The sequence below is a fragment of the Osmerus eperlanus genome, chromosome 2, assembly GCF_963692335.1.
Source record: "Osmerus eperlanus chromosome 2, fOsmEpe2.1, whole genome shotgun sequence".
NCBI classification, from domain to species: domain Eukaryota; kingdom Metazoa; phylum Chordata; class Actinopteri; order Osmeriformes; family Osmeridae; genus Osmerus; species Osmerus eperlanus.
The window spans coordinates 6,634,638-6,689,339 of NC_085019.1; the positions used below are offsets into that span (position 1 = coordinate 6,634,638).

Sequence of the window (54,702 nt, forward strand, 5' to 3'; positions counted from 1 at the left end):
AGAATAAAAATTAGCAGTTGAACAAAGGCTTTTGGATGCGACGTCATGTGACCTAATTCTGAAGATATCTCCTGTGTGAAAACCTGAAGTGAGTTTTCTTTTGTCGACTCTCTTATGTTCCATGTCCCTGAGTTGGAACATGTCCAAGGACTCATTTCACAGGAACATGGAACGCACACCTGGCGACAGATCATCTCATCACCGTGTTTCAGACTCACTTCCAGAGAGAACGCGAGGACCAGAGTGCGGAGGTCAGAATCAGTGAACAGCGGGTAGTGCACACACGAAGCAGAACCGCGTTTCTGGCGCCGTTCAAATCGAGATATCGTGATGTTTATCAAAATCCCTCCTCCGGCACCTCTCGAGCTCAACGCCCTCTCTGTTTGTTGTGCGCCGATGGGCGGGTTGTAAAAACAATCAAGGCTGATCGCTTCCTCATCTCGCAATCGAGTCTACGGAGATGAGGACGTCGAAGATCAGAGCGGCATCGAACATAGACCCAGGCTCCACGTAGGATCCTTCCAGCTGGCGCAGACGGTGGAAAGTGGGCTTCAGGGTTCAGCCTGTTGTCGGACAATGTGACTGCATGGGAGGCTTCAAAGAGAGCATGGTGGAGAGGCAAGTTTTGAAATAATTAGAGGATAATTGCTCAGGCCTTAGATGTGGCTCGATGCAAAGCAGGCTTGGTTTGGGGAGAGAGGGAGAGAGAGAGAGAGAGAGAGAGAGAGAGAGAGAGAGAGAGAGAGAGAGAGAGAGAGAGAGAGAGAGAGAGAGAGAGGTGAGGGGGGAATGAAAGGGGGAGGGCCAAAGAACACATTTTTGTTAAGTTGGCCGTTGTGTGTAGGATGGTTATGTCGTGATTTTGAGTTTGTGGTCATGTTATTTGTTTTGTAATTATTATAATTTATGTGATAATCACATATGATGAGATATTTAGAAAATCTGAACAAACTGAATTTGCGGCAGAAAGCATGGATTTTGAATGTGTGCATGTAGCTTTAAAGAGAGAGAAAGGCTGTTTATCAGTCACAGTACAGTGTGAGACCAGTAGGTCATATGCATGTTTCATCCAGAGTGTCAGACTCCAGCTTCCAAACAGCGGCGCGAGTTCGGGAAGTCACCTCAAAAGAGCAGAGAGAGAAGAGAAGAAAGAGACCAAACTTGTCAACCCGGTGACAATGACTGACAAGGAGCCCAGAAACCATGGTAACTCAAAGAATCCCACTGCACAAGCCCGTGACAAATCAGGACCTTGATGTTCGCTAGCTGCCTCAGATGGAGGCAGCCAATAAGAAAGGAGAGAGGGTCGGGAACTTGACGAGACGAGGAATGCAGATCTCCTAGACCCCGTCTAAGAATATGGTCGAATACCTCTCATGTTCTCAACATGTAACGAGGCATGATCTGCAGCCATGTGGTACATTCACCTGATTCCCTGTCATTGTGGATTCTGCTTTGATCTGATTTGGAGGTGAGAAAATGTAGTGATAGGAACAGATTGATAAACAGATTTCAGCAAGGATACAGCTACCAGGCTATATTTGCAGAAACATGTATAGAGTTCATTGAATTATGCAGGTCTACTATAGTTATTTGTGACCCTGAACACACCTCATAGCATGTGTGATACGTATTTCCTAGTAGGCAGATGGTTCTTGTTACTCGGGACAAACTCCATTTTACATTCTCCCTGCTGAAGAAACTTTAGTTTTTGGAACAGCAGGGCATTCTGGGATGCTGACAGGGTTGATTGATTGTTTAAGGTTTGTCCTCTGCTGTTACATCCCTGAACTGCCATGGATCCCCTGTCAAGCTACTCCAACAATCAACAACAATCACCCAAGACCAACAAACCTCTGTGAAATATTACATCTACCGAAGTCCAGGCCTTTCAGGAATAAGTGGAGGAAATCTTGGAGGAGAGATAAGCAATTCCACTGTATGGATATGAGATAAACAGAGTCTGGTGAAAGCGCTGTCTTGGGAAATTCCCTGCTCTGCTCTGCATTGCTTTAATTTCCGTGAAATCCCAGGAGTAGGAGTTTAACGAACCAATTAATTGCTAAATCAGATAAAATCCCTGAAAACCATGAAATTATCTCTGTGTTAAGTGTTTAGGTAGCTCAAGGCATAAATGAATATGATCGGCCCTGTTTAATTGTTACTTTAAGATATGTCTTAACAGCCACTGTAACAAATCCTTGATTTATGAATTCTGAGCAACTACACTCAGTTCTGTAAATATCCACGCCCATGATGCGATTTTTGAAATATCAAGGATATACAGCTTCATTAAATAAAATCCCATATGTCTTTGACACTGAAAGGGGCAGAAGGAACATTTCTATTTTCAGAGTACAGTATCATAGCTATTCCACAACGCCCCCATATTATTATCTCTGACGTGAACAGATCGGAGTTTTGTCTTTAAGCAAACTTTGCACTGCAATCCCAACTATACAGTACATCGAGCTTTGAACCCAGAAATAATCGTGTCCTCACCAGCTAAATGTCAGGAATGCAGACAGACGACAGACAGGCTCGTCAGTAATCCCACAGGGGACCTCCAGCCTCTAACTCCAGATTATGAAGGTGACTCTGGTCCATAGAGAGCAGGGGGCTATGAAAACTCTATCACAGAGAAAGGAGGATTAGACGGGTGAAGCTGAGGAGTCTGAACCGGGCTGGGAGGAAGAGAGGCATTACCCTAGCACGACCCAAATTGCCTTCCAGGAGTGCAGCCATCTGATGGTTATCCTGCCAGGGAGATAAGGTCAAAAGGCATGCCACCAAAGGGCCCCTGGAGAGGAACAGCCACTGCAAATGAAGACATCCTGAGAGACAGCCGAGGAACCAGGTAGGCCGATGTGGAGTTGGGCTGAGTCCATAAACCTCAGCCGGGGTGCCAGAGTCCACTAGTGAGAGAACTCTTTAGTCTCAGGAAGTCTCCCCTAGGCAATCTCTGCTGACCGTGTGTAATATTCACAGGCTGAACTGTCTGCACAGCGTCACTGATAAGATATCCTTCAATCTAGTGTTTATATTGAATTAAGAAAATCTGCTCAAAATAATGTGTATGTGGAAAGCCTACTCTAATCATAGTTGGCAACACACTGATGGAAGAAATCTGCACTCCTCTCAAACCTGGATTAAGGGCCATGTTGAGATACCATATGTAAAGTCCTCTAATCTCATTTGGCAAAGCCTGTAGCCCACAGCCCTGGCATGGCTTGCATTAAGAAAATCAGTTGCGTCACCCAGGGTGGAAGAGACTTAACAGTTCACCACAGACAAAGAACAAAAGAGGAGATTTGTCTTCTGGACAATATGTCAGCCGTGGCACTTACGAGCGTGTCCTTTAAACTTGTGCTGGATCAGTAAGAACAAAACACCTAGGTTTCAGATGTATTGCATGTCAATTGCCACAATGTCTCTTACATTTTCTGGTGCAGTAGCTTCCAGATACTGATCAGATGCTAGAAAATGGAGAATAACATCAACCTCTGTGGGAAAGCTAAAAGCTACTAATGGAGAGGCTAATTAAAGTCAAACTCATTTGCTAAATTAGAAAATGTGATTACAGAGGGAGGAGTGAGATCTTTGCAGCCTGCTGTTATGGAGTGAGTAATGAGATGAGGCATGCATTTAATGTTCACCAGAAAGACCATGTTCCTTTCATGAGTTCCTCAAAATAATGCATGCCCCATGAACATCAACATGGAACTCATACAGTAGGACCAGCCAAGTGACGTTGGCAGCTGTACCAAGATTATTCAAACACATCCACAGAGGAAGGTCAGCATCTCACAGTCATTTCAAAATACAAAATCAGGCCAAGTTTTTGGATAAAAGCCCTTTCTTGAAACACAATTATTTCACTGTTGAAGCCCAATGGGATTTTGTCAGAGAAAAGATTGAACACCCCGCTACTAGTAGAAAGTTCAGGGAGAGTAGAAAAGGTCTGAGAAGGATTTCAGATTATTATGATGTTCATGATATTGTTATTTTAAGCATTGGCTTCATACTGGAGTATCATCATATAGTTTTTTTTCATTCCTCATTTCATGCCAAGTTAATATCACATTCAGTGACATGATGTACTGGGGGCGATCTTATCTTAGGTCTGTGACAGGGATGCTTCGCAATGTTTTCTCCTAATTTCTCCTCTCCAAGCCAGCACATCTACTGTACAAACACCTTGTTCTATTTAGACTGGGCCAAGTAACCATCAGGTATCCTTCAGCTTCAATTATTTATAAATTTTTGTTTAGCAACAATGTGTCTTTGGTGCCTCGTGTTCACTTGAACAAGTGCATAACCTGTTGGCCTGCTGGGACTAGACAATACAAGTAAAGCAGCCTGCTGGGACAGGAATTACAGCTGGGATTAGCCATGTCAGCACATATGTGACACCCCCCAGTCTACAGCCCGAGTCAGATTAACACTTGCTTTTCCTCCTACAGCAGATTAGGGATTAGGCTATGAACAATGCACTGACAGAAGATGAAGGCTCGGAGTGGAACGTTTCATTCTTTTCTTTTTTTACGCTACACCACAAGTGCGATACCTGCACTGGCTAAACTCCTTGTCGGACTTCATAACTAAGCTGGTAGTAGTGATCGACAATAATATTGTTTTTAACTGTGTTAAATACAAAATTTTAATTGTAGAATTCTCTCCATGTCGACAAAATGTAATGTGTTTTTTAACAGAATAGTTATTGTGTGTTGTATTGTATATGCTGATGATTGTAAATTTCGGGGCAATTCAGTTTTTACTGCAAGGCCGAAGTGTTCGTTGTATGGTTTCTTCTTACCAATAAATCATATTGAGGTGTGTGGTACAGCAGGATTTCTTTTTTGAATGACTACAGATGCAAAACACAGTAATCAGTTCTTACTTGGACAACCTATATTCTAGCACAAAAAAGGGTATTTTTGCACAGTTCAAGGGTGTGGAGTTCTGCTTGTATAAATTCATGTGCTGTAGCTGGGTGCAGTGTTCATGTGAAGCTTTCTATAACCACTCGCCAGTGAAAGAAAGCATCTGATTCAATACACGAGCAACAGTACAGAACACACTTCACCTCTCCATCCCCAAATGTACTTGGAGGGTATGCTCTGCTCTTTCAAGGAGAGTGTGTTCTGTCACTAGGTTCCCCTAGCACTGACATTGGCACCATTTCAACATCCAGGATTTCTCCAGTCCATTATTATGTTTTGCATATTTTGTTTCCTGTGTGTTCGCCTTATTGTGAATACTTCGATGCCCTAGTAGCATATATTGTTACCCCGGCTATTGTAACAGTAAAATGTATCCCCAGGGATCAATAAAATGCCATTCGGCTCGACTCTACTCATTAGTTCTCTCCTTCTTAGGCAGCGCTCACCTTTCTCAACTGGCTGTGACAGTGCCAAGACCAGACTCTACCTGCTGCATATTTTACTGGTGGACCAAGTGGCATGTCCCCGTAGGCCTGTAATCTTGGCAGCTTAATGCACATGGCCTTATTATAGTTTACTTGGCTAACCTGGTTTAGGCTTCCTCATAGATTCCTAAGTCTCTACCTCCATTAGTATTCCTGGGTATTCCACTGCTTCCCATAGAATGAGAGTTCATCAGACTGCAGCACAGCGCTGGAGAGGATGAGCCATCAAGCACAAACAGAGGATACCTGCCTCAATACTCTCTTCATAGACGGATTCTAGTCCAAATGGAATCCTATCTCCCGCTGCAGAATGTGGAAGCTGTCGCAGAACAGGGAACAGTAGACTGTAGTAACATCCCTCAAATCCGAAACCAGAACCCTTTTGTGTTTGAAAGCAAACAGTCTTTCTTCACAATATGATGTTTTGTTTTCTCTCTGAAGCTCCGGCACGTTCCCTGGAGGAGGCTGCCAAGTGGTTGTGTTAAGTCTTCAGTGCTCAGGACTGCCAGGTGTCTGTTCTCTGCTTTCCCAACCTTCAAACAACACCAGTCAGCTTCATGGCAGCCTGAAGGGATGTGTGCTAACAACAATCCCCCAGCTGGGAGAACGGCAATTACCCAACCCCCTGTAATTGCCGAGTTTCCTGAAAACGCTGGCTGGTAGCCTGCTTCCACAGAGACTAGCTTTATCACCTGCTCCCAGGTAAATGAGGGTGTTTTGCAATGAGTTAAATAAAGGCTGCTTGTAAATAGAGAGAGAGATGATTATTATTTCTTGTTTGCTCTGGGAACTGCACTGTACCCTATACCGTCTCATGGATCTGACTGGAGGATGGATAGGACAAGGATGGGTTCAACAACATTAGATGTTCAAGAACATCAGACTTGTTGATCAATTCAGCAGCCCACAAAGCATAGACTTAGTCCTTATCCAGACAAACTGTACCAATATGGTGCCCACACCCACGGGTGGGGGTACTTCATAATAAAAATAACCTGTGGATGTATCTAGATATCAATACTGTATAACCTGTGGAGTTTAATGATATGTAAAGTCAAAGCATGCTCAAACAACAATATATATGATATCGAAAATATATAGGATCGCTTGAAGACCCGACCACGCGTCACGTCCTGAGGACCAGTGTCAGGTGTCACCTGGGTCTTTAAGGACCGTGACTGCTTTCATCTGTTTTCTCATCCGAGTGGTGCGAAACCTAACTGCTATGCTGCTGTTGTAGCTGTGGTCATGGTGACAAGCCCAGCCCATTTGAGACAGCAATGGATGGCTTTGATTCAGCACACATCACTAAAGCGATGGGTACTAATTAGCCTGTTTGCGTAAGCGTGGAACGCATGGTGCTCGTGAAATCCCATGAAGTCCCCTGTAGTCTAGTCACCAGGGACCCAGGGCTCCTTCTAGCTTTATCATCAATGATCAGAAATAGCACACAGTGTGAGACTAAAAGCTCTGAAGGTCCAGATGAGGTCAAACTAAAGAATAGTTTGCATCGTATGACTCCAAATGTACTATAGTGAATACACAGCATTGGTGACAAGCCTGAAGGTATTTGTGGTTGAAAATATATTTATTTTACTTCAAAGAAATAACAATGTCTGTTCCATACTCCAATCCCCAGTCACATGACTTTCATTATCATCTTTGTAAAAGAAAACATACAACAACATAGCATTTGCACTGTATTTACATTTGAAGACTTGCAATACATCATCTGACTTCTGGTGTAAAAAAAAAACATGAACAATGTCTGTGTCTGCACAGTAGAAGGTTGAATAAAACTCAACCATTCATCGACCAACCTAAGAATTGAGAGCCCTGAAAGAACTAAGCTTTGGAGATCTCCTTCCACCACAACGTAAGTAGGACTATCACACTGAGCTCCCAAGAAACAAAACAATATCTGGTCTAACTGCATCCTTGACAATCAAATATTCAAAACTATATAACTCATAGTCTGAGGTTATTTTTTATGTCTTAAAGACAATTTTGTATGGAGATCCATAGTTAGGGTTGTGGCTATCATTTCCCTAGTGAATGTAATTAACTACAAGTGTGGCCTTGCCTGTTTCAACAGCTTACTGACAGCTACAGACCACACACAACACAACTTGTCCATCTGTCCATCCGGATAAAGGAGATGTGAAACTAAAACATAAGCGTATAAGGATTAAAGCTCTGCCTACCATGTTTTTCAAAAAGGTTTGTAGTTTGTCAAAAACACTTGCTGTACTGCATTTTCAAAACCTGGGCACGCCACAGACCACACTGCCGACAACATGATACTGTATGAGTTTCATCATAAACAACTACTGAACAAGAATGTAAAACCTTATCTAATTTACAAATGAATCGATTTTCTTCCATAGGAGATCTCTTCCAGGTTATAACGTGAATGTACAATTGTGCGTCAACTGTAATTCACTCCTTGATTGATTTTTATTCTATTGCGTGCATCCCCAAAAATCCGAACTGTGCCGTTATTCAGAGCTAAGTGACATGATGAGGACGTGAGAGTATTGATCTACCTGGCAAGTGTTTCGGGATCAGCTTAGGCCTGTATCGACCCTCCTAAGTGGGCCTGTGGACCTTCAGAGGTCAAGCAGATGGGATGGGTGAATCACCATCTATTTGTCTCCTCGAAACTTAGTTAACGTTGAACGAAGCTAGAGCAGCATTGTGAAGTCAAGAGATATGTACAGTATTATTCTGGAAAATACAATATTTGACCCTGCTTGTAATACCCGTAACAGAGTACATTGTGCTTCTTAAAAATATTTGAGAACTGTAATATTTGGAGGGGACGATATCAAGATAACTTAAATGAGTAAATAAGCCTGTGAATAGTTAAAGTGAAATGAACAAAACTTATTTGAATAGATCATGAATGTAGGCAGCATAGTGAGTTAATATCATAGAAATAAATTATCATAAAATAGAATTCTGTACTTTTTACACAAACACCGTATACTATACACTGTTCAACGATATCCCAATTGTGTTAAAATGACCAAAAAAAACACCACGACAGAAACAGCACATTTTATCTCTCAGTCCCAGCCAAAGTCATGTCCAGTCATCTGGTAAAACTTCCTATTAAAGGGTTTATAGAAGTCCCTTAGCCTCTGCACTACATCTGGGTCAATGTTGGGGTGGGTCCGGCCTTTGGTTTTGCCCAAGCAGTGAGGCTTGCTATTCCCCTCGGGCCTCTTGAGGCAGGGGAAGCCTTTGGTGGGGTTGAAGTGGAAGTGCTTGTTCGTGACCACCCTCCGTAGCCCCAAGAAGTCCTGCACGTGGGCCATCTCACCCGCCGGGTCACTGATCAGACTCTCTCCGCTCACAAACAGCAGTTGCTCCGTGGGGAAGTACTGCAGCCAGCGCTCCAGGTGCTTGGCATACATGCCGATCTGCACGGCGCTCCACGAGGTGTCTATGAGACCCGCTGTCATGTTCTTGAATGTCAGGCTCTCGAAGGAGGGGATGTCGGGCTTCTTGGAGCGGGTCTGAGTGTAGTCGGAGATGGCCCGCGTGACGGGGTCCCGGACCACCACGATCAACTTGGTGTCCTTTGACATGGCATGGATCCGAGCGGGAACCTCCTTTGTGACGAAGTAACTGGGGGTTTTCTCCATGGCGATTTGGCCCTCCAGAGTTTTAGGCATGAGATCCCTACAGAGAGACAAAGAAAAAGAGAGAGGAGGGGCAGGGAGACAGGGAGAGAGAGATAGTGGTGAGTAACAGGGAATACTCCATGATTCATACAGTCACAAGGGACACCGGCAGGGACCGGCAGCAGTACCGCGGCATACATGCCATTGTTCTGTTGATCCAGCACCATCACATGGATAAGACGGTCAGATTAGCCTGGCCTAGACACAGACAGACTGGAGCTGTGCTCATTGCAACCTGTCAGTCACTGGACCAAGCTACATGTGAGAAGTCCTTGACCAGGACTTACTCATAATGCATTTTTGGTTACATTCGCTTCCTCGAACACCACATAGCACATTGGATGTCTTGTAATGTACTTACACTGGATGGTAGTAAGGTTTACAAACTATATTAGTCATGTGATGATTTCCAGCTTCCCTTTCAGACACAGAAAGCTAAAGTGTAGACATATGACAGAGATATCCCGAAGATTTTTTTAGACGGGAGTCCCATGTGCTAGGGAGCTGTCCAATCCCATGATGGCATCATTTACTGACCGGGTATGACTCTTTCAGATCCTAAATGAGCCTGTTAACAGCATAGCCCTGATGGGCTAATGGCTAAAGTGGGCCGGTAGGGATTAGGACTAGCCCAAACACACTGGAGCATTAAAGCTGACTGCCTGTAAAAAGAGAGATGGAGGAATGCAGGGTGGAAGGATTACAGGCTGAGAGAGGACACCGAATACCCAGTGTAGACAGTTAAGGGCAAAGAGTGTATCCATACGTATACAAATGAAAGGATGAACAATTGTAAATGTGACGGACATAGTTGCCAAACTTCAGTCGTTTCATCAATTTGAGATTAAATGAATGGGAACCTTCATTTAAATGTTATTGCTATGGGATAGGTAAATGCAATGAACACAATTAAAATGACAAATTATTATATTGTATGGCCATCCGTTGATACAAGAAGCAGAAGCTCTAATAAGAAAAGACCAGAGATAACATCAAACTAATTAGTGCTGCAGGAGCAGGTAGGAGGTACCCTGTATATTGCAGGGTAGAGCCTAGGGAGGACTCCTGTGTCTACCGGGAAGACTGCACTGGCTTAATCACCAGTGAACACAGGGGCTGTGTTGCAATAAGGTGTTTCTCATGCAATAAACCCCCGAACCTCCAAATAAATAAACACTCTCTGCATCCAGTTCACTATAACTACACATGCGTTCTCCTCCTTACCCCCTAGAAGCTTCACTGCTCTAGAGGGTGTAGAAACCCCTAAGAACCCATCCAGGCAACACGACCGGAGAGAGACCAACAACTAACATCAGAAGCGCTGTAATTATCTGTTGTATCTCTTGGATACACAAGCTGAGTGCCTCCAGCTTTTCCCGAAGCCCCAGGGGAGACAGAAACTTACTACCAATCAAAGTTTCCACTTAGTCCCCAAGCAAAACAAACCTGTGTGAGAGGTGCATGCATTATTCATTTCAACAGAGATAGCGAGAGAACATCCACTCCAACTGGAGGGGAGAGAGATGCCCTTGGGAGGCAGACGCAGCAAGCTTTCGCAATTTGTTCTGCTTAATAAACAATGTTGCCTTGAACCAACAGGTTTTAAGTGTATCTCCGTCTATCAGACGACGTTAAAACAGGCACATCTTCACACGTTTGAAGCGGCTGGAGTGTTCTTTGAAAATGGAAGAGAACATCTTTACAAACTCTGTCCTTCATGCGGCGTAAGTCACAGAGGAGAAAAGCAGGGCTGTGAAGATAGCAATAAGCAGAAGGACAGAGTGAGGAGAGAAAGAGATAAAGAATGGCAGACGGACGTTAGTTTGAAGAGGAAAGAGGAGATTAGATGGAATCAGGAAAGAGAGGTGGGTAGATAAACCGAAAGATTGCAGAGGTCAAACTCATGACCCACGTATCAATGCTACATCCCTTTTCTACTCTTCAGATATTGTTCTAAAATGCTGTCTTCCTCTACTACTAGATAACCCCCCCCCTCCAAAGACCAACACTCAGACACACACAGACACACAAACAAAACACAAAAACACACAAACACACATATACACACTAATCCGATAAGGTCTACTTTGGAGCTTTCCTGTGTTTTGTCTGGTGGCTAGTCAGGTGTGTCCATTAAGCTGGCTCCGGGGCTGTTTGAAGGCTTGTCTGGTGTTTACATACTCTTCTATCAGGAAACAGGTTCAAAGGTAGGAATTTACAACACTGCATGTGACATGTAGTTCGCTGATTTGTATAGTACTTACATCTAAGTTCACAGAACAAGTGTTGCCATTCAGACTTACTGGCTTACTGGCTTAAGGCTGACACTTGCCTCATGCAATATACCTAATACACCTTCTAACTGGCCCTCATTTGGTCAATCTGAAATGTAGCTACATCCTGAATATTTTGGTGCGTAAACAATTAGCGATGCTATGTGCTACAAATCAAAACACACTGCTTAGGAACACACTCAGTTTCATTAATCAGCTCAGTGCCACTGTGGGAAACCCCCTCCTCCCTTCTCCAGGCACAGCAGAGTGGATGAGAGGTGGTGGTATGCAGACACTTATAGAATAATCGGAGCGAGCTTCGGTTAGACACAGGTTCTAGCTATGAATCAAAGGGAGAAGGATCTCAGGGCGGGGTCTTCCCAGACCACAGTCTACCTTATCACACGTGTGAATGTCATCATCTCACATGGCACGCCGGGCCTTATTAAGGAGCTCTTACGTCCAATACTGTATCTCTACGGCATTCCTGCCAGTTAAGATAGCGCGCGGAGAGCTTTTTTCCCAGGCTGTTTGTTCATGAGCCACCGTGAGGCTGCAGGAGGATTCAAGGCCACCTGGTTCTCAGTTGGAGGGAGGCCCAGGACTGAAGAGAAGAGGAGGTGGAATTTGTCACCATCCTGGCTTTCTCGGTACAACCGTCATACATAAACGCTGCCTGTATCCTGCATATAGAAAGAATGAACAATTCCATCAGTGTACAAGAGCAGGCGTACAGTAGCACACCAAACAACCACACAGTTGCTTCAATCCACGGATATCCAAATGTAACTGCTTGACCAAGGAAATCCTACATTTTCACTCAGATAACCACATCTGTGGCAACATTACTGCGGCATTATACAGCAATGCATTGGTCAATGATCAGGTCATAAAGGTATTGTATGTATGGTTAACTGAATGTTTTGGAATCTTTAAATGTCAATCTCCATGGTCCTGCTTCGTCAGTGGATGACGCACTGGCCCAGGTGATCCTGTGGGGTGTGCAGGGCACTGGAAGCAGAGATGGGCTGGACTGATAGGAATCTGTAGCAACAAACAGACTTAAAAAAAAAGTCCAAGAGACAAAAACAAAAGGATGGCTTGAAAGGAGATGGACTGAAAGATTTCAAAGATACACTGACTAGTTGTCACAGCTCCGGTGAAGAGGAAAGTGAGACAGGAAACTCTTTCTCTCAGAAGACACTCCACAGAGAACAATGAGGAATACAACAATTCCTGAGAGGATCGAGGAGTGAACAACAGAAGAAGAAAAAACTCTTAAGGTTTCCATAGACCTCAAAGGGGGCTGTGATACTGATACAATGTTTCTAAAACTATTTTAGGAATGCTAAAAGCAAGCATATTTTAAAACCCTCCTTCTCTGGCTACCTAATTTTCAGAGTGTTTTTGTTCTCTTTCCCATCAATTTGCTGATGCATTAACTTCTGCTGGGAAAAACCCACATTGAAAGCTATCCTGACTTCCCTATATCCCCAAGTGGCCATGAAAACTACGAAGGATGGTGACTCAGCACAACCCGCTGGTGGACTTACATGAACCTGCTCATGGGAAAAGCAACTTTTCTCTCTGAAATCCCCCGGAGGAGAGTCAACTGTCGGTCTAAAAAGCTGAGGTTTAGTGCCTGAATCTCCTCATGGCCGTGTTCCATTGAAGCCTCTCTGCGATGGCGTCATGCTGTGTTTGTCAAAAAGGCACTTTCACCCTCCTGGCCACATTTGCATACAAAGTGAAGGAAGAGAAAACACGTTTCACACAATTGTCTGCTCTTTTATCAAGGGGGTTAATGCAAACCTCAGGGGTTCTCCCACATATCCTTTCACACAGCTCAATAGAACTGCTGCCCTTTCGAAAGACTCTTAAATGTACTGCCCGCTATCTGCCTCTGGCCCTAGCTAAAAAAAAAACCATGGGGCTCTGTTTTTGCATTGGAACAGTTTTCTGACAGTGTCAATGAGTTAGGTGACAAAACACACTTATTGTTTCAGTAAAACTGGAAGCTGTTAAAAAAAAGAAGTAAGTAAGGATGGGGGAAACATGTACCTGTATTGGAGAGGCACTGGTTTTGGAATCAAAACAAGGGAAATTAAAAAAGGAGGACACTTAGCTTTAACTGAATCAACAAATGCTTTAACATACCTTTAATTGGAAATATACATATACTTTATATACAAGGCCAGGGGGGAAAAATCCCTAAATTTTCCCTCACAATTCTGTAGATCCTGAAGGTAATCTAGTCAGTAGGGAGAGAAGAGAGAAAAGTGTCTGAAAAGTAGCGATGTGACATAAAAGACAGAGGGGGAAACACAGCGAGGTGCAGAAAAAGGAAACAGTTCCCACGACTTCTGGAGTCCCCCTCCTGTGCTCCGTATGAGGAAGCGTGCACAACTGCCTGACTGCTTCTCTCTCTCTGTCTGTGGGGGAAAGCGGGCAGCGTACAAGGCCGGGGTCCCCTGCTGAGGGAGGCCTCTCCTGTGTGAGCCTGCAGCAGGAGGCACATGGCTGCCCTCCCCAGTGTTGGTCCAACAGTGTGGGCACGGCTCAAAGCCACCATGGGGGGGATTGGCCCACCCAGCAACCTGCCCCTCTCTCTGCTCCACGGGCCTTTCGACCAACAATTAGTCTGTGGTACAACCGGGTAAGAGCGCCGGACAATCAAACCGCATCTACTCTGCAAGCCCTCCTTCTGTCCTCCATCGAACATTCTGTACAACTCTAGAGGATATATGCTAAAGTCACTTTAGAACCTGGGTGAACTTCTAGCATCCAGCTATTCTGGTTTGATGGTTGTTTTTTTGGACACACCAGCGCTGTGTGTAGATACTCATGTGACTTGATGGTGACTTGACTGAGAAGCAGGTGGCGGTGTCTCAGAGAGACTAACATGGTGGTGTTAAAGCTAGCTGGTGCATTGAGACAAAGATAAGCAGGGTTTTCCCTCCTGCACAGAGTGATCATTAAGGGTTCCTTGTTGTGCTGTTCTGCAGTCTAAGGTCAACCACCACTGCTCTAGTCTGACTGGGCTTACTCAAGCCAAGATGTTTTAATTAACCAGATCACCACTCCAGAGAAACAGGTTTAATTAACCAAGCCTCTAGGTAAAACCGCACTGCCTCTAATCACTTAACAGTACAGCCATACAATAACAACAATGTTCAACTGCAGGATGTGCCTTTAGTGCGCTGTCAGAAATTGGATTGAGTTCAGCCTGATACGTGTGTAAATGACCAAACATCATCGCTATTTGGTGAAAACTGTGGTCCTGCATTCATCTTTATTCATTCCTCAGTGAGTGGAGATGCACAAAAGACATCTCCACACACACAGTGTCTTAAACCTGTCCGGAAATTCTTGGAGGAGCTTGAGCGAAAAGTCCTTTGAACAAACGCTTCACTTCCTCCTTTGTGATGATATGAGGGCGGCCTTGGAGCGGTTGTTGGGCCCTTTAAAATTGTCTGCTAATCTCTCTCACTCACTCCATTTAATTAAAGTTCAGGTGCGCGTCATTGTTCAAGATGCTTGTCGTGAGAGGTCTCATCATCAATCCATATCCCTGCGACAACTTTTGATGCTTTGTGTCTTCAATAACAAATAATTCATGAAACTTTCTTTTAGCAATGTCCTGTAGGGAAATATAACTATCATAATAAGGGTCACATCAACTATTAATTTTGCAGATGCTTTTATCCAAAGCAAAACACGGGGGATTTGAACCTGTGACTTCTTAGTCTGCAATCTAATAATCTACCCCTGAAATATAAGTACAGTATATTTGTCAAAGACTTACTAACCATGCATCAATGGTTAGTCACTGTAGGTTCAATCATATAGCTAGGCATTTAATTCATCCCCCAAGTGGAAATTTCATAATAGCAACATGCCACTGGTGTCACTGACATAGGTTTTAATGCACAAATTGAGTATATGGATAAATCCTTTTAGACAAGTCACCACCGGGATTGAACCCCTTATCACACATGAACAGCAGGCTCTCTGGCCGTTCAGCTGCAGGAGTTTAAGCAGAAAGTAAGTGATGCATCTTTAGGACTCCACCCAAAATCTGAAGCCACATTTAGGAAGTTTCTATACAGTCCCCAGGTCTATGATGTCTGTCTTTGAAATGGAGCCCCAGCCAAAGCTCAGGTTCTAAAGAGAGTTACTGCCACTGAATCCATATCTACGATTGGTTGAATCTGACCTGGGACTCCTAGGGAATTATGTCATGAGCTAGGCTCATGATTTCTGGCCATAAACGAAGCACTTTGTGTCTGAACCCTAGAAGAAACTCATGTCGAGCTAAATCGCTAGTAGAATGGAATTGTTCCCTGTGTCATGTTTCCTCTAACTGCTGTAGCTCAGACCAGCCCTCTCCATTTCATAATACAGTTGCTGGTGGAACTCCAAAGACCAAGCATTGGCAATCCCTGGTCCTCACATCGAAGCTCATACCAAGCTGAATAGACAGTTTTGTGCAAAACTGTGTACACAGCCGTTACATGTGTATGACATGTTTACATTGTCTTTGTTTGCAATGAATCAAGGCTCAGACTTAAAGCCATATCAATGGCTTGAATGTGTATTGAATACAGGATGTTGTTTCATTATGAGCAGTGTAGCTAGATTAGTAATATAGTCCTTTGGTTAAGTCCAGTAGTCAACTGCTTATTGCTCATAAGTTATTTAGGTCACACATCATAATCAGCATTTCCTGATTGCTTGATTGGTCCTATAAAAGCGTATTTTGTTTTTATAGTAGATGAAGTGATCCATGAGCAGCAAGTGTCTTTCCCATTGCACTGTGTGTGTGTGTATGTGTGTTTATGTTTTAATCCTTTTTAATTAGCTAATCAGCTAGTGTGCACTGTGCGACACACCACAAGGACCAGATGACCATCTAAATTTTTGCATGACCATACTGCATCTGAGACCTTATAGCATAGGCCTACACCCTTATCAAAGCTAGTGGAGGCTACCCCTGCGCTGTGCGTCATCCTTCTTCGGTGAACTGAGGAGACCCTGCGATACACGGTTCTGAGGGGGTGCTGTCTCAGCCATCAACCGAAAATAATATTTAATACTCAATCGTTTCAATCATAAAAATCCAATCAATCTATAATGCATTGTCTTTGTGGAAATTAAAATGAATTATTACATCAAATATATCCTATGAGTACAATACAATTCTGAATTTGTTCCCGTGTCAAAGTTATATTATATTTAGTGTACACTTGCTGTGTCAGTTACCTGTACCACTCCAGTCCCTTATCGTAGTTCCGGTCAAAGAAGTGAGGCTCGGCTCCCACAGCTCTGATGTCTGGATGCACGCGGAGAAACTCCAGCAGCGCCCGCGTGCCTCCCTTCTTCACCCCGATGATAATTGCCTGGGGCAACTTTTTACTTTCCGACTCATTGAAGATACTTGACATGGCATTATCTTCCACCGTCCTCGGCTCACTTCTAATTTCATCCCAGTCTTCTCCTCTGCTGTCTAAATCATTTTCATTATTCAGTAAGTCTCTGGACATGCCTACATCTTTAAGATTAAATTCCGCGGCTACTCCGTTCTCCACTTCGAATTGTTCATGTTTAGTCACAGAACCGACCATTAAATTTGGCATTGTTGAACAGTAGCCAACACAGCAGTATATCATGTAAACCCACAGTGACAGCATGATGGATAAAACAAAGAGTTTATTTTTCACGGGGGGTGATGACACAACATGTAGATTGTGAAATACAGGACTATATTCCATAAGACTGTCGGTAGAGAAGATTCCGTGGAGGCATTATGGGCAAAGTTGTGCGCTCCTCTTCCATCGCTATAATCGTGGTGAAACGGACAGATCCAACAACTTCAGTGGGTTTAAAAAAAATATTTGTTGATCAGTTCCTCTTCTGTAAACAAATAAATGATAGCCTACATTCGGTTTTAGTTGATGAAATGACAAAGGTGAGTCCACTTCTCAGTCCTACGTGCGCGTAGTACTACTCCCATCACAAGCTATCTCCGCAGCAGCGTGTGAGCGCGCAGAAGTCCTGATCAACTGTGTACATCTGTGGACTGGAGGGCGTATGACTGACATTAAAATCGTCCAATCCCAGGAGCCTGAAGACATCTCTGCCTTTTATTTGCCACTTACCAAGCAGTCGATCCATCATTTATACTGAATATGCCGACTCATCCAAATAAGCGCTATTTACTTATACTAAAGTTTAAAACATTATAGCCTGTCAGCTATTTAAAAGACTGCCTGTTTTGATTATAGACGGTTTAATATTAAAATGTATAAATATAGTAAATAACAATAAAATCTATTGCAAAATGGACCGTTTAAAATCGGAAATCAAGGAAGTACAATTTGGTAAGCTCTAGGTCCAACATGAAAGTGGTCAAAAACTTCAGATAATGTGTTAATACTATGATTGCATTTTAAAAATTATTTCATAGACCACTGGCATATGGGAAAACATCGCAGAGTCAGTGCAGCATCTGTTTGCAGGTCCCATACTGCCATAGGAATTAGCATTAGAATATCTAAGACCCAAACGCTGCATAGCTCTTTTCTGCGACGCCTGACGTGACGAGGGAAGTGACAATAGTTTAACAGCGGGCACGACTCTGAAAAGATTTGTCACGATGCCAGCAGATGTCCGCTCATCTCCTGTGGATCCGGTTTGAATGCCCACTACACATCGCTTGTCAGAAGTAGACCTAATAGCTATTTTGTCCACCCAGTCCAGTAGAGAAGGATGTCATAAAACCTGGCCCTAGCTATAGTACAATTAGAGGCTACTGTGGGCCTGTGGTAGCAACAATATAGTTATGACCTGAGAGACCATAGAAAGAGACCATCAAGGGGCTGAGTGTGTGCTTGTATTCATGCGTGTGTGTAGGTGTGTGTGTGTGTTGGTACTGAGGGTGGGGTCAGGGGGTTCTGGACCCCCAGCACCCACTAGGTTCATCAGGATTAGCAGGATTACTCCAGCGTTGCCATGTCAGTCAGAGTTTCACCAGAGCCACCTCTCACTAATCCCCTTATCTGTCTCACACGACTACAAATGCTGTTTGCATATGTATGCGTGTATGCCTATGGACGTGTGTGTGCGTTTGTCTGTGTGTTTTTCATTCTTTCCCTATCGGTTAAATTGTGCGGCAGAGTGTACCGTGGATACCTGCGCACGTCCTAGTGAGACCATCTGTTGAAGACCTCCGGTGTGGCTCCGGGGTGGAGGGGCTGAGCTGTGAAGTATGGGTGGAGGCAGTTCTCTCTTGTCTTTCACCTCGTATTCCATTTCAAATTCCAACGTGCTCTGTCCCATGTCACTTCGGGAGGCACACGTTCCCTTTGGTTAATCCCATCAAACGTGTTCCCTATATTACCCTCCACATGTTTTACGCAAAATCCCGCTGGTCTGTTTGTGTCACGTTCACCCCTGTGTTTTGTGCTTGGGTGTGCAGACGTACAAACACGCCCGCGTCGAGTTACGAGGTAAAAACAAGACATACTTGTGTATGTCCCATCTCCCGTGGTTTTCCTTTCGTCTGCGTGGTTCCCTCCCGGAGAGGATTGACACTTCAAAGCCGAGCAGAGCGGAGAAGGAGGAGACAGAGTGGAAAGGCACAAAAGACACCTGAGGGGGAGAAGAAGCATTCTGAAATACACACACACGCACAAACACACACTCTTTATCTCTCTTGCACACAAACACACATACATACACGGTGGCATATACGCAACCCCCCCCCCCACCCCCCCATTTCCCTCTCTCTCTCTCTCTGACCTACTCACGCAAGTTGTGTCCAGAGTTCCGGAAGGCCATGTGTGCTGATTTGTTCCGTCTGTTCTGCTTCATGATGCATGGAGACAATACCTCATACATAGACACACACATGCATGCTCATACACAAACACAAACACACACACATACACATTAAATCAAGCACACAAACTCGCACAAAGGTAGAAACGCACGTAAACGTATCCGATGCTTGAGTTCTGACATTCAAGGTGTGTATACAGTATTTACAGTAAACCATGTAGAATGTACATTCCCATTCAACAGGAGCACTGCATCTACAAATATACTTTATAGTATCATCATTATATTCATGGTAGGGAAGCATAGAGTGGTAGTACTTTAAAACATAGGATATGGACTAGAATCTGTTAAGATTCTGGTCTGTCTGAAGGCAACTCAACTGCCTTGCACAGGAGCAGATGTCAACCCCTAACAGAAATATCCCATTAGTGTGAATTTGAGACAAATACCACCTCACTACATACTGTGATTCACATGCTGGGTAAGTAAGTATTCATTCTCCAACGTGTGCGTGCGCACAGACACATGCTCCCTGTAGACCAGATGTCAGTGAGGACAGTTACAGATGACAGGATGATTAGACAAGAGCAAGCCTGTATGACTTCATTCTCATCCACTTCCTCGAGAGCGTAAACAAACCCAAGCAGCTTTGGGAACAAAGGGGGACAAGCGCACGCAGGGCCGGACCCTCGCGGTAATGACGGGATCATTAGCCGGGCCAAGAACCAGATCAAGACACCGTTCCAGCTACTTAAAACCTCCATCAAGGCATTTTGCTCCGACTAAGTCCAATTTAAGATGGCTATAAATTCTCCGGAGGATGGCTAAAGTCCATTTATCTTATCTCCTGTTCAAGAATAGATAAAGCTGGGGCAGATTTCCTTCTCGATCCTGTCGAGAAGAACTGATCCACAGGTCTGTTGTGTGCTGGAGCTGAAGCTAGCAGGACTGCAGGTTAGAGGGATAAAGAAGCTTAGATGTTAGTCTTGTCAGGTCATGTCCAAACACAAGTAATACCTGACCCCGTCAGTCTAATTGTCACAGCATGGACCATATAAATACACTCCATGTATACATAACTGAATTCATTCTTAGTGATATAAAAAAAACATATATAAATAAACACACTAATGGCTAGAGGGCTATTTGACTGTATATAGAATGGAATGAATTGTTAGTGACAATAAAAATATATAAATAAACATGCTAATGGAAAGTCTATAGAATGTGCATTCTTTCAAGTGTCTGATAAGATCACCAAGTCAATGTATGCAGTACAGAATTTACACTGGTCTGGACAGGCAGGTTTCCACTGCTCATGCCAAAGATGACAGGCCATACATGATACATCAACTCGAGCTAAGAGCTTTAATTTGGCAAGACAACTGAAAATGTTTGTTTTGTATGTGTGAGATGCATAAACATCACATCCAATTTGAGTATGAACATTTGCAATGTACTGTAGGTCTGGACTTTTTTTACCAAATAAGGGAAACTTTAAAAAGAGGAAAACACAATCTCTTTCTCTTTGATATACCAGAAGGAATGATTCCTCTAAGATCTCATGGAGTTTTCCACAACAAATGCACAAAGAATGTAAAACTGACTGTGAAACAGCAGATGTCAGATGCTTCTTTCTTGATGGTGTGAAATGACCTGAGAAGACAACACCTCCTGATCAAATCCTGAGAAGATACTTGTTCTATCCATCAACAGATGGCTGCTCATTAACCTCAAGTTTGAAAGATGAACTTGAGAAAATTGAAAATCAGATCCGCCAAACGGCTCTGTGCTTCCGATTAACGTTGAGGATACAACACAACAAAATAATCCTGGTAAAGAGCCAACACGACAGACTAATCCTAGTAAAGATACAATAAAACTGATTAATACCGGTAAAGACACAACACAACAGACAGATACTAGTTGGTCACAAAAAACACCCCACAAACCCTGTAAAGGCAGGAGTTCAGAGGACGATTTCATGGTGTTCTGTATGCCTGTGCGGTGGGTTCAGGGGCAGCACAAGATACCCTCCAAGTTCAACTGGAAACCAGATGACCCCCTAGGGGGCATAACCTGAACCAGTATTTGATCTGAGAACGGGTGCTTTCAACAAAGACATCTGAACCACTATTCACCTCTTGTTGTCAAGGGGAATTTGACTGTTTAACCTTTTCTATGGAACACTCCCCATCGAATCAAGCTTAGCTTGAAACTATTACAGTACTTGGGCAACCTTGCCAAAAAAATATGGCAGGAGAGACTACTCTGTTTTTATTAATCTAGTTATGAAATGCAAGGAACTGAGCAGCAAATTAATTGCGTAAGACATACTGTACTGTAGATGTTGTTCTGGCACCACATGGACATCATGATTAGTTGTCTGCAATCAAGTTTTGATGACTGATTGCATCCATTATTGTAATTGCCCATTTATGATTCTGTTGACCAAATCAAGTAACCCAGATAATTGAAATGAATAGCCGATCACATCCTTACAGTTTTTGAAATAATAGATTTGAATTCTGTCTTTTTAATTAGTCAGAAATGCATTTGTGTAGCATGGAGCAAAACATGCCCCAGAAATTCACATAGATTTCAGTTTAGATTACAGTTCCTGGTGTAGCATAAGTGTTCAGAGTTCGTATGAGGCTGAGGCAAAGACACTTGGTCTGGGTGGAAGACACATATTAGTCCACATGACTTCTTTCAGGCATTCTTCACATGCTTTAGCTCTCCCACCACCTCCGTTTCCAGATCAGAGACATGAACGCATGAGATTCGAGTCAGACAACGTAACACAAAGTCCTCTTCAAATCTCACTGGACACACCTCTGTCTTCCACACCAACAGGCCTTCGCCTTCACTCCTCACCTACGCTGACCCTGAGTAACCTAGCCGACATCCACCCCCATGACCCCAGTGCTGTGCTCCATTGTCAGCCTCACCTTCGTCCTCCCCAGAGGCCTTGACACCAGAGGGCTGAACCGGGGCCCTTCATCTGGGCTGGGATGATATTTGATGGTGTTGCTGGAGTACCAAACAGGCCAGTATGAAACAGAAAGACATCTAATGGTCAGACGTACTTCAGTGCAGTACAATACAGCACTGATGCATTCTCACTCAAATCGGACAGGCTTATCTGTCATATTCATTTGTTCTCTTCTCGAGCTCAAATAAAGGAGTGACCAGTCTGCCAGAAGGGCGCCCGTCACACCACGCATGGAGCAGCCAGCCCACCGAGGTGAACTTGGCCAGAGGTGAGCCGACCGCCCTGAGGAGGAGACAAGCCAGAGAATGATCAGAGGCTCCGTGAAATGACAGGCTGTGGACGGGACCTAATGGAGTTCAAGGCTGGGCTGTAGGAAATGAGGTCAGCACTGAAACCCCTCCGCTCTGATGAGTGCTGCATTCCTCCGCACACGTCAACAAGAACAGCAACTGATTATTAGACTGAGTCAAAGCCTTTCAGCGAACAAACTGCCATCCTCTACTTTTGAAACATCTTGGCGCCGGCACACACACTGTGGCAAAGTCAGAAATGGAGTCGACTATGAACTTGAGCTAATATTTCGATCACTCTAGAGCTAACCAAACATGCAGATTTCACAACATTGTTCTCTCAGGTAGGCAGGCTGTTTGGGATTGAGGCCGTCCATTAGAATCACAGTTATGAATAGTTTTCCTGAGTTCCTAAGACCGTTTGATTTTGCACATCGTGCCAAATATGCACTTCACTTTACATAGGGATTTTAGGCATTAAGCACATTTGATTTATCCATCTATGCATGTTCAATTTAGCCAAAACACACATGACTCCAAGATATCAAGCGCTGGATTGCAAAACAGGTGCCGAGGGAGCCAATACTCCTACACTGTAGGTGGAAGCAGCAAGGGAGAGGTGCTACAGTGAGTGTTCATCCTGTACAGCACATCCCGTGTTTCCCATGGTTGCAGAGCAATCAGCTGTGATATCCTGCCGGTAAATCTGCCTATCACCAGTGGCTCGCTGCCCAGAGCAGAGCTGGCCCATCACTTGCTACCGTGCCATAAATTGTAGATTCAAGCTGAATCTGTTTTTCAGAGCAGAGAGATACCAAGGCTGCCTCCACCTACATCCACTGTAGATCCTCCTCTCTCTTCAGTGAGCTCTGGGTGCAGCCTGGATCTTTAAGCAGGGATGTGTATTGGGACATCGTGGACTGCGGTGGATCGAAGTCAGCGAGTGAACGTTATGGACTGTCTGTCTCGTTTGAGTTGTTCAACCTTCTCAGCACTGAACCAGCACTAATACCTGGTGAAAAAATCAACCTTCCAATTAATCTTGAACCATCTTCCACGATATGTTGCGTTTCCCAAACACGGTGTTCTAATCCCATCTTGTCGTCGAGGCTCTCTGAATGGTGCCTGTTGTTGCTGAACAGCACACAAAGGAGCCTTCAACACAAGCCATCATCGTTCAGTCTGCGAGTCAATGCAGGCTGGTCGGACACCTCGCATGCATGGGGCCTACTTACACGCAATTATTCTTTATTTGTGCCTCACACGCACCTGAGCACTCAGTCACCCACCAGCACGCCACAGCCACACCCTAGGAACCAATTATCACCAGAGAGCCAGTCAAGGAGGCTTAATGTAGCTGCACAAACTGGCTGCTTGAGCCTGCTGGATACAGTGGGCTGTAGGGCACGTAACCCAGGCTGGTTAAACTATTGAGTTGCTCTGACAGGTGGAACCTTGTATGATTCTCAAGATTAAGGATTACACTTGATTCCAATGTTGCAGGACTAAAGAATGAACAAAAAAAGAATGGTTGCTGATGCAAAGTTACTGTTCAGTAGGATTTGGTTTATGGTGCGTTGCCGTTTGGATGGTTTGGCTCCGTATTTGATGAGCTGGTCTGAAACACTAAATTAGACTGAAAACTTTACGTTCAGTTTAGATGAAGAGTTCAGACAGTCAAAGGACTGAGCATTGTGTCAAACATGCTTCCAACACATTTCACCCAACATCAAGCATGATTCTCAGTATGCATTCTGTGAAAAATTCCACCTTGCCTGTCTGCTAAACTCAAAATAATACCTAACCTGTTGGCTGTGGAAACAGTTATTTTGGTGCTTTTGCTGACTGTAAAACCATTACAAATAACAACGGGATTGAGTGCTGAGGGCCTCAACTCTGGGTTGCTATAGGGCTATCCTGCAGACCTGTGTTTACCGTGGTGTTAGTCTACCCATCATTTTCACCCACTTGGTGCAGGTTGAAACAGCCCTGCAGTTGAGACCTGTAATGTGTCTCAGCCTCAGATGTCTCAACGTTTTCATTAGGTCTGCTGCTTGTGACCATTATGGACTCAGCTCAGCTCCCCGAAAACGGAACACCCACTCTGGCGCTGGCTCTGAGGTTTAGCGCCTAGACTATGTATGATCATTCTCTCGCTCTTTCTCAACCCCCTTGTCGGGCACCTCTTTCTTCCCCTCTCTCTCTCCCTCCCTCATCCCCCCCCATTTCTCTTTCTTTCTACAATCCTACTGGCCACACCCAGGAGCTCTGGACAAGTGGACAACAATGATCTGAGGCCCCTTAATAAACATACTACACTTCCTTAATGACAGACCAAAGACCAGTCCCCCCCCAGACCCCATGCCGATGGTGTCTGATCTAGGTAATAGGATGCTGTGTGTCTGAAGATTGAACACTGGCACGGTGTCAGGTGATCAACCCGGCCTGACTCGGCTGACCACATGCTTCTTTCAAGCTAGCCTGGGGTCGTGACCCTAGACTGAAGTGTCCTATTGCACTCCTGTCCTGATGTGTTCTGTGCAACCCCAACACTAGTCTAGTTACGGCATCACATGGTTTCTAGTGAAAAGAATGAAGGTTTACGAATCTGCAGAGAACCTAAGAAATAATCCCAGTTGAAATTTCGGAGGTCTCATAAATGTTTAGCTGGCTTTTGTGAAGAACCTGTAGACCATCTGAAGATGTCAGGCTCCAAGCCACATATTGGTGGCAGCAAGGGTCGGCAAGATTAAGGAGAGGTCAGAGGTCACAGGCCTTAGAGAGAGGGCTTCATTAGCCTTCCAGCAGAATGGTTGTAATGAAAGCTAATTACTCCCCAGCTGTCCTGTAGCAGGAAAATATGGTCGACATGAACAGCAGGAAGGCAGATGAGGAATCATTATCACTGTGGTACAGGCTCAGCAACAATGTTGTTTTGGAGAGTGTTTGTCAAGTGGGTTTACCTTGACCACATGGAGGGACAGTTAAATTACATGAAGGCCATCTATATCTGGTTCACTACCTATCCTAGCTGGACTTCCTTGAAATATACTCTTGAACCTCTACGGACTTCCTGTTTTTCTATGAGAGGGCATTACTTCCTTTGTGGGGGATTATGGGTGAGAGAGTTTCTGTGGCAGGCCTGCGGATGTGAGACATCACCCAGGCTGATTTAGATGTGTCCAGAGACTGTCCAACACAGCAGGTTTGGAGGGTCGGGGAGATGTTAAGAGGTCCCTCTGCGAGGCTTCCAGAAATGCTTTCATGGTAGGGGGTTGGACTGTCTGGGTTGGGACTGGGCGGCTGGTCTGGGATGGGAGGGACTAATGAAAACAAATGAGCCAACCAGGTCAGGGGGTCGAGATCAAGGCTCCAGAATCCCCCTCCATTTCCAGCCACAGAGATTAATGAGGCCTCAGTGATAGGCCTGGGTTGCAGCCATTATTCAGTATCGCTTACCTATAGGCCTCTGAAGGCCTGGGGACACAGTGGGTAGCCCACCTGTTAGCCCATTAAGTCTTAATGGACTGTATGTTGTTAAACATAGGGAGCCCTGATTGGGGGGCTGAGTCTAGTCAAGAGAAGTGAATTAACACCTTACAAAGCTTTTTCACTGTATCAACACTGTAAACACTTTTGCAGTTGAGATATCTCGGTTAAACACACAGAACCTGTGATACAGGCACGAATGTCTTTGTACTTTTATAACCTTCTTGCTCTTTTTTCAATGTGCTCATTTCTCTCCACCCTTGTGCCTATTCACAAACTTCCAAATTAATTTTCTAGGTTTGCATTTGTAATTAACAAGATGCCTCAAGGTAGAACATGACAGTTATGTTTCAGTTTAGACATAAACTTACATTTCCCCCCTTGTGAGGCAGTGAGAGAGTATGTGCGTGCCACTATGTGGTAAAAATAAATAGCCAGACAGTAGGATCTACTGGAAAACCCAGGGATCACAGAGATGACACAGTGACTATGAGGTCAGGAGGTATATGGAAGTCTTTGAGACAAGACTGCACCCTGCTGGAGATTGGGCTTCAGGATTGGCAACACTGAAACAGAGATTCAGGCACATGGCAAATCTAACTTAATTAAAGTTGTGAGAAAAGTAGACTTCAGAATAGATTTTAGACCATCCTGTCGTCACTGCTTGTGATTGACAAACTTGAATACTACACACATGCCACAATCACAGATTAATTGTAAAATAAGGAAGTACTGACACAAAGAAACCACTAGATGACAGTAGAAGTTAAATATTGGCCGATTTCACCTTTCAGATACAAAACCGTTCACTTCAGAAATTGAAAGCAGTTAATTAATGATCAAATAAACAACCTACATTTTAAATAGACCTATTAGTGTACGATATCGTAACATGTATTTAATAACAACCTACCGTACATCATATGCAGGCCTACATGTAACTTGACAGCACAGTACTATTTGAGTCTCTAGTATTTGAGGATGCCCGTCCCAATAAAAACAGACATTGGCCGGGTTTCCCCGGCCATTGACAGTTAAATATACGGTTGTGACTGAGACAAGAGGGCAGGCGTTTCATCGCCGTAGATGTTTCAAAGACTACATTTCCCACACTGCATTGCTGCGCTGTGGCTCCTTGTCATCACGCTGTCACTCTGCCCGAGTGCCCATAGCGGAGAACTGGTTCAGCATCTCTGCGCAGGGTATGGAACGAAAGTGGATGGAAAAACGCAGTGAACATTTATAATTTGAAACATTTAAAGGTGTTGACATTTGCAATGATAAAAGGAAAATGTGACGGTGTGGATTTTCACTTGTGCCGCTGCGTTGCACGAGCCGTTATGTCAAGAAAAAATGTGGAGTCTTTTTTGGTGTAGGTGTTAATGCAGAAAATACAAGATGAAGAAGCAATTCAATCGAATGCGACAGCTCGCTAACCAAACGGTGGGCAGGTAAGCGAAACCGGCTGTCTGTCTATTATCCTGGTGTTTTGCAAGTGAGTGTGAGAGTGTAGAAAGATGGAAAGAGCTTGCAAATCTGCTAAGTATCTGAAACATGACCAAGCAAATATGTTTAGAATCTAAATGGTCATATTAATATAATCCCCGGATTTGCTAAACGTTTGAAAAGGGTTGACGAGCTGAAGATAAAAACCAATCCTTGTGTTTAGTTTTGCTTAACGCTTTTGGATTACCGCATAGGTAGCCTTCAAGCGCAATATGCCCCGATAATCAGCCCGACAGAATACTAGCTAGAAAAATACCCCATGCAACCTAAGGTAATATCATTCAATAAGCACAGGTGAAAACGCATGTCCCAATTTAAATAGGCCATCCTGGTGATTGTTATCTTAACCTATTAGGCTACCAACCGTCCTAATAGCTTGTGCTGATGCAGACGGATGCAGTCTGCGACGTGAGATGAAAATTGAAAAAGCGCAATGTTTTCATTACGCAGTAGGTAATTTTAGCTGTAGTAAGAAAAGAACATCATCTCGCTGGGTGCAACATAACTGATATATAGACATGGGTAAATGCAAATAATATTTCTGCATTTAGTAATTGAATTCTACCTGAATCGACTCATCCACATTGGCCAACCTACACCCTTGCAGGTCTCTGATACCTTACGCATTCCCTAGACGCCTCAATCCTCAAATCATACTGTTAATGTTCTCTGTGATCTGATTCTATTTATTTAACTAAATAACGAAAGGCCAGACGATTTTACATCTTCACCCTCATTTCCTGTGTCACACGTACGCACAAATGAATCGTTATTAACACGAATCTCACCTACTTATATTGCACTAATGTAGGCCTATACCAGCTGCTCTCACATCTACAGCAGGAATATGTTGTTTCTGACCTTTAGCTCTGCTGGAATGTGTGTATCACTCGGCCCCCGCCCTATCTCGCCCTGTTTTTTTCACCTGACAGGGAAAGCATCTTGTCATGCACAAGGCATCCTCCCTCAAGGCCAGAAGGTGCTCTCTGCTCCATGCTGCTCCATTCTGGGAGATTAGGACATGGTGTTGGGTCATTATCTCCTGTGCTGTGAGCTTGCAGAAAGGGGAGGTGGCTCCCCAGCCAGTGTTTGCTTTCGAGCTTTGCTGCCAGTGTTTGGGCAGCATCTGGGAGGTGTCAATCAGCTAGATGTTCTATCCGTGCTCTTTTTGTGTGTGTGCGCGCGTGAATCATTTAGCGCGTGTGTGGGTGGGAAGGTGGATGGAGGTGGATGGAGTATAGCAGGGTGAGTGTAGGTGCCTGTTTCTGCGTGTGCGAGTGTGTGTAGCCTATATTGTATTCTTTTCACACACTGTGCTATTCTCCAGGCCAGCAGGTAGGCAGGCAGCAGGCAGTCATGCAAGGAGGGAGGGAGACAGACAGGATAGACAGCAGGCAGGCAGTCATGCAGGGAGGGAGAGAGACAGGCAGACAGCAGACAGGTAAGAAGGTAGGCAAACATCAGGCTGGCAGGCAGGCATGAAGGGGGAGGGAGGAAGGGAGGCTTGCAGGTAAATAGATACTGGGCTGGATATCACCACCCCAAAGACCAGCAAAATATATCCTAAACAGACAGTCCCTGCTATTAAGAATAGTTAGGACCAGGCCAGTCATGAGCATTTCAATCTGCTTTCGAGGGACTGAAAGGAGAAAGAAACCAGTGAAGCTGATTTGAACCCAGGTACCGTACTACTCACCATATGATCAGTGTAACAACTTGAAAACGGCACAGTGCCCCATTATAGAGATGAGTCACCCTGCTTCTGCGTGTACACTTGCAGGCCTAATCAAAACTAGTGACAGTCAGGTATTGCGTTTTCCATTAGTTGGTTGCTTCGTCATGAAACTCAAACCGCCAATTACACTCTTAATCTCCAGTCATTGGTACCTGCGAGGAAAATGAGAGTCTCCCACAGTGTTTGTGTGAGTGTGGGGGGGGTTATCTGTGTGTATTTGCACAGTATATGCAAGCTTGTGCGTGTGTATTTCTGTGCGTGTATTTTAAAGGTCACATTGTTCCCGCCTGTTTGCGGTGGTCTTCCTGTTTATTTATAGAACCTATTGGCCTCCCCATTCATGTTTTGGTGGAGGGAGGCGGTGTTGAGAGGCACTGGGTGTGGTTGTAGTGGACCGAGTCTGCTTCACCAGGAAGGGTGGCTGTGTCCCTTCAGGAGGGGACGCCTGTTTATCCACAAGAGAATAAAGACCATGTTCCAAAGACTTAGCTTTTGTGTTTGTGTTTATGTGTGTGTATGTGTGTGACGGATGTCCTCGTACCTCCCTGGTCATTCCTTACAGTATGTACAGTGTGCGTGCGTGCGTGTGTGTGTTCGTTTGCCCGTGCGTGTGTGAGTGTGTGTGTACGTGTGTGTGAGTGAATGTGACTGCGTGTGTGTTATTCACAAGGAGACTGCAGCATCAGCAGAGGAAGCCGGGCAAACGCGTGCATGCATGTTGATTAATGAGGCGTCCTAACAAACGCATTTACACAACAAGGACGCCTGACATGTTCTGCATGTGCTCGCTCTCTTCCTCTCACTCCTCACAAAACCAACGAGTCACTACACATTCTTGTATGCCCCAGAGAACATCGTCATGCTTTTAATGCATGCTGTACGCATCCACACAGAACATTGGATACGCTTCACACAGCTGAATGTCTTAGGATATGTATCAACATTTCCTGTTGAGCTTCAATTCACCTGTCATATCTGGGTGACGTGACAACATCCGTAAACTGTAAAACACATTGTAAGCTTCACGTCGAAGCGGGCGGTTGACGGCTCATCCTTTACTGTCGTTTCCAGTGCATGGTGCGCGGAACCAGGGTACCATCCATGCTCGTATCTTCCATTTCACAGCTGATACAACTCAAGCTCTCGTGCTAATCAAAGAGAGCACTTTGCCAAGCGAGGTGTTAGGTAGGAGGTATTTCGGTGTGTCAGATCTTTTGACCATCTTGACTCTCAGCTGCGTTGCCCCCTGGGAAACCACGAGCCCTGGCTATCCGACTCTGCCTCTCTGCTGAACTCGATGTATTTTGCAGATGGGGAATGAGATCTTGTCAGTGGCTTCATGGAGTAAATGGATGGGTGGGAGTGACCACCACTCTGTTCTACGAGGTAATTGTTATGGCCCATGTTATCTCTTCCACGATGGCACCTCCCTATGCAGTGATGGTCTGTAGTGTGTTAATGGCCAGGGGAGAGTGGGCCGTAGAGGAGGGGGAGGTGGGTGGAAGGGAGGGAGGGGGTAGGGCAGGTGTGCTGTGTCAGCATCTCTCCGGTTCTCTCCTTGAGACGGGCGCTGGTGAGCTGCAGGTCACATGGCCGCTGTCTGGACCAGACTGTGCAGCCATGCATATTGTGTAGGTTGAGGGGAACAAGCCCTACTGGTCGATGCTAAAGCAAACCGGGAGAGCCCAAAGGACTCTGCAGCTCCACCACAGGATTGCATCCGGTTAGTGTTTCATAAAGAGCTATTAACGAAAATGAAGCAGCGCTCATCTCATTTGTTTTCACATACTTTGACAGATACGCTGGATGGAATGCCATGGGGGAGGACGAATTGAGTTCAGCACCACTCTTCTTCACTCATGACCCATTTCTCTGTTCCCCATCTCCAGGCCTTATCTGGGTCTAGGACAATCTTTTAAAAGACGGCACGGCACACACGCCCACTCAACCAAGTCAGTTCTCGACCGCACAGAGGGCTGCTTCACCGCTTGGAAATAAGATGTCCTGTAAAGTATCTATTACATTGCCACTGTGCAAAAGTAGTATACGGTATTTGGTTCATGGATTGTTATCAGCTCTTGCGAGATGATTGTAAGCTGTGAAGAATTGGTCTTCCTGCGTAGGGTCACCTTAGCCCTCTCCCTGTAACACACTGCACCAATCTACAACACCCCATTTGCAAATAATAGCGGCGATTGTGTGAGAAATCAATGTCTTCCCTCCCCACCAGCCCGTGCCATCTTCACTCTGCTACGATATGCAATTATGAGTGAATAGCAGCCATTTGCAGACTGGCAGAGAAGTGGTGGTCTCTCCAGCGCTCTCTCTCTTTCGCTCTACACCCCTCTCGCGCTCCGCTCTGACGCATTTTCGGGTGGAATGTGTTACAGCTGAGTTGGCAGGCTGGCTAGCCTCTCATGACAACTCGCTGACAACAGGCAGGCTTCCACAGGGACAAACCCAACACAGGCTGGTATTCCAGGGGAGGAGAAGGAGAGACAGAAGGAGATGAGGAGGTGCAGATATGGGACTCTGAGTGTGGTGGTGTGTGTGTTGGTTTTTCTTAATGTGGATCGGTTGGGGGTGGGGTTAGGGTTAATAAGGATTAAAACGAATGTTTTTGATGTGTGCTGGGAGAGCCTGCTGAGATACTGAAGACCATAGACCTCCAGAGTTGTTGTGTTGTGCGATCCCTCTCTCAATGTCAGCAGGCAAGGGCAGCGGTATAGAGATCTCTGGAGGACCGATCATCCTGGACGTAGTCCTCATACTGGCTCATCGCTTCAGTAACTCTGAAACACAACATTGTGTTGATGGAGCCAGAAGAATGTTCACCTTCAAACCCCTACAGACAGACTTTTACATCAATACAAGATTAGCTTTATACTGCGACCTATATGTTTATTTGAAAGAGACGAGTTGATGCTTTTTTTTTTTTACGACTACATAATAAGCTGTAGTCGCCCACACTAATGCTTTCCATAGCGTTATGGTGTCATACAATGTTTTGACGTTTCGTAGTTTGACAACATTAAACGACCACAGATGTTCCTGAAGTGTTTCGGCGCAGTCACTCCCAGTATCACAGTGCTGTGCTGCAGAAAGCCTTCCCAGAACCTCACCATGTCACACCAGTGAAACTTGAACTAACTAGAGGCCAGCACAAGGGGGTTTGTCCGAAAGAGACTTTGTGAATGGGGCGTTTTGACCATCAAAGGAAGTATGATGTAATGGGACACTATGGCTCCCTTTCTGTGGGACTGAGTTTCGTTAACTGAAAGTCTAAGTAAAGTAGGACCCGCACATGTCCTGTGAAGTCAGCGCAAATCGAAAGGGTGCGTCTGAGAGGAAATGACACGGTGAAAGAGCAGATGTGACGGAAAAACGGACAGGGTCGAGTCTTCGCGCTTCTGTTTTCATTTTCCTCCCGTCAACCTGTTTTGAAAGTGTGTCTGTCTGTCGCGGCTGCCTTGGTTGGCTGTGGTGTGTCGTCGGTGTTGCTAGGGAGGTTACCCAGTCTGTTCCACATGATCTCAGCTCGTACAGGAAGTGACCTCGGGGCCTGACTGAGCTGCATCTCATGGATCAGGCCCCCAGTCAGTGACTGGTGCAGGCAGCCATTTCCATAACCACAACCATAAGTAGCATGGTGACAGGCATGCATGTGACTATGAATGTAAACGTTTCGATAGACAATAGCTCAGCTCTGACTCTGTCAGGTAGACAAGAGGACAAAGCATGTGAAAGTGTTTGAATACACCACTGTAGTTTTCCGTGTTGGGGGGACACCATTCCATGTATGCCCGCTTCCTTCCATTGAGGAGCGACAAATAAGAAACAAAACAGTAGTACAAAAGTATGCACTTCCCAAAGGATTCTTGCTTTGTTTATTTCTAATTCACCAGATAATATTTGAGATAAGATAAGATCTAGATTTCACTGTAAGGGTAGGTTGCCCACCCTTCCCTAGATTCGCACTAATCTAAATTGATTCATGTCCACTTCTTTGGTTGCCTGGTAACAGTAAAATGTTCTTAGTATTCATATCCAGATCATTTCCGTTTGAGGTTTCACCTATCAGCAACACAGTTATTGTTAAATCATAATTAATGATTGATCAAAATGTGTGAGAAAAAATCTGATCTGATGTGATGACAATTTTAAGATGCATATCTGCTGATAGCAGATATTGATATTTGCTCACAGATATGCAGACAAACATGATCGTCTAGTTAGTGCATTTTGTAGAGTTTATTCATAATGAATAAAGTTATTTGAACAAACTCCTGCTTGTCTTCCCCAAACGGGTAAATGCTGGGTCAATTAGCTGCAGGCTCTCTCCGGATGTGTGTGTATATATGTGTGTGTGTGTGTGCATGTATGTAGTGTGTGTGTATGTGTGTGTGCGCTTAACACAGTTATTCTTGCATACTTAACAGAGCTGTGACCTAGTTTACTGGACAACTACAGTAAGTGGGTTCCTCTGTTTCAGCAGCCTCTCCCAGTGTGTGCCCTCCCCTCACACTCATCATTTGGGAGAAACCATTAGGGTCTTGGTTTTTCAGGGCATGAAAAAAAAACAACACACTATGTGCTCCATGACGGGGTAGTCAGGGAGAGTTCTCTTGCATGAAAACGTCCGTGTGGCTGCCTGTCGGTCGTACGCCAGCACTGCAGGCCCTCTCCTTGTCCCTCCGCGGCTCCATGCTACCGTTCTGCTCCACTACCCTCCCCCGTCAGAGCAGCTAGCGAGGCCCGGCGAGGCCCAAGTCCGCTGGGTAGGCTCGTAGGCAGCTGGGGCAGGACTGCTGGGGTCTGGCTCGGAAGGTCCTCCCGACAAAGGCCTTCCTCTGGGTGGGAAGGATCTCATGATCAGGCCGTTGGCATGGGCACCAATCCAAGATGTTCATCACGACCGGGGAGGCCGTACCAGTCCCATTTTGATTATCTGCACATGAATTATTCATGTTGTCAGAAGCCATGCACTGTGCCGGAGGCCCGAACACCAGGCTGTCTGTATTTGCATATCCCGAAACGAGATGCATTCTCGAAGACACGTGTACTAGACACGATATTTTAGTCATCACAATGCGAGGCATGCGCGTGCAGGGAGTGGCGAACGCCAGAACACGCACGCGTGTTTTTTCTCTGCTTTTTCCCATCCTATCCTTCCCCCGAGGGCTGTCAGGAGAAGTTGTCGGCCACATCAACCGAGTCCGGGTCAAAAACCTTCCCAGGTCTACCTTCTCTCAACGTAGTTTCCTTCAGATCGTGGACTGAATCGGTCCACGTTCTTTATCCGTATCGGGTCGATGTCACTGACACTAACTGCTGAAGCTCTGCGATTTCTGGAATATTGTCTTAACTAATTCGCCCCAGCGTCTCTGTGTTTGTATTGGACACACTTTGAACACTGCTGAAGCTCCGCTAACTTTAAGTGGTGAATTGTCTGAGTCATGCAGTTCAGGTGGGCACAGTACACATTTCGTATTCCATGCCTGTTTTTGTGTGTGTGTGTCTGCATTGAGTCATCAGAAAGCCCAGGGAGAGGAATGCCTGCCTGAGAAGTGACAGATGGTTGGTGCAGTTTTCCCAGCGTCTTACTGAGCACACCGCCCACATGACTGCCAACCCTGACCCCCTGTTTACCTTACTCTCAGTCCTCTATCCACACACACGCCCACTGATACTGAGTCCCACTCAGAGACTACATATCCCCTACTGTGCATCCGAATCTAGAGGAGGAAGCAGTTCTATAACTTCCTGTTTTTCAGCCTTGCTATGTTATTCTTATTTCAGCGCTTGCCTTGATAGGCCCATTAAGTCAGACATTCTGATAGGATTCTGATATCCAAAGAGGAAATTCCTCTTTGTGAAAACAAACAAGCTCAAAGAGCTGGATGTCTGACTGTCTTTGAACAGATCTGGGCTGGGCTTTGATGCTTTGGTGGGAATGACCTCATGGAAGGTGGTGGTCACTGGAAAGGCTAGCTTTTGATGTCATCCACTGTGTTAGAGCCCTCACTAGCTAATAGCAAGAGCGAGACTTCCTGCTGCAGCTTTCTCCGTGAGCTTGGTCTTGTGCACTGTTAATACTAGGCCACCCTCTATCTTTCTTTTTCTCCCTCCCTTTCTTTCTTTCTTTCTTTCTTTCTTCCTCCCTCCCTCCCTCCCTCCCTCCCTCCCTCCCTCCCTCTCTCCCTCCCTCCCTCCCTCCCTCCCTCCTTCCTTCCTTCCTTCCTTCCTTCCCTCCCTCCTTCCCTCTCTTTATTTATCTCTCTCTTTATTTCACTCTCTCTCTCCCCCCCTATCTTTCTCTCTCTCTCTGTGTCCCTCTCTCCACTCTGCATCCATCTTTGCCTTTCTCTTTCACAGACGCACACACAGATCCTCCTTCTTGACACTGCAGACGACATACGCAGCGGCCCTTCTGCCTACTTGGTCCGCCTCATCACAGGCCACGACGCAGAGGCTCCTCCAGTCAGTCCATCCATCTCACCTCCCCCCGCTATTAGCATATCTGCCGCTGCTGTTACCCATCTGTGCTGCAGAGCTGTGCTCTCCTCCTGCTGGGGTCCCTCAGCTGGCGAGGTCCCCTGTGGGCTCCTCCGCTGGCCAATCGTAGGCAAGGAGGCTGGCTGACAAGGCCCCCAGCTGCCCAGCACACCTCCAGCTTACACACAGAGTTTGGAACGTTTGTCACACCCCGGGCCCTCCGCAGTCCCGTTCTGCAGGGAGGGGAACCGAGTTGGGGGGGGGGGGGGGGGGGGCGCTGTGTGGGACGGGGAGGGTGGGACATGCGAAGAACACTGGAGGTTGGCTATGTTTGGAAACCTGTGGCGGCGTGGGATTATTTCCGTCGCCGCTGCGTTTGCCATCACATGCGATCACACTCCCCAACGACATCCCGCGACGGCTCGGCTCGCTCTCTTTCCATCTCGCTGCCTTTCACACTGCATCTTTGTCCTGCACACTTGCTCGCTTCCTTTCCCTCCAGCGCTCACGGAGCCGAGTACACTGAGCAGTTTTCCAACAGGCTGGTTCTGATTAGGTTGATTCAAACATGGAATGACCCAGTTCCCATGGCTCCACGTTCACATCTTGGCCTTGGAACTGGAGTTATTAATCACTGCCATTATTAAAGCCATTTCCTCCGCTTCTAACGTGTACGCAATATCAGAACACGCATGAAGAAATGCAGGGGAGGATTAATCAGTTTCGTGCTCATATTCTACAGTGTATACAATGTATCTTTTTCTAACAATGCATGGGACAAAATATACAGTATGATCATATTGAGTGGAGTCAGATGGCTGAGCGGTGAGGGAGTCGGGCTAGTAATCTGAAGGTTGCCAGTTCGATTCCCGGCCGTGCAAAATGATGTCCTTGGGCAAGGCACTTCACCCTACTTGCTTTGGGGGGAATGTACTTACTGTAAGTCGCTCTGGATAAGAGCGTCTGCTAAATGAAATGAAATGAAATATTAAAGACCTAGTTCTGTGTCCACTCACTCTTAAGTGAGTGATGGATTTTAGGCTCCTGAAAGGAATCTAACAAGGGGATAAGAGAAAAAAAAACAATTGCTTGATGTTTTCCATGTATTTTGGGCTTCTGGTCAAATAATAGGACAAAAACTGTTGGCTGCGTAGGCCCATTCTCTTGTTCAGCACAGAGATAAAGTCTCATTTTGTTCTTAAATAAATGACACATAATGGCTATTATGCTGATTTGGCTGCTGATGGCCGGGGTCTGGTTGGGGCACAATACCTGGAAGTAGCTGTGCAGACAGGGAGGGGAAGTGAGGAGAGAGGCTGGCTGGTGGAGGGTGCCGGAGGCAGGCGGAGGGGCGGGCGGAGGGGCGGGCGGAGGGGGGGGAGTCTTCGAGTCAAGTCAGCCAGGTCAGACAGGCTACATTGCCTATTCAGCCAGAATCCGATTTCCAGGACGTTCCCTCTTTACCCTGGACTCCGATTGGTCAGGGTCATTAGGCTCTTGAATGTCCGGGCAGACTGTGGTGCATGGGAGTGATACAAGGCGAAAGGATTGTCAGTGTTTCCATCCATCCTGCTCCAGCACACGTTGTTAGGGTTATTGGCTCATAGCAAGTCCCAACTTCTTGTGCCCTGAGAGTCATGACTGAAATTCATTGCTCATGTTAACTGCTCATAGTTGGTTACTATGTAAGATTTAAGAGACGAACATGCAATGTGCAGTCAGCATGGCCAACCATTCACATCAAATGCAAATGTAGAGACTGCTATTCCAGCTAAAGCATTACTGTCCGGCTAAATTGAAATTCCTTGTTTTACACGCCATGGTTCCATTATGGCACCCAGTGGTGTGCTCTGTTATATCATAATAGTCCATTCACTACTCAAACTGATTTATTTCATCTGGGCCTTGATTGGTGACTGCTCATGCTCAAACCCAACACCATTGGCTCACCCCGGGCTGGGCTCCAGCGTCCTGGCCGAGGAGCAGAGCCTCAGCGTGAGAGCGCCTCAGACGCATCTCTAGACCCTGTTCAGCACTAGCCACACTCGTCCTCCTGTGTGTTTGTCTACGGGAGCTTGTGGCGTATTAAAATGTCCCCTCACTGAGAATCTGCTCTCAACAGTATGCTGATTACCGCAGTTATTATTTTATTTATCGACTTGAAACATGAGGCAGTCATGGCCCCGGGGCTTTTAGGGAAATGTGCCGACACACTGTCACACACACACGGAAACGCTGCCCACTCGTGTCATCTGAGGTCATGATATGATTATTTACGCCGTGTAATCTGGCTCCGTTGGAGCCTTCTCAAGGTGTAGTCGGTCTGTTTCACGCAAATGAAAGCCAGATTATCTAGCCGGCAGTGGTGGTTACGTGACACTGGCCTGTCATCCACCTCATTACTCATTATTGCAACCTGTTCTGAAAATGTCTCTAAGTACCTTTTCAGTGTGATGGTACAGATTCGTGAACCTCTCAGTCTAAATGGGAGAGGTGTCCTATGCATCTGGATGAGAGGGTTCAGACAGTGAGTGTTTGGCAGAGGCTGTTTGTAGCTGCGGATATGCTGATATGAAACCCAGACAGCCCGCCTCACCAATGAGACACAGTTACAGTAATGCATATATGTCAGCCTGAGCTCATTGCAAACCGTGCAAATCATGTTATTGAACCCAATGACCAGCTGTGCATTTCCTGTCTGACCTATGGGACCAGCGCTATCCTCTACGGTATATTGGCTTCACAGGATTGGACCTGGAGGATGGCCCAGTGAGGCTGAGAGCAGTTCTAAATACCGCCATGGCCCCTCTTAGAAATGATGAAGTCATTCAGAATCAGCAGGAGTGAGGGGATGTGTCAGAGGCTCAGGGCTTCAGAGGCGCGCTTGTTGTGAAATGTTGTCAGGGAGGTTCAGAGGGGGTCAGTGAGGGGGGGGGGGGGGGGTTGCGTGGAGGTTGGGGACTAGGGAGTCACTCTTTTGGCCTTGTGAGGTGTTTATCTCAAAAGGGCCGAAAGAAGATATTTGTGTTGGATTTGTGCCAGTTGAAAGTGCAAATGACTTGGCTCAACTCCAACTTGAAACAAAGATACTCATAAGATACCGTCACTGCGTGTCACACTCATTTGCAGATTCCTTCGCGGGTTTTATTTATTGTTCTCTTCTTCAGTCGTTTGAACCCTGTTCAACCACTCAATCCTGACCTAATACACTCTTTTCTACTTCCAGGGCAGAAAAAACAGAGGTCCTAAGCGACGATCTTTTGCAGGTAAGTTAAGAGTACAAAAGTATTTGTTGCCACGTTTAACCGTTACAGCTTGTATGTATGTCGGATGTTCTGTTCTCCGTCACACAGGCGACTGTGAAATTGTCCTTTTTAGAGGACGCGGATTGAGAGGTGTTAATGATACGAGATTCGAGGTGTGATACTGTAGCTGTGCTTAGGTGTGATAACTAGAGAGAGAGTGTGCGTGGGCCCAAATTTGTCACTGCTATTTTTTTATTCCTGGTAGACCTTTTTATGATTCGGGCGTGTTTGTTCCCCCGAAATAGGTGGAGAAACGTCTGGATCTAGTCAAACAGGTGACCCACAGCACTCACAAGAAGCTTACCGCCTGCCTGCAGGGTCAACAGGGAGCAGATGTGGAGAAGAGATCCGTCAAGTCTCCCTCGGTAGGGACCTCTCCGACGGCCGTCCCATTAGGCAATACTGTAGCAATGTGCCCTTCTCTACTGATATAATGCATTTAGATGCTGCAAGCTGGTATTATGGAACGGTTTAATAAGGTAATGGGATGGATATGATTGGATTTAGCTAAATACTCTGTTTTCTCGTAGAAGAAGCTACCACTTACCATCCTAGCACAATGTATGGTGGAGGGAGCATCAGTGTTAGGGGACGACTCCCTGCTTGGGTGAGTCATTTTTATAGAATCACACACACACACAAGGCTTTTTTCCTTTTTATTTGTTTCATTTGTTGAAAGTTTGTCTTTTTCGCTCACTGACCTTGTCCTTTGTTCGGAAGCTTTCTCATTGGTTGTCCCCGGGCCCCAGCTAACGTTGTGATTGGCTGTGTCCCCATCCCAGGAAGATGCTGACGTTGTGCGGGGAGACAGAGGAGAAGCTGGCCCAGGAGCTGATACAGTTTGAGTTCCAGATAGAGAGAGATGTTGTGGAGCCTCTCTATGTGCTGGCTGAGGTGAACACACAGACGCTCACCACCGATGTTAAACACATTAACTGTCAATGCCACTCGGACAAACGAATCAATCAAATCTCTCTATCTCATGAACATGTGGTCAAATGATTGGTATATAGTCAATACGTCATCTTACATTCATCTCCTGTTATGGTTATTCCAAGGTGGACATCCCTAATATCCAGAAACAGAGAAAGCATCTAGCTAAGCTAGTCTTAGACATGGACTCGGCCAGGACAAGGTGAGTAATGTGGGCGGTGTCCGGCCCTTTCTCCTGTCCACAGATCTGAAAGGGCTGGATAGGTTAAAGCATGGGTTGGCAGAGTTTCTACAATATTCTTACCACCCATCCAGGCCTCCTAGATCTGTGGTAGTTAAGCCTCACAAACTCTGCCGTCTCTCTGTTGCGACATAGATTCCACCAGTCCTCCAAGTCCTCCAGTAACCCTAGCAACCTGCAGCTGGGCGGGGCCAAGGCCGATGCTCTCCGTGAAGAAATGGAGGAGGCGGCCAATCGGATGGAGATCTGCAGGGTGAGTCATCGATCCAGGACGCAGAGTCCAGTCTGGCGGTTTCTAAGCGCCAGGAAGGAACAGAAATAATGCAAACAGGATTGAATTGAATAACGGTTTCACAGCCGTATCTAGGACATTTCTGGGTGATGAGATAACGAGATAAGATTTCTGAGGTCTTTGACATTCTTTCCCCCTAGGATCAGCTGTCTGCAGACATGTACAATTTTGTGGCCAAAGAAATAGACTATGCAAACTACTTTCAGACGGTGAGTATGTGTCATGAATCGGACGCCTGATTGTATCAGCAGCCGTATAGAACTGACCAGGCTGTGTCCCTCAACAGCTGATAGAGATACAGGCAGAGTACCACAGGAAGTCTCTAGAGATCCTCCAGAGTGTCCTCCCCCAAATCAAAGCCCACCAGGGTGAGTCCCGTTGACACGTGCGCCGCGTGCGTGTGTTGGTGTATATGGGTGTGAATGTGCAAGTGTTTGTGTGCGTGTGCGTGTGATTCAAACTGCTGTGCGGCGCTACAGAGGCGTGGGTGGAGAAGCCGTCCTATGGCAAAGCTCTGGAGGAGCATCTGAACATCAGCGGCAGAGAGATAGCCTTCCCCATAGAGGCCTGCGTCACCATGCTGCTGGAGTGCGGCATGCAGGAAGAGGTCAGTCTCTCGCTCAGCCCGCGCATTGACTCTAGCAACACATTTGTCAATGCAGCCTGAGCACCAGCCAGCCCTGCCCAATTGAAGCCCGAATGACATCACATCCTCTCCCTCCCTGTTTGTGGTGCGCGCAGGGACTGTTCAGGGTGGCTCCCTCAGCGTCCAAGCTGAAGAAGCTGAAAGCCTCGCTCGACTGCGGCGTCATGGACGTGCAGGAGTACTCCGCTGACCCCCACGCCATCGCAGGTGAACCCCGCCCGCGCACACGCGCCTCTCCCTCTGCCTGTTTCCATGACGACGACCCACAAGACTCTTGTTTTTCCATGTAACCCTGCTCCACAGTAGAAACAACTCGAAAATAGAAAACAGGGAGGTTTTGTCTACATAACAAGCAGATTCTTCCTGTTCTCGCAGGTTCCTTTTCACGCGTTGCCATTCTCTGATATCTTTACCACATGAGCTAGTACAGACCAGCTCAGCATAGCTGCGTCTGGCATACCATTTGTCAAGTGACCTAGTAGAGTTTTGCCCTACATAATTTTTTCCTGAAGGCTCTCTCATAATGTTGCTGCCCACCATCAGTCTTGAGTAACCACAGGCTGAGAGAATGTTTAGTATTCCTCATCAGAGGAAGGTTTTCATCAGTGTTCTGGATAGAGAAAACCACACCTCCCCTTAGGCCTAATGAGATTCTCACTTTCGTTCCTCTCTCTCTCTCTCTCTCTCTCTCTCTCTCTCTCTCTCTCTCTCTCTCTCTCTCTCTCTCTCTCTCTCTCTCTCTCTCTCTCTCCTATCTCTCTCTCTCTCACACACACTCTCTCCCCCTCCCCCTCTCTCTCTCTCTCTCTCTCCCCCCCCTCTCTCTCTCTCTCTCTCTCTCTCTTCTTTCTCCCTCCACCCTATCTTGTTTTTCCCATTTCTCTCTCTCTATATCGCTGTCTTTATCTCTCTCTCTCCCTCCTTCCGTAGGGGCTCTGAAGTCATACCTCCGGGAGCTCCCAGAGCCTCTGATGGCCAGTGAACTTTACGAGGAGTGGATCCAGGCCTCTAAGTGAGCGATCATTTCCTAAATAACCACAACATCTTACCACAGACATGCTTCATCAAGGCGAAGAGTTGGATGAAACGTAACAAAGGGCTCAGCAAATAGTCTGTCAGTGTTACAATTACGGACCCTGATATAACCTGACTCTGTCCCCTCCAGTGTTCAGGATATGGACAAGAGATTACAAGCATTGCTGGTGGCCTGTGAGAAACTACCAACTGACAATTTAAACAACTTCAGGTTAGTGATACTGGCCTTGTCGATGACAGGTCACATTCACGTAGTAAGCTTCCAGTTGTCGTCGGTGATGCATTAAAAACCTTGGTGACAATGCAGCAGTTCCTTTATTGACCTGACATCGAGAGGCCTGACTTGGTACTTGACATTGTCCAAAAGACCAATTCTCAGATTGGACTTGGATGCCATTCATCACTGGGATAAAGACCGGTGTGTTTTTGGTGGTATCATCTCAGAACCCTCAAAGCACATGACAGTACACACACCTAAATATCTCCAAATATCTTTGTCTGAGGACAGAACACAAAGAGAGTTGAGACACATCTCTGTGTAGTTTACCATGTCCTGCCCCAAATAATGAAACTGTATGTCACATGCTGTTCTCAACGTCAAATAGAGAGCAACGAACACCACTCTCATTAGAAAAGTCAGCCACGTCAGCCCACCTTACACACAGTCTTGTAGGTCCACTTGAAGATGTTTACATGTGCCTTAAATGCTCTCTGGTGTGGGTGGTGTGTTGGTCGTTTTTACTTAATGTGTATTCCTTGAACTTCCTATCTGGGTTAGAGCGCCTTTGGCAACTCTCACTGAAATATTGATACCCAACAGAGACCTGCAGGGGTAGGGCTTTTGTGGCTTTTCCGTACGGCTGAAGAATGGATTCTGGTTCAGCGCAATGGCTGTTCTGTGTGTTGTTTGACGTTTGTCTTCCATTTTCGAATCAGATATTTGATCAAGTTCCTGTCGAAGCTAACCGATTACCAGGATTCGAACAAGATGACTCCTGGTAACATTGCTATCGTTCTGGGGCCCAACCTGCTGTGGACCCACTCTGAGGCGTATGTACCGTAGCGTTTTTGCACTGAGCCTGTTTCCCGCCGTTGAAATCCGCTGCTGTGTGGGACTTCTGTGATAAGCGCTATGATGTTAGCCTCTGACTAGCGACCGTTGACTCTCCCAGGAACGTGACCGAGATGATGACCACCGTGTCCCTTCAGATCGTGGGTATCATTGAGCCCATTATCCAGCATGCTGACTGGTTCTTCCCTGGAGGTGAGCAAACACACACACACACGCGCATAAACACACACACACGCGCAGAAAAGCACGACGCGCTGCCGCGATGGCAGAGGGAAGTGTCGATTGAATGCGTGCTGCTACTGTGTCTGTGTTCCTCCCACAGAGATTGAGTTTAACCTGACGGGCAGCTACGGCAGCCCCATCCACACCAACCACAACTCCAACTACAGCTCCATGCCCTCGCCCGACATGGACCAATCGGAGCGCAAGCCGCAGCACGACCAGAGCCGACGCCCGCTCAGCGTCGCCACTGACAACATGATGCTGGAGTTCTACAAGAAGGACGGGTAGGCAGCTAAACGCAGGCTGGCGCCCTATTTTCCCTCCCACGCTACCCTCTCTCCGTTCCCCTGCTTTACACCTGCTCCCTCGCCCGCTGGTTTCCTTTTGAAAATGTAGCCTCGAGGAACACAGCAAAAGACACAACAGCGTGATATTTTGGCATGCTAACGGTAATGGTGGAACTCAGGAGTCCAAGGTCTCAACAGTGGAGAGTTAAAAAGTAGATATTGCTCCTGTCAATCACTCTCCCCCCCCCCACTTCTCCCCGCCATGATTGGTTACTCTGGAGAGGCAGCTATCCTCGGAATGCAAACGCTGCTCATTTGAATAGATGGGCAAGGTCTCTATGGTAACAGGGCTGTGATGGAGCGGCGCTGGTTGCGTGTCGTGATCAGGAGATGTTCCTCCCACAGACCCTTGTGAGAAAAACACCCACGTTCGCACTCTTTTTCACACACGCGCGCGCACGCGCACACACACACATGCACTCGGCTCATTTGGATCAGCTCAGCCTGGCTGTCTCATCTTCCCTCAGTCACCTGGACGAAAAGCATGATCTGAAAGGGAGGCACGCAGAAGGGGACGTAGAGCTTCTAATCGGCCCCATGTTCTCGCCTCATGCAACAGCTCTCTCTGTGAAAGACCGATGCTGTAGATGGTAGTTATCCATTTGGGCTAATGAGCACTTGTGTAATCGTGGCCTGTGAGAGACAGGCCATTGTTCTCAAGGGGAAAGTTATGGCTATTGTGTGTGTGTGTGTGTGTGTATGTGCACCCCAAGCTGGCGTAATGAGAACAAACAAGCCCACTAATTGCCCCTGCTTAGGAGAGTGCAGGCTGCTCATTTGTCCTGGCAGATCCTCACCTCTGCAACACCCCCCCCCCCCCCCCCCCCCCCCCCCCATCGCTGTGGATCTCATGCCTCCATCACACATACACACACACACACACGCACACAAGCAGGTTGCCCTCGGTGGCCCCTCAATCCTGGGCTTGTTAAATGTGCTTGCACTGATGTGTGGTCAGCTCCTCTCACTCCCTCCTGTCTCTCTGCCTCCTCAATGCAGCATTAGGAAGATCCAGAGGTATTGTATAGACTTCTGTCCCTCCCTCCCGATCCCTCTCTCCTTGTCTCTTCTCAAGTCTGTACAGTGAACTCACATCTGAGTCATCTGGGTGTGTGTGTATTCCCAGTATGGGCGTGCGTGTGATGGACACCAACTGGGTGTCCCGTAAGGGCTCGTCCACGCTGGTGCGGAAGACGTCGTCCACCCCTCCAGGCTTGCAGGGCCCGGGCTCGGCTGACAACCTCATCCCTGAGCAGCCGGGAGAGCTGGCCCCCTCGCCCTCCCCCACCCCTCCGCCCGGGGACAGGGCTGGGTAAGTCACCGCCAGGGGGAGCCGACCCCTTCCCCCTTGTCACTCCTTCCTTCCCCCGTCATCGTCGTCATTATCGCCATCATCATCCTCATCGACGGCGGGTGACTTTGACCCTGGCTTAGGGTCAGTTGATGCCGTCTCACTTTCCGCATATTTTTTTTCTACCGTGTGGTTTGGTTTGTTGCACTCTCTCCCTCTCGTTCCTCCCCTGACATCTCTCTCTGACATGGCCCTTCGTTGTCACCTTTCACTCTGTCCCTCTCACCCCAGCCTTGTTTCTATTGTTTGTTCACTCGAAGGTCATTTCTAAAGGGGGAGTTTTCAATCGCTTTCGTTTTGAGAGGGGAACTGTATTATGTTTTATTAGTCAACAATGGAATTTTGGAATCTCTGGGAGCTTTTTTTTATGGCACTTAACTTCATACCAATTCCCTTTGAGCATGTTGACATCCAATGTTGCATATTATAAGAAATATCCCATGACTGTGCTGTGGCTTTTCTGCTTTGGCTGTACGGCCTTTCTCTTTCTGTTTACACCAACCCACTTTTTGACCATTTAAGTATTGATAGTTCAATCCGGATTGACACACCAAAATAATCACCTCATCGTGGCTCCGCCTGTGTTGCAAAAAAGTTTTGAGCGAACGCTTCTGGCTTGACTGGCTTCTTCTCCTGTCCTGTGGCTCTTTCAGCCAATGAAAGGGTTTTGTATCTGTTTCACACTGACCTGGGCTGACAGAGGCAACTGTAACCAAACCAAACTCTGGATGACGTAGTAGTATCCTACGTAGTAAAGGGGTTAAGGGAGGTTTCTTGCTTAGTCACGTTGTTAGCTCTGGCCCTGCTGTAGGCCGGGCTGATGGACGGCTCATGACAGCTCCATGCAGTGTGCAGACACAAGCTGAACACAGAGGGAGTGAACTTAAGTGTGTGTTGTGTTGTTCCTTTGGGAATCTGGATGGTTTTCCTTTGTTCCGCTCTTTTGTGCTTGTTTTTTTTTTTCTTCCCCTCACAAAGCTGATTGTGTGCTAAGCTTGCTAGCCACTGCCCGCCCTTTCCGCAACAACAACAAAATTGCTTCTCTTTTATTTCTTTTTTCTTTTTTTTTGCTCGGGATAGGCAAACTAACAATCTCACACCACAGTAATTCTAGAAAGATTTTCCCACTATCGCACCAAGCCGTCTCCCTGTTCAATTACCAACTAGAGCTATTTCTTTTTTTGTGCTGTTTATTCTTTTAATATCTACAGCTCAGACGACGTCTCGCCCAATCGGCCGGACTCCTCTCATGTCTACCCTCCCCCGGGGGAGGACCGGCCGCCCCCTCCCTACCCCACCTCCTCGTGCCACCCCGCTCCTCACCACTTCTACCCTAAACCCCCGCCCTGCGCTCGTCCTGTGGCCCCGGGTCCCGAGTCCCAGCCCCCCGGCTCCCCCCCCCCCCCCCTGCGCTGGTCCGGCTTCACCCCCCCGCTCCCGCCTCCCTCCTCCTCCTCCTCCTCCTCTTCCTCCTCGCTCGACATCAACTCCAACCCCAAGCCCAGCTGCCTGCACTTCCCCAAGCACGGCCCGCCCGGCGACGTGTCGCATGCCCCCCCGCCCGACCCCACCGCTTCTCCCCTCTACATCAAAACCCCCCTGGTGCTGACGCGCCACGACCTGTCCCTTGGCAACCCCCCTAGCCTCCCCTCGTCCGCGCCCCCGCCGTGGGCGGCCTGTCCCTGTGCCCGAGAGAGAGGACCCAGACTGACTAGGTAACTACAACACACCGCCATGAGGGCCGGCGCGGAGGCAGCCGCCTCGCCACCGAGACCTGTCGGGCCCTTGCTCCCCTTTATCTGCGCTGGCTCCTGTTTTCTTTTGGCTGTTCTTTCAAGTCCTATGTCTCCGATTCTGTAACATTCGCGTTGCCGGGGGAGACCTCGGCAACCACAGCGGTTGCCTAGCAACTGAGGATGTTACTGGCTTTCAGAGTGCAGAGCCTGGGGTAGAGTAGACGAGAAACACATGACGAGCGCCACGTATGGTGGTTGACGAGCATCATTAATTTGTTTTTTAATTTTTGGTAGGATAGGTGGTATTGATTTTAGTGGACACAAGGCTTAAACTCAGAACTTAAGAGGATGGATATGAAATGCATAGAGTAGGAAACGTTTCTTGGTGAAGCCCTGGGAATGGATTCTAAATCCATGCTCTTCATCAGCCGTCTACGGAAGCTCGACTCCTACGGCTCAACGTGTGAGTCATACTTACACCATGTACTGTGTGGCCAAACACACACACAAACACCTACACACATTCAGACATACTCTCGTTTCTAAAGCTGCGCAGCCCCACAGCAGGGCCGTTTTTCAGCGACTGTCCGCCAGACTGCGCCTGTGGAGTTGTTGTCCAGTGTGTGGAGCATGGGTCTTCAGTGGCAGGGGTAAATGACAGGACAGGACAGCATGAGCCATTAGACCAATTGTGTGTCAGTGTTTCAGAACCAGCCTGCCTGATGACACCCTTCCCCCATCTCCCTCCATGGTCCCTCATCAAGACCCCCTTGTCCCCTGGAGCTTCCAGCTCTGGGCTTCCAGCTCTGGGCTTCCAGCTCTGAGCTTCTAGCTCTGGGCTTCTAGCGCTGGGCTTCCAGCTCTGGGCTTCCAGCTCTGGGCTTCCAGCTCTGGGCTTCTAGCTCTGGGCTTCTAGCTCTGGGCTTCCAGCTCTGGGCTTCCAGCTCTGGGCTTCCAGCTCTGAGCTTCTAGCTCTGGGCTTCTAGCTCTGGGCTTCCAGCTCTGGGCTTCCAGCTCTGAGCTTCTAGCTCTGGGCTTCTAGCTCTGGGCTTCCAGCTCTGAGCTTCTAGCTCTGGGCTTCTAGCTCTGAGCTTCTATCTCTGGGCTTCCAGCTCTGAGCTTCTAGCTCTGGGCTTCTAGCTCTGGGCTTCCAGCTCTGGGCTTCCAGCTCTGAGCTTCTAGCTCTGGGCTTCTAGCTCTGGGCTTCCAGCTCTGAGCTTCTAGCTCTGGGCTTCTAGCTCTGAGCTTCTATCTCTGGTCTTCCAGCTCTGGGCTTCTAGCTCTGGGCTTCCAGCTCTGGGCACCCAAAGCCCTGAGGAGGAGCAGTGTAGGTAGATTGGAGGTTGCAGCCAGGAGCACTGCTGCAGCTGGACACACCACGGAGAGGGAGAAGCAGCTAGCGGTCAGACTGTATGAGTATGCAGCAGGTCCACTGTGGCCACGCAATGCCACGATGAGTGAAAAGTGTTTTGTTTTGAAAGTTACCCCTGCTGATTAGGATGATGACGAGGAGGATGACGATGATATTCAGTGAGGAAGATGATGGTGATAATAGTGATGATGATGATGATGATGATGATGATGATGATGATGAAGATCGTGTTGATGATTGTGATGCCGATAGTGGTCCTAAAAACCTCTTTATATTTCAGTGCATGGCAGACCCAGTGCCGTGCGAGCAGTGACACGTGTTCTTCTCTTTCAGCACACTGAAAAGTAAAGAGCTCTCGCCTGTGATTGGTCACAAGGCTGTGCAGGTGGCAGGCCCGACGGTGCCCCCTGTGGGTGGGCAGCAAAGCTGCAGCCAGTCGCCCCACTCCACAGAGCACAGCCCACACACGATGCGCAAAGGTCAGTGGCCCGGTAGCTCAGTGTTCAGTACTTACAGTGACCAGAAATGAGCCATGTTAGTCTGTCGTGTGTATGAGAGTGGTGCTTCTGTGTCGTCTATCTGCAGGCTCTAAGAAGCTGGCTCCTGTCCCGCCCAAGGTTCCCTACGGCCAATCGTGTGGGATGTCAGACCAGTCCACAGGTCAGCCGTCGCCGGTCAGCCTGTCCCCTACTCCTCCCAGTACCCCCTCCCCGTACGGACTGGCCTGCCCCCCGGGGCAAGCGCTAGCGTCCTCCCCCGGGCAGACCCCCCTCTGTGGGGCCCCCCACTCCCTGTCCTCCCCGCCCTCTCTGACCGGGACGCTCACCAAGTCGCGGCCCGCCCCCAAGCCCAGGCAGAGACCTAGCCTGCCCCCTCCTCAGCCGCCCGGCGCCCCCCCGGGCCTCTCTGGGGCCCCGGGACCCCAGCCCCTGGAGCAGGGCCTCCTGGACGGACTGTCCCCCGGGGAGAGCATGTCCACAGGTAAACACCAGCCCGCGGCGACACCCCCCCCACAGGTAGCCCTGCAGAGGCCCTCTCTCAGACTGGCTGTGGCTCTGTCCAACGGGGACGCGGGACGAGTGTAGCGCTAGCCCGACACGCCTCTCTTTCCAATGTTTCCGTAGACAATGTCAAACGCGGTTCGCCCATGTATCGACAATCCGCTCTGTAAGAATGTCTCTCCGATGACCGGTCTCCCTTGCGGGCTCCAAAACGCCCGAGGACAAAACGTTGAAGCGAAAGCTCCAGGCGTGTTCATCGCTTGTGTTATGTGACGATGTTTCCGGGTAACGTCAGGAAACATCAGAGAAGCATAGCGTGTCCTGCTTGTATGACAGTGCCCCATTAGATGTCATCACGTGCTCTCTGTTTATCTGTGTTATTCAGTCTCTCATTGTGGCCCGAGGTAGGTAAGACGCACACGCGCTCCGGGACTCTCCTGTGTTTCTGAGGGGGTGCAGAGAAAGTTCCGGTTAAGCCAGACATACCGTACACTAACCCCTGTCTGTGATGTGATAATATGAGGTGTTCTCTGTCAATACCAGTCCTTCTGTCACTCTTGTTATATTTATGACTCTCTTGTTCCCCCTGCTGCTATTGTGCACCTCGCAGCTGTGTGAGGCCAGGCATTCAGTGTGGGCTAAGTGTGAGGGGGACTTTTAGGGTAAGCGAGACCGCCAGTGCAACGCTTCATCTCACCGCCTGGCTCTGGTGCTGTGGCTGCCTCTGGGGTCTCCTGCAGCCTGCTTCAAACATGTGTACTTCTAGCCCTCTCTCTCTCTCTCTTAGTATCTCTCTCAATGTCTCTCTCTCACTCTTACTATCTGTATTGGCCTTACTCTTTCTTTCTCTCTTTCTCTGTCTCTCTTCCTTTTTTTCGATCTCCCTCTCTTTTTTTGCTCTCTCTTTTCTCTTCTCTCACACTCTCTCTCTCTCTCTCTCTCAATCCCTCTCTCTCTGTCTTCCTTTTGCTACTCCATGACTTCAGTTGACCGTAGTCTCTGCATGGTATTACTGTACATCAGCGTGCATGGCTTAAGGACTTCCCAGAGCGCCAACACACTGAGCTCACATTGCCGACGCTGACGCTTTCGAAAGGTGCTCCTCCATCGTTAACCCCCCCCCCCCCCCCCCGTCCCTTCCCCCCACCCCACCCCCATCCTAGCCCAATGCCAACAAACATCCACTCACTCCCCCTCCTCTTCTACCAGAGTGAGGGGGATGGGGGGGAGGGGTGGCACAGGTAACCCCGCCCCCTTTCAGGCCCATCGCTCTGCTCCCCCTGACGACACTTCGCCGCTCCATCCCATTCTTACACAGGGGTAGTCATCATTCTACACTTATTTGTGCTGTCCGCGTGCCGCCATTTTTCACGCAGACTCAATTGCAGAACGAGTATGTCCCCTACCCATGAGCTAGATACTCACTGTGCAGTGTCAACCTCACCTCAGTGTCCCGGTGCCATTTGTCACAGAGTTCCACGCACATCTTGTTGCCTCTGTGGTAAAGAATCCGGTCATTGTCGTAAACGTGTACTGTGTCATTGTGCAGTCAAGTCAAGCACCGTCGTTGAATTCAACCGAACCAAAAATGAAGTAACCGTTCGTTGTTTCAGGCACTTCTCCAGAACTGTGACACACTTAAAGCCGTCTCGTGGTTCTCCGATAGAGATGTATTCTTAGTGACAACACATGACAACATCCCTGTGTAGAATGTGTCCGAGATAACCGCACTTAATCTGCTGCTTCCGTCAAACAGCAACATAACATCTGCCTGGCACCTTGGGTTCAAACTCAAACAACTGACTTTGATCTCTGCTCTCTTTCTTTCACATCACATCCATGCTCCTAAACACCCTATCTTCCTTCTCATGCTCATGATCACCACCACCGCCATTTCAATCACCCCCCCACCTCTACCTCCATGCTTACCATTAGATATCTTCAATTATGAAATCCCCTCCTTCAATGTCAATCTGGACAGCCTCATCGATGAGTTCAGCGGGGGCCCCTGCAGGAGGTCCCTGGCAGTGGCAGACACTCCAGAGGGGGAAACTGGGCCAGAGGAGGATGGCCAGAGCACCACCTTATGACCTATGACCCTCTGACATCCCAGCTCACCTGGCTGCCACCCCTGCAGCTGCCCATACTGTCACCCAGCGGTCTCCTCTGGGAACCACAGGCCCATGTCCGCAGGACATGAGGATGCCTCATCAATGCCCACCTGAAGTCAGGACTCCACCCTCCCTCACATCTGCTAAGGCTGCAAGGAAAACACATTGTTCAATATAGCTAATAGTACGTAAATGTGACTTCAGTACAAACGCACCAAAATGCCATAGAGGAGGAACAGTTGCCTTTGGAGGGAAGACTGGAAATATAGAGGAATATTATGCCAAGTTAAGTATTTTCTTTTGCTTTGTTATCTATTATGTTCTTTTGATGCTGCGTATTTTTTGGTGTCGTTGGTTTCCTTCTTTTTGTTCTTGTTTTATGCCTTATTAGGGAATGCAATCAAAGGACAATACACAGAAGGTTCTCAAACTATACGGCTGACCTGGAAGGGAAATTCATACAGCCTGACTGTCTTCTGGCTTAGAGAGAGTGGTCCATTTTTACAGGGTATCCTAGTCTTCTGCACACCGTGGAACTTGGGTCAGATGGGGGCATGCTTAATGATATGTATAACCCCTAGTCATTGCACTGAAACCTCCCACAGTACATCCACCCAGCTCTTCTGATCAGCCTCTCTCAAACATTCAGAGCTCACAGATGTCAGGTTACAAACAGTAAGCAAGAGGTTCATACAATTTGGCTAGTCATAGCTTGTCACTTTATTGTTTATTTGAACAGGGTTAAAAGGTCACGCACATATATTCACCAGCACAGTATGAGAATGTCTTTCGAATAGGATGTAATATGTTAGTCCATTCATTCATACTGTATTGCAGCTATCTCTTTAGACAAAGATGCACAGCAAATTATGTCTTTAAGGCCAATGATTTAGCAATCTGATAAGAAATCCCTGAATTCAAGGTCCAGTGTGCATCTTAATAGAGGAGATTGTGACTAACATCTATGGTCCTGCCAGATAGACTATTCTTCGAGAAATGTTTGAATCTTTCCACCAGGTTCCACACTGACCATACTGCCTGCAGGTTCATAAGATTCTCTCTCCTGACCTTGTTCAAGTGCTTCATTCTCAGAAACCTCGGACTAGCTAGTGTACATACAAAGATTGTACATATATTTATGTATATAAATCTGAGAAGGAACGCAAATGTAAAGGCAAATCTTAACGATACATAATATTAATATATGTGCTTATATTTATCATGTGTAGAAAATTATATGATAAAAGATTTGATGTTATTTTTGTCCTTGCACACAATTGTCAGTCTCACACTCAAGGTTTCACTGCTATAACGGACATTAAATATGCTGCAGCAATATGAAGGAAGAAAGGTTATTGTACTTCAATAAAGTTTTTCTAGTTACGTTTGGTGCGTTTTGAATTTAAGTCTTGAAGAGTTACTGACAAGAAAACTTGATCGACACAAACAGTTATGGTTGTGCTCAGAAAACCAAATGTTTGAAATGAAATTCCTCTGGGAGTTTGAAACAAACTGCATGTCCCTCTAGAGAGATCTTTGGAGATTGAGCCAAGCTTCAACAGCTGGTATAGTTGATATAGACTGTCTATTTTCTTCATTCTGCTGCAGAGAACAGATGCCGCTATGACATTTTTCTAAATGCACCCAAACTGTCAAAGGACTTTATCAAACAAATCAAAGTGCAATTAAGCTGTTTACTTTTTACCCTAAGTTCCAAATTCTAGTTAAACCTTCCTTACCCCTTCACACAAGAGCCATCATTTCTATTCCATAGCAATCACAAGGTTTCTCTTGTTTCTTTGTGTTTATTTCAGGGACATTCTAGAACAACCACTCTCCAAATAGTATATAGTATGCCTCAGTGTGTTAATGAAGATTTTGGTGATTGATTTGATGTTGATGTTGATGTGGTGATTATATGGAGACAATTGCAAGTGCCCTCAAAATGTTTGTTGATGTTTTTTAAGCTAATAGCAAATATTGTTGGATGGTTTTTATTTTCTGTGCTTGATTCACACCTTTGTTTCGAAGGAAACAGGGGTGTCTTGGTGTGTTGATTGAATGTGACTCGCCCAAATATCAAACAAGGTAAACAGTATAGGAACCGTTGAGAACGCATGATGTTGATCATCCCAATATGGGAGTCAGCGCCCTCTACTGGCAATATGAATGAGTGCTCGTATAACTTATGAACATGGACAGGGGTTTCTAGGCCAGTGTTGATATTGAGGAGTACAAATGCATTTGTGAATCGTAACTATATTCACTTTCACCCATAAGCATGCATTCATCAGCTGTTCAACATTTTTACTACAAGCTGCTGAGATAAACATGAAAGTGAATCTCTTTTTCCATAAGAATATGACGACATTCATTTCACTTGGAGGAAGTTCGGAACATGTTCACATGCACATTACGATGAATGATTCTTAGAAGACACATTCACTTTCAGCCATACTGACCCGAATCATATACACCCCCAGTTCTCAAAAACACACATCATAAAACCTTGTAATACAGAAACTTAAATATGTCAACTACAATTCCACACGCCCTACCAACAAGGCTGTGTAGATCTAAGACAAAGCTCAATTTGTTTACATTTTGTTTGGGTGGGTTTGGAAATGTGACAATGTCATGCATGCACTTAGATAGACTTTTGATAATCCATGATTCGTGTTGATCACCTTCTTATTAGGGATAGTCATGAGCAATTCAAGGGAAACCTAATGCAATGTGTTACACAGTACGGTATGTAAAAAACGATGGACGCTGATGTGACTTTGGTCCTAAAGAGGGTGCAGACCATGCAGGCTGGATGTTGTCCCTGGATGTGCCACCTCTCTTCTGCTTTCAGTGTACTGTACACCTGCAGCTTGGCAAACCACTCCCACCCCCTCCTCCTCTGCTTAGCATATCAAGTGGAACACAGTGTGTACTGTGAAGCCTACCGCAATCCTTATCAGAATGTCAGAAATAAATATATATATTAAACTACATTTTTTATAATCCCAACTGGTCCGTCTGTTCTTTGACTCGGTGTCGGGTGTCGCGATCTGCTGGAATGTGAGGACATTTCTGTCTCCGATGAGTCATGGTCAGGTTCTTCGGGAGGAACTGTGACACAAGGTTTGCCATGAATGCGGTGATACTGGTTTTGCTGCTATGGGAAGGGCTCTTTAGTCATCAATATCTGTCAACGTCAACGTTTGAGAGATAAAAGCACTATCTCTATACAGTGTACTGTATTATTATGGTGATATACAGTAACATTACCCACTCCTTTTGAAACCCTTTTC

The 54,702-nt window shown here is 46.7% G+C and overlaps 2 protein-coding genes across 5 annotated transcripts; one reads left to right on the forward strand and one right to left on the reverse strand.

The window, feature by feature from the left end:
* Nucleotides 1–7,003: 7,003 nt before the first annotated feature.
* On the reverse strand, nt 7,004–17,442 carry hs3st3b1a (heparan sulfate (glucosamine) 3-O-sulfotransferase 3B1a). Its single transcript, XM_062449141.1, has 2 exons — nt 16,653–17,442; nt 7,004–9,115 (listed from the first exon to the last, which is right to left on the reverse strand). The coding sequence occupies exons 1-2, from the start codon at nt 17,159–17,161 to the stop codon at nt 8,497–8,499; spliced, it is 1,128 nt and encodes a 375-aa protein (XP_062305125.1). The 5' UTR covers nt 17,162–17,442; the 3' UTR covers nt 7,004–8,496.
* A 9,725-nt stretch (nt 17,443–27,167) lies between these two features.
* arhgap44a (Rho GTPase activating protein 44a) lies at nt 27,168–52,786 on the forward strand. 4 transcript variants are annotated; one of them, XM_062449165.1, is made up of 22 exons: nt 27,168–27,454; nt 38,966–39,005; nt 39,290–39,409; nt 39,575–39,651; nt 39,827–39,938; nt 40,103–40,179; nt 40,354–40,471; nt 40,651–40,719; nt 40,797–40,878; nt 40,990–41,117; nt 41,252–41,363; nt 42,087–42,168; nt 42,322–42,402; nt 43,128–43,241; nt 43,364–43,455; nt 43,586–43,769; nt 44,832–44,849; nt 44,959–45,144; nt 46,395–46,898; nt 48,625–48,770; nt 48,877–49,272; nt 51,228–52,786. In XM_062449165.1, exons 1-22 carry the CDS (start codon nt 27,402–27,404, stop codon nt 51,380–51,382), a joined length of 2,946 nt encoding a protein of 981 aa, XP_062305149.1. In that variant the 5' UTR covers nt 27,168–27,401; the 3' UTR covers nt 51,383–52,786. The 4 variants fall into 4 exon arrangements, with proteins under 4 accessions (XP_062305149.1, XP_062305155.1, XP_062305137.1 ...); XM_062449171.1 differs by lacking the exon at nt 46,395–46,898; XM_062449153.1 differs by lacking the exons at nt 48,877–49,272; nt 51,228–52,786 and having other exon boundaries at nt 39,578–39,651; nt 48,625–48,835.
* Nucleotides 52,787–54,702: the final 1,916 nt, after the last annotated feature.

What these genes read in the sequence shown, in the direction of transcription:
- hs3st3b1a (XM_062449141.1), bottom strand. Translation starts at nt 17,161, where the DNA reads ATGGAATATAGTCCTGTATTTCACAATCTACATGTTGTGTCATCACCC. An exon ending in AAGGGACTGGAGTGGTACAG is followed by an intron (nt 9,116 to 16,652) that starts GTAACTGACACA and finishes GTCTCTCTGTAG; the next exon opens with GGATCTCATGCCTAAAACTC.
- arhgap44a (XM_062449165.1), top strand. Translation starts at nt 27,402, where the DNA reads ATGAAGAAGCAATTCAATCGAATGCGACAGCTCGCTAACCAAACGGTG. An exon ending in ATCGGATGGAGATCTGCAGG is followed by an intron (nt 40,472 to 40,650) that starts GTGAGTCATCGA and finishes CTTTCCCCCTAG; the next exon opens with GATCAGCTGTCTGCAGACAT. An exon ending in CCAAATCAAAGCCCACCAGG is followed by an intron (nt 40,879 to 40,989) that starts GTGAGTCCCGTT and finishes GCGGCGCTACAG; the next exon opens with AGGCGTGGGTGGAGAAGCCG.